This window comes from Cyprinus carpio, chromosome A24, assembly GCF_018340385.1.
Source record: "Cyprinus carpio isolate SPL01 chromosome A24, ASM1834038v1, whole genome shotgun sequence".
NCBI lineage: Eukaryota > Metazoa > Chordata > Actinopteri > Cypriniformes > Cyprinidae > Cyprinus > Cyprinus carpio.
Window position 1 is genome coordinate 9,145,320 of NC_056595.1, and position 63,367 is coordinate 9,208,686.

A 63,367-nucleotide genomic window follows, 5' to 3' on the forward strand; every position below is an offset into this window, starting at 1 on the left:
AGAAGTATATTTCTCGGTCCCGATCCCATGGGCAGTCCTTATTTCAAAGAACTCCTCTTCCTCCTGCCTCTAATGGACTGAAGCCCGCGGATCCCGTTAACCCAACATCCTTCACCAGAACAATGTGTTTCACGCAGGGATTGTGCCCTCAAGAAATAATCGCCGATGCCATCTTTAGTTACCCTCTCTACTCCTGCATTCTTTAATGGGTGGTTTATTTCTTCCTGCTCCGCACTTTCAATAGCAAGTCAAATTGTACTTCATAGTCGAGTCTGAGGGGGAGTACCCACACTACTGTAAAGGATAATACTAATATGTGGTTGACCTTGTTCTAAAAGTGGAAACTGACAGGTTTTTCGATATACGTATGTGGCGTCTTCAAACGGTGGGTTTAGAAGCGATATGATAGCGAGACACTAATCACATCTCTAAACACGCTAACTCTAGACAAATATCAGTTAGCTATTATCCTAAAATATTATCCTAAGCACACTCCTTTTGTTTTTCTTCAGCTGGGTGCGCGGATGTCAAGACTTTTACGCACATCTTTCCGTCAAAAAAGTTTAGCCGTTCTCTCAATGCAAGTCTGATGCAATTTTTAGTATAACGGTCTACTACAGTTCGCTTGTACCCATCGGTAACTTGAGCCTCTTCAATCCCATGTAGATGTTGTCTAATTGAACACAATCCAGAAGTGTTGATCAGCTGACCATAGTGACAAGGCAGGACGCCAAAAACAGGCCACAGAGTTTTGTTACTGGCATAAAATGACTAGCGTTTCCTTCTGTCTGACGCAGAAATCGATCTTCGCCCTATCCTTCCTTCTCTTTCCTATGCGAATAATTTACGTGTGTGTGTGTGTGTGTGAGAGAGAGAGAGAGAGAGAAAGAGAAAGAGATACAGATCACTCACTCAAACACACGGTCAAACACTACTGAAGCGTCATTCTATGTGCTCTATATTTGGGAAATTTTAGTCATGTACGTGTGTTCGATTGACACGTTCAAATTCTATAAAATGATATGAAATTAAAAAAAGTAAAATATACTATTGGGCCTATATAATTATATTAGTAATATTGTATATTATATATAATGTACACTGTAATAGCTGTCACACAGGGAAGTTGTCACAAGGATACTGTATAGGTTTTGTATGTTTGGTGTTAAATGCCGCTAAAATTTTTACTAAAATTCATTCTTAGTTTCCTTTTGTTTTGCTGGTTTTATATTTTAGCAAAATTTATAATTTACTTTTTTTATATCTTTTTGTGTCACTTTAGCTTTTCCATTTTTGTGATTGTTTTATTTCCTTATGCTAGGGGACGTGTCACAAATGCTGTCGATGCACAGCTATGTTAAAGTCAGCATGAAATGCGTGAGTTGGTTATTATCTGCCCAAAAACTGTGACATATTAAGTGAAATGGCTTCTGGAATGTAGGGCGGGATTTCGAGTTTGATTGACATGCGATCTGACTAACAAGACAGAGCAGGCTACTTTTGGAAGGAAACTATAAGTCTCAGCTTTCAAAACTTGTCATTTTTAATATAAATATCAATAAATAATTTTTTTGTGGCTCTTTAATGTGACCTGTTGCTGTAGCACCTCAGTTCTAGTGGTTCAAACGTGACTCCAAAAAAAAAAAAAAAACACAAAACAAACAAAATAAAAACTAACAAACAAACACTAAAAAAAAAAAAAAAAAAAAAAACATTGCCTTGAAAAAAAAAACAAGTAAACTGAAATAAGATTAGTATTTTGTACTAACAAAGGTTTATTTAGTGTTGTAAACTTGCGCTGGTAAGTTCTGGTAAGTCAGAATCCCTATGCTCAACAACTAAATGATTAAGTGCCACTAATAAGTCTGTGTGTGTAGTTCTAACCCTCTATTTACTTAAGATTGAACTAACTTATGGTAACATTTCTATGGGACGGTAAAACATCAGATAGCTAAACTCGCGAGGTTGGTGACATCTGAAATGTGAGAAACTTGTCATATTGAACATTCGTATTGTGTAAGTTGAAATTTTGCACTCACAGCTCTGATGTGAAAAGCTGAACTCTTACTTTCAATTATGCACACACCAGACAATGATCAAACATCCGTGTTTTTGAATTGGAATTGTAGATTAATAGTCAACAAACTGTTAAAATGACATACACAAATGTTTACGACATATTTTACTTTTGCACTTTACTTCAGTTTTCGCTGCACAACGTCAAGTTTTCGCACACTATACAACTCTCAGATCTGCAGTACGAGTTCAAATCACCTAGCGCTCTGACTTTTAGCTACTCTTTTGGCAGTATTTCCTGTTGCAAAACTCACTTGTGCAACTTGTATATGCGATGTGCGAGAGCGCAGAGCCCAGGGGCGGGGCTTTGGTGCGAATGAAGACATTTTATTGGTCGATGCCTGACCAATGAACAACGCGCCAGCCATCGCGACCATGCCAAAGAAAGAAATTTGTGTTTTATTTGTATGCATATGTATCAGTTAGGCCTATTTGTATATACCTAAGTTTTTACATGATTTTTAAGACACTGCATTCATTTTGTTCATTAAGGTATTAGTCTAGTAGACAAATAATGCAACATCTTTGCATATGTATATCCCCACTGCATATTGCAGAGTAATATCGCTGCACCAGAGCAGCTGAGAAACAGTTGTGACCTGCTTTGATCTCACCGCCACGCGGTTCATGTGGAGCTATCAATAGTACTAAACATCATCGCGCTGTTAAATCTATTTGAATGGGATTAATCAGGACAGACAGCGGGTTTTCACTATATTTGCCAGGCGATTTTTAGCACATTATTCAACACATAATGTACATTGATTGTTGCATGGCTGACTACGCTTAGCATTTTTTTCTGGAGATGAAACAGTATTATATTCGCTTTCTTATTCGCATACTCCCTTAGCAGTCAATATTGTCACGAATCAACACACACTTCAGTGGAACTTTAGTGAACCAATAAAATAACTAGTACTACATAGCTCTTACATAGCTCTCTACTTAGCTCCCAGTCCCTGCTTAGTTAATTTGAAGAGATTATGATACTAAATAATATGCGCAATATCTTATGATCCATGAATGACCATGTTAAAATATAACAATTTCTAATATGCTTATTATTTATATTACAATAAGTGTAGTATTTAGGGCGGTAAAATAGAGAAAATGTTTTTAAATTCCAGTGGCAAAGAGCAATATTAGAGGCATTTGGTGTCCAGAAAGATAGATATTCATATGTAATGCCATTGTTTAACCACTAGATGGCCTTATTGATGTTTTAATAAAGTAGATGTATTTAGCTCTTTGACTCTAGTTGCTCAAAAACAGTATTGCTAGGTCATAACTGCCTTATTTTTTAGGTTTTGCTTTTTAAATGTACATTGAGACATTATCAAACACTCGATTTTTTAGAAGCTTTTTTTATGTTGCATTTAAAAAAGGTTCATTTACTGACAAGCAATTAGGAATTTAATCCAATGAAGAAGTTTAAATTATTTTTACAAATCATAAAAATAATAAAAACAACAGAGTTTTATGTTGCAATTCTGGTAACAGCGATATGCAGTGGGATATACATATGAAAGATGTTGCATTATTTGTCTACCAAGTTAATACCTGAATGACAAAATGAAGGCAGTGTCCCTTAAAATCCGTGTAAAAGCTAAGGATATTCAGTGCGTGTGTAAACGTAGTTTGCGGGCGGTTTTACAAAGCGGATACCTGATACATCATGTATGAAATACAAACATTTTCTTTCTTGGCATGTCGCGGTGGCTGGCGTTGTTCATTGGTGAGCATCGACCAATAAAATGTCTTCATTCGCACCAAAGCCCCGCCCCTGGCTCTTGTTAGCGCTCTCACATCTGCATATACAAGGTGCACAAGTGAGTTTTGCAACAGGAATACTGCAAAAGAGTAGCAAAAGTCAGAGCGCTAGGATTTGAACTCGTACTGCCAGATCTGAGAGGTTGTAAGTGCCGACTTGACGTTGTGCAGCGAAACTGAACGTAAGAGTGCAAAAAGTAAATATGTCGTAAACATTTGTGTATGTCATTTTACACATTTGTGACTATTAATCTACAACTTCCAATTCAAAACACGGTGTGTTTGATCATTGTCTGTGTGTGCAAATTGAAAGATTCAGCTTTTCACATCAGAGCTGTGAGTGTAAATTTCAACTTACAAATACGAATGTTAATATGACAAGTTCTCACATTCAGATGTCCAACCTCTCGAGTTTAGCTACTGATTTACCTCCATACATTTCCTGCAACTTGGAATTTCTAAGTTGTATTTACTTAAACAGCAGTCTAATTTACTTGCTATAAAACCATGCAAACCAATTACCTTGAAAAAAAAAAAAAAAGTAAGAGTTATTCCAGTAAATGAAGTGCTTTAAACATCCATTACAAATTAATGATAACAATGTTTCTTATAACACACACATACAATTTTATATACATTTAAGCAGAGGTGTAGTGGTAAAAAAAAAAGGTGGGTAAACTATAAATTCTGGGTGACCACTGCCTATGTGTATCCTGATGACATCGCTATAGGCTATCATTTGATATTACTACCAAGGGTATCACTGGTTGTTCCCTCATATAGGTCACACAATCACTATTCAATTCATACATTAATCTAAGTTCTTGTTAAAGAGACTCAAGAAGGAATAATATTGTTGAAATCTATAATGTTTACTAAATGACAAAACAGAGAGAACAAAAAAAGAGAGATAGAGAAGGAGACTTATATCCAGGGGTTCCAATGCAATGCACTTGTACATAATGATTAGGGATTTGGGATTATTTTCATAGTCGATTAATCTGTTGAATATTTTCTCAATTAATCCGTTAGTGGTTTGGTCTATAATATGTCAGAAAAATGTGGATCAGTGTTTCACCAAAAGCCCAGGAATGATCCTCAAATGTCTCGTTTTGTCCACAACTCAAAGATATTCAGTTTACTGTCACAGAGGAGAGAAGACACTAGAACATATTCACATTTAACAAGCTGGAATAAAAAAATTTTTTACTTTTGTCTTAAAAAATGACTCAAACCGACTAATCGATTATCAAAATAGTTGTCGATTACAGTTTTTTCCAACTGCTAATGTAGCAGGTGCAGATTAACGACAGAAGGATGAATCTGGTGCCACATATTTTAATTGAAAGAAAACTCAGTTTCTGTAATTAACAGAAGAAAGACAATATAAGTTGCACTGTAGTTTCCACAAGTGTAATGGCTGCCGACATTAACAGACGATTTTGCAAAACACCATTGGACTATATAGCCCTGGCGGATCGTGGATATTGTATGTATACGAACACAAATAAACCGGAGATGAGATGAATGGCTGCTGTATGAGTGATGATTTCTATTCAAAATATTGAACATTATTTTTATTATTATTACTATTAACGGACATTTACCATACCCGCAAAACTGTGAACAGCTAGTGATAACAATAACTAGTAGAGGTGACTTGAGTCAGTGGCATGAATCTACCGTGAACCAAATTAACCTCAAAAACATGAAGTTTAGTACTGTTTTCCGAGCTCACTCACTTTGGGCTTGTAGCCGAGGTCGTTTGCTGGCATCAGGAGGAGGGCTGCTGTCTTGACGGCAATTAAAAAATTGGTGGATATCCATTTTTTTATTTTTTTAAACAGTGGAGGTAGCAGTACAATGAGTTTGGCACTGGGTTGGCCACAGGTTTTTTTTTCTTCTTTTTCTATTCAAAGTCAAGCCTCACACTGTAAGTGTTCTTCACGGTATTAGGGTAGTCCAAATGTAGCAGTAATCCAAATGTAGCAGTAATCCAAACGTATCAACTGGCAGTTCGTAAGCAAATGGTTGAGGTAGATTCTGGAGACTGTTATTTGCAGTACTGCCCTGAACAATGATGGCAGAAGACACAGGGTCAAGGCAGAGAAGATTTGGAGAGATACTTTATCTTTAATGATAGCCCCCATAGTCCCCAATGATAGAACCCCAACAGACACTAGTGCCCAGACTGCATCAACATCAGACAACTGTATAAAACCAAATAAAAACAATATTATTAGGGAAATGTGGATGATCAGTTGTCAGTGTTATCTGTCCTGCCTACACTGCCATGCCATTGGGTTAGTTCATCCAAACTTGAAATTTGTGTCATCATTTACTCAACCATGACTTTTGTTTATTTTCAGAACACGAAGACATTTTTTAATAAAATCCGCGAAATTTCTATTCTTCAACTGAATGTCTATTTTCCCAAAAGTTCAGACAGTTGATCATATAAAGCAATCATGTGTCTTCAGAAGACTTGAGCTGCTTTTTCACTGTCGGGTCAAACCATTCTCATTGCTTAACCATTTTATTCTGTGCTGATCCGGCCCAAGCCGATATGGATATGTTTTAATTTTTTCACTGTTGGGCTGTTAACAGCTCTTTGAAATGCACCACAAATGTGTCAGCCGTTGTCTTGCAAGAGTTAAGATATGGTACCAGATGTAAATAGCATGTTATGAAGGATGAAATATTTCTTTTAATTTTACTATTAACTTGTATACTTAGCTCAAATAGCATGCATGGCCACCTACAGAGAAACTGGTGGCTAGGCAAAAGACAAACGACCAATCCTGAGCAGAAACGTCACTACAGGCATTTTACAGCATGGTTCAGCGTGTTCAAGAATTCTTGATCAAGACTGGTTTGTAATCAGACTATACCTAACCAAGTTCAAGTGGAAATATAACTGAAACTGCTCCTAAACATTAATTGAAAAGTTTGGCCCAAAAAGTAGATTAAACTGCTCCATTAATCTGGATTTATTTTATGGTTTCTTTAGGAACATATTCAAGTGTCAGAGTTAAATACCTTCATTCGTGCCATGAAGATGAACAAGTTTTATGGGATGAAATTACATAAGATTAAACGGCATAATTTTCATTTTTGCATGAACTAGGTATATAATCAACATTAATCTTTATACAAATATCTCAGTAATATACCAGCAAATACAAAGCAAATTTTCCCACAATTATGTACTTGTTTAAGCTGTAACTATGAGAACTTACAAAGCGAGTTAGTAGTAGAAGTATCTAGGGTAATCACAAAGTAAAACAGGTAGGGCTCAGATAGGTACAGTTTTGTAAATCTGGGTTCTAGAAGTAAAATGTTTTTTTTTAAAAAGATACAAGTAAAGTCTAACACATTCAAAAAATACAGTACAAATATTTGTCAAAGTGTCAATAAAGTCATCCACATTGTTTATTTTAATTAGCAACATACATTTTAGGGGTTGTAGGGTGTGAAATGTCATCTTAGAGTGGTTACAGGTGTACTGCAACCACAAGAAATTATTTGAAATTGTAAATAAAGTGTAGAGTACAGAGATTCAAGAGTCAAACACTGCTCTACTGCTGGGTATAACAGTTTAAAATAAAATACTTCACCTCCAGTGTACTGAGGCCTGTGTGATGAGACCGCTGTTCAGAGAAAGCAGTTGCCACAAACACTTGTCCTAAATACGAAAAATACTTCTTCAGTTAAAGGGAAGTTCCACTAGTGTTGTGGCTTGTAGATAACATTCATTTCTTAATATTTGCATTCTTTACAAGGATTACAGAAAGAAAGAAAGAAAGAAAGAAAGAAAGAAAGAAAGAATATTTCTATACATAATCTATTTGAGGTCTCAGTCATAAAACCAATCCAAAAGCAGCATTTCCTCTGTATCACTGTACTATGTTCCAACACAGCAAATAAATAACAATTACTGCAAGACAAAGAGCTCATTAAGTTTAAACCTTAAGGTACAATCATGAAATGTTTATGATTGTGATGTTTTAAGAATATTTTGACAATAAAACTTTAAATTGAAAAATAACTTTAACCCAAAAAGTGACCAAAGCATCACAGTGTTATAAAATTATCGAGGGAACTCTGCAAAAGATTACAGTATCAGTGGCACCTAAATATTGACTTTAAAACCTGCTGAGAGCTCATCTTGGCGACTTTTGGCATGTTCTTGAATTATACCTCGAAATTTCCATGCTGTAATTTTTAACTAGTTACAAAGTGTTCAATCTGAGACAGTTAAAAAAAAAAAAATCCTTTCATTTGCCAAAATACGCCACAAATTCTAACAGCAGATTAGCCCAGATCTATGGCACCTGTAACCACCGTGTGTCTACACTGGATGTGATCGTTGACCCGTCATGTCGCACCGCAACAGTTAGAATCTGTCCACACTAGACACAAACATTCCTGGGAGATTTACAAATAATGACTGAGATTACACTCAATCCCAGATCCAGTTTGTATCCAGCTCAGATGGTCACTGCAGTCACCCAGATCCAGTACGTATCCAGACCAGATGGTGGATCAGCACCTAGAAAGGACCTCTACAGCCCTGAATGGCAGCGTAGACCAGGACAACTAGATGAGCCCCAGATACAGATCCCCTGTTTTCCTAATTAATGTTGTTCAGTTGCTTTGACACAATCTGTTTTGTTTAAAGTGCTATATAAATAAAGGTGACTTGACTTGACTAAATACATTTTTCTCATGCCAACTTAATCAAGTGAGTTGTTTACTTTTAAAATGCATTCATCATAATGAGATGTTTATATATATTTATAATTACAATGAAAGTAAACATTTTGGCTGTGTATCAATTTTAAATGAAAGATTAGTGAACAGTAAAGTAGAATTGAAAATGAATCCGGGCCACGTCCGGCGCGCTGTGCACTTTAGTGTCAGGCCGATTCCGGCTCGGATGCGCCAGTGTCGGCTCACTGACGGCCGCCGCATCTGGCCCGTTTGACTCTTGTGCGGCAGACGGAGTTGGGCCGAGTGTTAAGTCTCCGGCAGGCAAGAATCTAACCGGAACTGGCCCGAGTGTATTTTGCTATCTGGGCAAGGTCAAGACAATAAATTATGATTCCGTATTTTAAGGAACTTCGTGTCCCTGGCCAAAAATAATCGCGGTAGGACGGCATAATTCGGTAAAAATATGTAACACAGAACATTTCCTAAAAATGCATTCAGATACGTTTGTACATGTCTATAGTTCTATGGGGTTGCATGTATAATTGTTACTTTGACATTTAGCTACGTGTAGTTCAATATATACCCTGTTGTGAATTGGTTGTGATTGGTTGTGGTTTTACGCGTGCATTTATAGTCCATCATCACCCTCAATGAAATACTTGTGAAATATGCAAAAGCTGTGCTTACACCTTGGTTAATACTGCAATAATTAATTTAAGTGCACCAAGTAGTTTTTAAGAGGTTTTTAAGAGGTTGTGAATAAACGTCCACTGACGTCTTTTACACGTCTAGTCAATGTTGTGAAAAGACATCCAAGCAAGAGTAGCAGGAAAAAAAACAGGAATCATCTTTATGAAATACACGATTTGTATACAAAGTAAATATATTTCTGAGTTGGATGTAATTGCCAAAACTGTGCTGCCAAGATGTAGTAACAAAAGATAGTAATACATTTTGTGATATTACAAAATCCCAAAATAGGACAGATTATCTCGCGAGATAGTGTTAATGTGTTCTTCCGGTAGGAGCATTGAACAACCACGAGGAGAGAAGGAATCGAGGAAGGAGTTGTATCGATATATATTATATAAAATCTACTTTTGGGTAAGTACATTTTGCATTATTTGATTAACGTGCTTGAGTTTTACTTGTTTGACATGAAGGAACCGAGAGAAATGATGCCCGCTTTGTCAACTGAAATTCACTGAGTATGGCTAAAATTAGCTAACGTTAGAAGGCTAAAAGTTACTTTGAATTTATGCATGGTATACCATAGAATAAAGTATGTTTAATGATACAGTCAAAGTTATTACTGTAAGTTATTAATGTAGCCTTGTTCCTTGTATATTGATGTAATTTTTATTGGCACACTTTATCTATTCAGGGGACATCACAGCCCACCTGTCTTTATCACAAATGTCCTGTTCGCTTTCTCACAGTTACACACCTAGTTAAGGGTCTTTCTCAAGGGCACCACAATGGTATTGAAGAGGGAGGGGACAAATGCTGTTTTCCCCCAAATGATCTAACACCCATTTAAAGCAGAACATCTTTTATACAATAAAATAAAATCTAATGCATGTTGATTACCTTTTTCTAATGTTTCATACAATATTCATTCATCAATTTCAAACTATTATAATTTTTTTTTTTTTTTTTTTAGCTGTAGACCATAAAGATATTTTGTAAATAAGTACATGTCATTTACCTCAAATATTTCATTTATTTTAAAAAGAACTATATTCTCTCCCCTCAGATGCTGTGAAGAGGTGGAGACTCTGAAATTGATGCAGCAAGGGCAGAACACCTAAAGCATGGTCCAGGAAGAGCTGGGGGTGCTGGTTACAAGAAATGAGCCAAACAACTGTAATGTGTTTAAGGGATAGTTCACCCAAAACGAAAATAGTCATTTTTCTCATCCTCATGTTTCAAACCTGTATACCTTTCTATGTTCTGATGAACACAAAGATATTTGGTAGAATGTTTGTAACCAAGCAGATCTCGCCTACCATTAACTATCATAATCATTTTTTCCCTACAATGGTCGTTAATGGGATGTGAGATCTGCCTGGTTACAAACATTCTTCCAAATATCTTTGTGTTTATTAGACAACTGTGTAAGTCAATGTCAAGATTAATAAAGACATGATAAAAATAATCCGTCTTTTAACATTCTAGTAGAAAACACATGAACGCATTCTCAGAAGTAATATTTGAATTCATGTCGGTTCTATACAGTTTAAAATCATTTACACCACTTTGATTTTATAAATAGCAATGATTTCAAACATATTTTATGATGAGGGTCTTCTATGTTTTATTATTTTCTTGTCACATGACGACAATGGCTCCTGCAAGGTGGTTATGCCACATGTTCAAATATTAATAATTTTCTTAATAATTAATATTATTTTTAAATAAATATGATTAAAGTATTTAAAAATAAATGCAATTAAATAAATAATATTGATTTACATTATTATATATTAAAAAAATTAATAAAAAATATACTGTGAAAATAGACATTTTTGACAATAATAATAGAGTTCAAGATTGAGTATTTCAGTACTTTTTAATCAGTGATGACCGTCATTAAATAATTTTTCTGATGAAAATGGTAGTCCTGTAAACTTCTTTCAGAAATCCAAAGTGGATACAAAGATTACATTAGACAACTTGAATTTTATCATCTTGAATATTCTTGTTCGTCATTGTCCCAGTAAAAGCAAACGTGAAAATATCATCAGAACGTAGAAAGGTATACCGTTTTGAAACATGAGGGTGAGTAAATGACAGAATTTTCGTCTTTGGATTAACTATCCCTTTATATAATAATTCAGTATTTTGTAATTGGTATTTTAGTTTGGTTAACAGATGCTAAACTATTCAAAAACAATAAAATGTGCTAAATCAAAACATCCTTCTTTTATGCTTATGTCCACAAATAATGTGTTCTTGTTTGTGATGTACACGTGATTAAAACGTTTTATGGACGTTCAGGTCTGACTGGACCGATTTTGAACCTTTGTCAAGATGTGTTAAACCTCAAGACATAATTGATTGCCTTTCACGATGTTACACAATGGGAGTGTGATTATTTTATATGCATGCTTATATATACATTTAAACTATTCAGCAACACATTTAAACATCCAGAAGACGACGCATTTAGACGTCCAGGGACATGCAGAAAAGACGTGGAATTCACGGACAGATGACATCAAAGACGTCCGTTCAACTTTCATTTTGGAACTATTTTTCAACCATGACAGGACGTGTTGGAGGGACATCTTTTCAACGGTCATTAAATGTCCAATCTTTGCTGGGTATAGTCAGCAGCACAGAATCGTCTTTTAATTTCTGTCTTTCAGAAAATCCATCATAGAATTGGGCCTTGTTTGTTAACTAATCATTGGTAAAATTAAGTGAACAAATGACCAATCTTTTACTGACACAGTCTGAAACTTCATTAAGAATGAAGCTAATCCACTCTTTCCTAATGTTGGGATCAGAATGATGGCAATGCATAGAGTGTTTGTTCAGAATTTGGCACTGCACAGCATCTTGTTATCTTTGGAGCCAATCTTCATCGTTTGGTTTCTGTGTTCGTCTCTCATTATTTACACTACGTGTGTGAATCAGTGGGCGGAGCTAAACAGGCAGTGACGTAGAAGGCGGAGTTGATCTTCTTCTGCGAGGCAGGGTACCCGCTCTAATACGTCATATAGCGGCACATTCCACAAGCTGTCGTTTTGGCAGATTGACTTCAATATAGTCTGTTTATAGACTAATGAGAAAGTTTTGAGTTCTGAATAATGTTTTTATAGTACGATGATCTCTTATATGTCAAAAGATGAAGGGAATTTTGATTTCTCAGTTCATGACCCCTTTAAAGGTAAAGAAATTAATATTTTTTGCTTAACTAATCCCTATAGCAGCTAAAAAAAAAAAAAAAAGTTAATTTAAAATCTGAATTAAGTGATTCATTTGCTAGCCTTTGCATGAAGTTGCAACTAGTAAAACATAATTCTAGGACTGGGCGATATGGCTGAAAACTGTATCACGATTTAAGTGTTTCATATCGGTCGATATCGATAATTATTGATATTTTTATGGCAATTAGATTTTTTTTAAACATTATTTCTTATATTATATTTAAACATTTTTATTTAAAACTTAAAGGATTAGTTCACCAAAAAATAAAAATTTTCCTAATAATTTACTCACCCCAGTGCCATCAAAGATATCACTGTCTTTCTTTCTTTCTTCAGTGGAAAAGAAATTAAGTTTTTTGAGGAAACAATAGCAACCAACTGAGTTGGTTTCCACTGAAGTCCATTATATGAAGAAAAAATCCTGAAATGTTTTCCTCAAAAAACTTAATTTCTTTTCCACTGAAGAAAGAAAGACCTGGATATCTTGGATGGCATTGGGGGTGAGTAAACGATTAGGACATTTTCGTTTTGGGGTGAACTAATCCTTTAACCTTCTTCTGATTCATAGGTGTGATTGGCAAAGGACAAAAAAGCAGGAAAATCTAAAGGCGACAGCACGTGTGATTATCCCGGTAGTTAGGACATCGCACAAGATTTGTGTCAACACAGAAAACATTTCATCACTGGATAGGTTTTATTCGTTTATTTAAAGTGTGGTTTATGTCAGCTGAATATGCGGCACGCTTTTCAGAGAGAGATAAGGCAACAGTGTGATTTAGTACAATGGGTAATTTAAGGGAAAAAACAATCCCCGCAAGTAGGGCTCGCTGCAGCCTGCTGTGGACATCCAACCCCGCCCACATCCAAGTGTGACGTAGAAGTTCACGCCCATCCCCGAACACACCCCGCCCACGTCCAGGTGAGACGAAACGAAAGCACGCCCATATCAAATTACGTTCCTCATGTGATCCTGGAACCCGGAAGTATGTTGAAACAATTTAGGAAAGTTAATGGGATCTAAATAACATAACCTTCATTTTACTAATACACGTTTTTCTATATTTTTTGTATAAAATGGCACAACTTAAATCTAATCAATATGTCTAATATACGGAGCTGATTTCGTCATCATAACAGCTCCTAAAAAACGCTTATGTTGATTAAAGTAGGCTAATTGTCAATTAAAAACTTTTTAAACCTTACCTTGTTCATTTAGCAATGAGATAAATTCACATTTGAAATGCATCAAATTTAAAGGGCGACAATTAGATTTTTGGTATTGTAAACGTATGCAAATTTATTGTAAAAGTTGGTTATTGTATAATTGTCATTTACTTTTCTAAAGATGTATTCCACTTATCATAAAGTGTTAACATTTTGAATGATAGGTTCCCCATATGCAGTAGGCTACACATACTTAGGCTGAATAAAGATTGCATTGATAGATTATATAAGTAACATGACATTTGACCTTCAGGCCTTGTTCACAATTTATATGAAAACATCACAACTTGATATGAAACATGTCCAGTCCTCCACCACATATTAAGGGATTATTTTACAAAAAGTAATTACATGTACAATTTTACAAAAAAACCCATAAATATAATAATAATAATAATAATAATATACACCACCAGTTTTTGAACAGTAAGATTTTTATTATTTTTTAAGTCTCTTCTGCTCACCCACAAGCCAGCATTTATTTGATCCAAAACACACAAAAACAACACAGGTATAATGTGCCATATTTTTACAATTTAAAAGAACTGCTTTCTATTTGAATGTATTTTAAAATGGCAGATGTGATCAAAACTGAATTTTTCATAATACTAGTCGCGCGAGGGTATTAGGGATAATAATAATAAAAGTTTTTTTGAGCATCAAATCAGCATATTAGAATTAAGGATCATGTGACTGGAGTAAAGTCACCTGTGAAATCACAGGAATAAATTTAATTTTAATAGGAATAGAAAAATTGTTATTTTAAATAGCAAAATATATTACGCGCGCGACAAATATTTTAAAAATTGGACTGTTTTTGCTGTATTCGGATTAAAAAATGCAGGCTTGATGGCAGAAGATATTTCTTTAAAAAAACATTAAAAAAATCTCACTGTTCAAAAACTTTTGACTGGTTGTGTTTAACAAAAGATAAGCTCCAAATATTATAAAGTCTGAGCAGCTGAAAGATCAGAAAAACAGTTCTTGACATGCAGGACACACATACATACATAGACTACACAGAGAGATTCCTTGCTTCAATATATCCTCTGCTCAGTATCATTGCGCGGGATTTTTACGCTTGTCAAAAATTTCTGTACGCAGCAATGTCAGTCTTCCACTTATCTGTTACATTATACATACGTCATATGTGTCCACTAAAAATTCAAATAAGGCTTTATGATTTTAAACCACAAAAAATCAATCCAAATGCTGATCACCACTGCATGGCTAATGTGGTCCTTCGAGTGATAACAAGTATCAGCGGGGACCTTAACCTTGCCCTGCATCAGGTTGATCAAAACATGACAAACACGCCGTGATCTTTTCGTTAATGTAGAAGAATACAAAGATAATTTGTGACATACAAAGAGTATCCAGCAAGACATTGTGAAAATGATGCGGTGTTGTTGCCCACAACGAATATATTCATTAAAGATGTGGCGCAACCAACTGTTTGTGTGTGTAGGTAAGTATGAGGGATGGCTGAGTGGGTGAGATGAGTGTTATGTGTGGGGGGGAAGGGTATAAAAAAGTATTGCACATTGATTCATTACTTTATTTTATGTGTCACTTGTGCCTATCTATCTATCTAGATCTGTCTGTCTCTCTATCTATACAATCTACACTATGTATGTATGGTTATATGTATGTATTTGTGTGTGTGTGTGTGTACGACGCATGCATGCCACTACTATTACATACATGTGTGGATAGATAGACCCTCCAACATAGGCACTCATCTCACCCCCACCCCCAAACACACCACAAAACACAACACACACACACACACACACACACACGCATATATATATATATATATGTATATTTGTTGCTAGCAATAGGTGCCTGTGTGAAGTTGAAATTAAAAAAAATACTTACTGTTGTTTATGCACATGCACACAAATGTTTCTTAAAAGTTGTCAACAGTTTGGTAAAGACCAAAGAATATGACACGTTGAAACAATACAAATTATATTCTTTTCGATGCTTCCTTCCTTGAATGTGACGTATTTTGACATGGGCGTGGTCTGTGACGTCACACTTGGATGTGGGACGGGTTGGATGTCCACTGCAGCGAGACGCTCCAAAAAATCTCCGAATGCTTCACGTGAAAACTGGCCATCCGACCTATCATCGTTCTCAATTGATTTTGATGGTAATATCAATTTGATTAATATGCGCGAGGGAGGGAGGGAGAGCAGATGTGAGAGCCGCGCGCGCGAGGCCGGAGGAGGGTCTCTCTCTCTCTCTCGTCTGCTCATTCTCTCAGATCATGCGCGGGCGCTTGTCAAAATTTGCGCAGCAGTCAGTCTATCTACCTCACCGATCAAATAAGGCTCTCCACACTGATCTATAATAGATCAGCGCTTTTCTCCACTTATCACCCACGCCGGTTCTGTTACTGTCACCAACGATATGGCGCAACCAAAACTGTTACATGATTGGCTGGGTAGCGTGTCACTCCCATAGACTAAAAAAAACCTTGCTAGTTTTGTTACCAACCAGACGAGTGCCTTCCCAGACGGCACATGCACCGACCTTCAACGTTGAAATATGGTTGAAATAAGGTCAGTTGTGGTTTAAATGTATTCCGTTACAGTTACTGCACACGACCAGGCTTGGGAGGGTTACTTTAAAAATGTATTCCGTTACAGTTACTAATTAATTTATAAAAAAAAGTATTCAGTAATGTAATCCAAGTACCAAAATATGAAAGTAATGTAACTGATTACTTTTGGATTACTTCTGGATTACTTCAAGGTCAAATATTATTTTTTAAAAACAACAACATTTATTAATTAAGAATTTCACAGCCCTGAATTAATATATATGTAAAGGAATATACAGACATCTAGTGCATGGTATTGGTATTACAGATTATTTTGTTTTATTTTCAAGAAAATAAAAAATAAGAATTTTAAGACAATGGAAATGTTTCTCCAACAGGAAAATAGAGAATACAAATTCATTTTTTTTCCAAGCAAATATAGTAAGAACTGAATTTTTAGACAATGGAAATGTTTCTTCAACAGGAAAATAGAATAGAGAATACAAAAAATAAAAATATAAATAAAATAATAAAATAGAGAAATACAAATTCATGCTTCTTTAGGTTGGATGTCGAATCCTTCGATGAAGAAAGTGTTTTCGTTGCTGGAAGGCACAATTTGCACTGTATAACCACGCTGTTTGCATTTTCTTCTTTGAAAACAAAATAGCAGCGGAATTTCCATGAAATGAACGCGTTTTTGCACGCGGGGAGCATATCGATTAGCAGGCAGTGATTCAATCTGCGTCTGAGGAGATCGTAGACATCGGGTGAGTCATTAATCAAGCTGCGCTTAATATAGTGTTATTATGCCAAAATACTGATTTATTTAGTTTTAAATGAACACCATTGTAATCCTGAAAGTATTCCCCCTTTTTTCAAAATGTAACTATAATCTGATTACTACGTTTTTTGACGTAACTGTAACGGATTACAGTTACTGGATTTTTGTATCCTGATTACGTAACACCGTTACATGTATTCCGTTACTCCCCAACCCTGCACACGACCAACCTTCAACGTTGAAATATGGTTGAAATAAGGTCAGTTTTTTAACGTTGAAACAACATTGAAAATGTTTAATGCTAAATGGTTGGAAAATTCTTTATATTAAATTATTATTATTATTTTATTTGCATTTTACAATATTTTAATCATGATACCAATTCTAAAATCTAAAGGTATATGTTAAATATTATCATCATTAACAACAATAAATCTAAATACATTTTGCTGCTTTATCACGCTGAAACAATTCCCATTGGTTGTTTTACTTTATTACTTTGATCATGATTGGTTAATTTGGCTGTCATCCAGGAAACTGGACAATGAAACGGTTCGCGCCTTTCTACATTTGAAAATATGATGGTTATTGTCTTTCTGTGAGAGAGGCGGCTATCGCAAGCCGTTTTAGCATTTTAAAACTTGTTTTTGACTATCCATAAATATAATTTCGGGTAGTCACAACTGTAATTCCAGATATCTATATTGCAATTATGACTCGTCGTAATTGTAATTAAGATATCTACAATGTGATTATGACTAGTCGTAATATGCATTGAAGATATCTACAATGTCATTTTGACTAGTCATAATACACATTCCAGACATCTACAATGCTATTACGACTAGTCATAATCTTCCATTGACTTCCATTGAAAAATATTTGCAGATATCTTCAAATTAGTTTTGACTAGTCGTAATTCCAATTCAAGATATCTTTAAATATGATTTGATTAGTCAAAACTCTAATTAAAGATATTTCAAATTACAATTTGACTAGTGATAATTCAGTAAGAGATGTCTTCAAATTAGTTTTGACTAGTCGCAATCCCAATTCAAGATATCTTTAAATATGATTTGACTAGTCAAAATACAATTTAAGATATCTTTAATTCACAAATTTTAAAGATATCCAAAATACATTTGTAGATATCTGCAATTCATTTATGACTAGTCAAATTACAGTTGTAGATATCTTGAATTGGAATTTTGACTAGGCAAATCATGTTTAAAGATATCTTGAATTGGAATTATGACTAGTCAAACCCCATTAAAAGATATCTGCAATTTAATTATGGATATCCCAATCAGATTTCTGACTAGGAAGAACTATATTTGGAGATATCTGCATTTAGCTTTGTGACTAGGCGTAATTGCAATGTAGATATCTGGAATTAACAATTTGACTTGTCAAAATACGTTTATTGATATCTACAATGTGCATGCAAATACACCTTTGTTGAGCCCCACCTTAAACATTTTTATTTAACCAATCCTAGCTTGGAAACTGTTGTCATTCGCAGTTTTGTCTAAGAGTTGTATAATAAAGGTCCCTGCGTCTTTGGGTGATTTTAAACTGTTTTATACAGAAGTAATTCAAAAGTATGGAAATAAAAAAATGTAGCTGGAGCATGTGTAAAAGTGGTAGGCTATATAGAGAGGACTTAAATAGGCTTGTGAATGGCTTAAAATGGTCCTGTTTTATATCGTAATGTTGTGTGTGCTGTGGATTAAATTTGTTAGCCTTTATTTACAAACGAACACATGTATAAGCCTCATGTCAGCCGTTGTAACATTTGATATAATGTTAAAAGAATCAGTGTTAATTTAAGTGCAAGCCTGTCTTGTTGTCAGAGATTACCACTATCGCACACCAACATGTGATTGGGATAGTTAACACCGATAAACGATGCTAAATGAGCATCAGTTGTAGTGTATTAGTGGTTAAAGTGTGTGCTTTTTGACACAATTGACCCGAATTCACGTCCGCCTTTTGGCAAACATTTTTTCTCCTTTTTCAAATCTCATATCGTATCGGAAAGGCATTTATTTTCAATAAAAATTAAGGAAATAATTAAAAAGTTGAAAGCAAATATTAGGTAGGGTTAGGGTAGGTGTAGGGAGGGCTTTATTGTCCCAGTAAGGTGGCATCCATTTAAAAATTTTAATTAAAATGATCATTTACAGTCACTAAGTTATTATTGCGTACTGTTTTATAATGGACTACAATACTGAGGTGCAGATAATTGTCACTATTTGAAATAAGTAGTATAAATAGCAGAAAATCTTGCTATTTTAACAGTGTAATCTATAGCTATTTGCGCTTAGTGTAAATGGCACATCTTAAAAAAAAACTGCTATTTTCACTTAGTGTAAAGAGAATCCATTGCTATTGGCACTTAGTGTAAATAGCATCTATCACTAAGAAAATATGCTATTTACACTAAGTGCAAATAGCCGCTGCCTAAAAGAATACATTGGCGCTCATCACTGAACACGGCAGAATATCATCATCATCATGGATCTCTTGCTATAATACAATACAATACTCCCACCTTGTGGGCTATTTATGGAAGCTCGTTTCCGCCACTAAATAAAGAAATTAATTAATAAATTAATTAATAAAGAAATAGCAACTTTTTATCTCACAGTTATAATTATTATTTTTTTATCTCGCATTGTCTATATAGCTATCACAATTCTGAGAAAAAAAGTCAGAATGAATGGTAAGATAAAAGCTGCAATCAAGCCCTATCTTTCTTTAAATAAATAAATAAACATTGTTTTTCATTGTCTAAATATATAATAAATTCAAACGAGCAGTTTGTGATTTTCTGCCTTTAATTGAACATTACACTGCATTTGGTCTATTTTGCAACATGATTCAGTCACCGCTATACATATATGCACGCTGGAGACCTTTTACCACACAAGGCTGCATCCAGATTTATTTAATAATCCATGAAGCACTTAATCCAGTAGCTTTTCTCTCCGTGACAACAAAAGCAGACTTTTATTATGTTGTTAGCAGTTAGCAGAGTAGGCGGGGGAGGAGCCGAGTAAATTTATTCTGACGTCACACAACAGCAATTCAACTAGGAGCGATTGCAATTCAGATATCTTAAACTATAATTGTGACTAGTCGAAATTGAATTAGAGATATCTCTAATTACATTTGTGTATTTATGACGCGTCTATTGAAGATATCTGTAAAAAAAATTACAGATATCATGGAGTTTTGACTAGTCAAAGTATTTAGAGATATCTCTAATCCGATTTCTTACTAGTGCAATTATAATTGCAGATATCTCTAATTGTCATTGTGACTAGTCGAATTATAATTATGACTATCCGAATTGCAATTGTGACTATCAGAAATTATATTTATGGATCGTCAAACCAAGTTTTAAATGCTAAAACAGCTTGTGATAGGCAGCTGACTGTGAGCTGCTGCTCATTGAAACTGTTCGGTCGTTCCCGAATAATTTAATATTTGCCTATTATTATTATTATTTTAATTTTTTATTTTTTTGAGCGAATTTGAGTCGTGACATGTCAATGGAGAACAAAAACTGTAATGTGAACACAAGAATTCTTAAGGGTCAGATGTGTTCTGCGAGGTCCTGCAAACATACTGGCAAATTGAGGTAAGGAAATCGCTATCTTTATTATCTTTTGAAAATAGTAAAGTATATCGTTACATTACCAGAGTTTACAAATGGGTAACAAGGACATGTGTCCTGCAGAAGATAAATACCTGTGTGTGTTTTTTTGTATTGCTTTATCACAGATGCTCAAGTGAGATGCTCATCTGATGTTGTGTTGCTGGTAAATAGTGTCTGTCTTTTAGAGATTTTTTTCCACATTTTCGTGATATGAATCCCATGCATATTAGGTGTGTTATATATGTTTTTATACTTATAATAGTCTCAAAGTGTTTTTCTGAAAACATAATTGGAAATGTCGGTACAAATTAAATGAATTAATGAAAATAAATTTTAAAATGAATTAGGATTGTTTAAAGCAGTGGTTCTCAAAGTGTTAGGCCCCCTCTAGTGGTACACAGGGGGATCACTAAATTAAATATAAATTAATGTTAATACATTTTAATTTAATCTTTGAGTAAGGTTTTTTTTTATCATTTAAGTACAGTACAGTTATGTAACTTTTGTTATAACAAATTTTAATTTAATCTGTAAGTTTTCATTTACCTGTATGTAAGCACAGTGAAGTGTTAATGTTCAAAATATTTACAATGTTAAAGTGGCTGACAACAATAAATATTCTTATTAGGAATAAAACTGCCTAATTTTTTAACTGTAGCTGAATAGTTAGGCCTACTATGCTGTTGAAATGTAATGTTGGTCATTATGGTGGTACTTAGAGAGCCAAATATTTTCTGAAGTGGTACTTGGTATAAAAAGTTTGAGAACCACTGGTATAAATTAAAGAAATGGTATAAAATGAAATCTTGCTTTTTAAGAACTTTTCAGTAAACCATTTCTTCTTTCCCCTTGTAGAGTCATCAAGGATCCAGCTTATTATTGAAACATTGGTAAGACCTTGTTCATCTGCTACACTGCACTGTCACTTCTGGTAGAGATTCATTGACCTTTTGTGATAGGTTGTGATTTTACTTAGTTTAATAAAAATGTTCTTAATTTGATTTTACTTGTTTTACTACACCGTGTTTCTAGTGTTCTGATTAAAACAGTGTAAACTGTGGGCTCTGAAAACACTGCTTGTGAATAATTTGTTAATATTGTAAAATTTCATCTGAATACATTAAATAAGTGTTTAATGAATAGTGTTGTGCACTTTGTTTCCAACCCCACTGTTACTGAAGTGTAAATTGAAAATATTGTGTGATTTATTTTGCATTCAGTTTTCAGTTAAATATATTTCACAATATCAAAGTTGATATTTTATGAGGATTTATTTTTGGTGTTTTTGTGTTTGTTTTTTTACAGGACAGTATAGAAAGCGCACAAGTGGGAGAGAGTGGAGGGGACGGCGTCAGAAAGGACCTAGAGCTGGGACTCTTTCAAGGATCACCCGAAGCACAACCACACTATATGCACGAGGCTGTTGGTTCTAACATTTCAGAGTCCCCTTCAGTAGAAATCACATTCTCCAGTCCCCACAGTAAAAAAAGACACAGTCCATGGGGGGGGTGGGGGTTATGATTTTTAGCCTTCATAATGTACAGTGTCGATCTAAATGCAAACTAGGCTCTAATTGAACATACAGTTGTGTATTTATACATGGTGCAAGGTACGACAGTGAAACAACGTCGTGTTATCAACCTTGATTCACTTTTCAAAATCAACACCTAATTCAACGTTAATCCAACGTCTACAGAACGACCATAATTCACCCATGATGAAGGTAAGACGGTGAAACAGCATCACGATTTCAACGGTGAATCAACGTCACAATATCAACATTGATCCAATTTGCAAAATCGAAATGGTAATTCAACGTTGATTCAACCATGGTACCTGACGTTGTTTCAACGTTGAAATGCCGGCTGGGTTTGTTCATCCAACCCAAACTTGCTTCGCAACCTCTGGTTTCTTCCAACGAAGAAAAAAAAATATATTGAAAGAATTTTTATTGATATCGATTACGTCTATCGCGATACATATCGTTATCGTTTCACAACCAAAAACAACACAACTCAAATGTAAAAAAATCACATCTTCAACATAACCAATTCTGACAAAAAAACAAATAAACCAACAGTAAAAAAAACAACAAAAAAAAAAAAAAAAAACAACAAAAAAAAAAACCAAAACATATTTTACTTAATTGCTTTTAAACCCAGCATGAAAAAATGCACCCCGTTTTGTAAATGTTATAGATTTTGTGAACAAATGTTTAATTTATAACATTTTGTGACCAAGTGATTAACCACAAGTGTCACCAGGCCCACCGGTGGGCCCAGAGCCATTACATATTTTATTAGGGGTTCAAGCAGACCAAAATTCTTAAGGTCTGTAAGAATTTTGAAAGAAATCGGCCACTAGTTGGCGCTAACAATTTTTTTGGCTCAGTAATCACGTGGTGTTTCACATACCCACACAATATGCATATCATTTGATAGATCTTCTCATAATGCACAATTTTGCTTCAAGAACCATTGCTGTCAATCAAATCGTTTAATAATCATTCACAAATATGTTAAAAACCTACTTTTGCGAACTAGTCCTAGGTTTTTTACCCGATCGGAACCAAAACTACTGCAGTAATATTCTCTGGACTCTCTAGATCAATAATTATCAAAAAAATGTTGAAATTTGTTTTTCGGTTACTTGTAACAGTGTCATTTATTAAAGGGGTGTGGCCAAATATAGCCAAAAGCCTATAAAACCTAAACGAAAACTCAAAACTTTACGAAACTTGGTGAAAACATATCGCAGATGACCCTTAAGAAGTATTTAAAGTTTCATGGAGATTGGACCATAAGTGGCGCCATAACAGTTAAAAAGGCCTAAAAACAGAAAAATTTCTATGGAAAATGACATGAAATTGTAGAACATATTGATATATTCAAACAAACACTATATCTTCACATCATATGACAGATCTCCTCATTCTGAACAACTTTGCCTCTGGGACTGATGCTGTCAATCAAATAGTTCATTAAATATTTACAAATATGTAAAAAACCTTCTTTTGCAAACTAGTTCTAGGTTTTTTGCTTAATCTCAAACAACTGCAGTAATATTCTCTGGGCTCTTTGGATCAATTATTATCAAAAAAATATTGAATTTTGTCCTTTAGTTATCTATATCAGGGTCATTTAGAAAAGGGGTGTGGCCAAATATACCCAAAAGCCTATAAAATGTAAACGAAATCTCAAAACTTTATTAAACTTGGTTAAATCATGTGACCGATGACTCTTAACAAGCATGCATAGTTTCATGGTGATTGGACCATAGGTGGCGCTATAACAATTAAAAAAAGGCTTCAGAAACACAGTCTTTCTATGGTCATATAGATAGCCTCAAATTGCTAAAAAAAATGCTCATATATATTCACAAAAACACTACATTTTCATATATGATAGATCTCATCATTCTGAACAACTTTGCCTTTGGGACCAATGCTGTCAAACAAACTGTTCATTAAATAGTTTAAATAATAAAAAAAAATAAAAATAAATAAACTACTTGAACTAGTCGTGTTTTTTAAACACAAAACCAGTAAAATCAGTGCAGTACTATTCTCTAGACTCTTTTGGTCAATAATTATCCAAAAAGTTGAACATTTGCATTTGGACAACTATAAGCCGGTCATTTTAAGATATTGCAACTTATAACCACTAAATGGCAGCGAAAGACCACTAATTGGCTTTGTTAATTCTAAAACGATAGACATAGATTTACTTACAGACTCACAAGTTAACAAAATAAAACCACTGTTACAACATTTTAAATCTCATTGAGTCAAAGTTTACCATTTTGTTCATACAGACATATCAGTTTTTAAAATTTTGCCAGATTATGATTACAGTGAAACCTGAAAATGACATATACAATCTTAAAAAGAGAAGACTCGCAATAGGTTTCGTCACCTATCACTTATTTCAAATATCTATATCTGCAACAAAATATGTGTGTGTGTGTATGTCTGTGTATGTGTGTGTGTGAATATGCTTATAGAGTATTAATCTACTAGTTTAATGATTTCATTTCAGTGTGTGTATGTGTGTTGTGTGTCTGTCAGCCTATTCTCCATTTTGGATGTGTTTAAATGTCATCTACCATACATCTAGGTTGGCCGAGACCACCTCAAAGGCCTTAATGTGCTTGAACCCCATAATTGCTGCTTGCAGCTATATTTCTTTTTTTACTCTAACAAATATTTTAAGTAATCACAAAATTAGATATAATTTGAAAGTTTAAAAACTTAAAATTCAGCCCATGAAAACCATTTTTGAAATGGTAATTTTAAAATCTTTCGGTGGTCTTCAAACTTCCTGTGAAAACAGAATTCTTTCTGGTGATGTATGCAAAATCATTTAGCCAGCTTAAAGGGATAGTTCACCCAAAAATGAAAATTTGCTGTTTATCTGCTTATCCCCTAGGGCATCCAAGATGTAGGTGACTTTGTTTTTTCCGTAGAACACAAACGAAGATTTTTAACACAAACCACTGCAGTCTGTCAGTCTTACAATGGAAGTGGATGGGAATCAAGGCTAAAACTTCTTGCTTTATGGCGGATCACAGTCTTATGTGCATTACCGCCACCTATCTCTCAAGTGGACCATTGACACTATCTACAATCTCAGTTAGGAGTGTCAATGGTCCATTCTAAATTAATAAATTATATGTAATTAATTTAGTAAACCAATATTTTATTGCAAATATTGTTTCATGTTCATCAATGTGTTAGTTTTATTAACTTTACCAAGCTTTTTGCATGCTAGTTAGAACAAGGTAAGAGTAGTGAAGCAAGCTTACTCTTCTTCTAGAATGACCTCTGCTTCTTATAAACTACACAATGACTACTACCACTACTTTGTGCGTATTCAACATAGCAACAATGCAAGTTGCCTTTTAAAAGCACGAGGAACACGAGGAAGAATCGAAGAACAACAAAAGTGACAAAACGCGCTCTGTAGAGTAGTTTGTCTGTTTACGGCTACTGTAGAAACATCGCTACTTAACCATGGAGGGGGACCCGCGGTGTATGTAGATAGAAATGGCTTATTCTAAGGTAATTAAAACAACAGTGAATTTTGTAAGGCATTTATACACCACTGAAAACAGTTTTGTATGTTACATTGCATTTCTGTAAACCGATTCTCAAATATTACACACTGCACCATTAAACACTGCTTCCCTCCACAATCGAATCACAAGCTTGCATTAATTTTTAAGTGCGAAGCCCACATCTCAAAATCCAATCAATAACCAGTGGATAGAATCTACTCTACATTTTTCAATAGTTTTGACTTTGGATGTCACAATCAGGAAAAAAAATAAAATAAATGTTGCTACTTAAATTTTTCAAGATCTTTAAGACGAGTTAGAATAACTGCAATAAATCTCTACATGATCAATAGCATTTCAACTTGAAGTAGATTGTTTTGCTACCTTAATCTGTATTTGTCAGCTTGACCATATGAAAACATGTGAGTGAGGTGGGTGAATCAGGAAGTGAGGGTAGAAGGCAGACATTTTTACAGGCTTCCACCTAGACATCTAAATGAATGCTTAAATGTCACATCAGGGAGTCAAAACAGAAGAGGCCTCAGCATGTCTCAGATGCCACAGATTATGTAAGAACTGCAGCTGACTTAAAATAGGTTACATAAAGTTTAAAAAAAACCTTAATACATCAGAAAATTTTTAACATTACTAAAAAGACAACGCTCAAGTAGACCTTTTCATTTTCCTTCCCAATCAAATCTTTCATGTTTATTAATAAAAAAAAAAAAAAAAAAAAAAAAAAAAACTTCCAAATTAGAAAGAAAAAATGTTTTACACTGTGAAAACCTGAATTATTTACACTGTAAAATAATTGATCGTCTGTCTGTCAGGGCATATCTGTTGAGACTTTCTGTTATGGTTCAATTCAGACAAAGAGGGAGGCACTTCCTATCAGATAACCTTAACATTGGGAAACTGAAATACAAGCATCTTCTCTAACAGGCCTGGTACACTGAAATTGGATCATAATGTGGTGCCCAATTCAAACTTCAAAGATAAATATGGAATAACAAATGGCTAAACAGAAACCAATAGAGACTAATGATCCAAAAAGTAAATTTTTCAAATTAAAACATCAGATTTGGAGTTTTTGGAAACAGTGAATCCAGGTAAATGAACAATTTAGCTGTTGAAAAGTGACAATTTGCCATCGTTCACTTAAGATCTAACACCTTAAAGTCCCATGTAAATTAAATTGTTTCTAAAAACCAATCTCTTAATAGGACAGGATTGTAAGGTGGGACAAATAAAATGAGACATCAAGGTTTCTAGTGTGATCTCCAGTAACGTTTTGAGGTGAATGTACCATTATGGCAAAACCAATCATTTTAACAGATGTACATGATGGTCTATTGCGTATTGTTTTCAACAGGAAGGAGCATTTTTTGAAGTTACTAACCAGCAAAAAGTGGTGCACTCCTTGATTAGATAAAAAAAAAAAAAAAAATTTAAAAAATCCAAATTGAAGTCGCTGGTTTAAGCAGTCACCAAAAAGGGCACGTTTGCATTATAATTGGAAAATTCAAAAAATAGTTTGTATCTTAATATACCCCTCGGATTAGCTTTGCCCAGCCATTTCTTGCCTTGAAACATCTGAACAACTCAACTAACCTTGTAAATGCTGCATTCTGCACATTTCGGTCACTTCTGAAGTTAAATAAGACAAAGTCTTATAACTGCTAAACATGCTTTCTCTCAAGTGAATGACAATGTGTGCATATGTACAATAAAAACAAGATCATTCTGAGAGATTTGAATCAAAAATGACTGGGTAAAACAAAAATCACTAGAAAAACATGAATAAAAATAGAAAATTTAAAGTCTTGTGTTGATTACAAACATTCTGAGCTTGAGTCTATTGGCTCAGTCCTGGAACAGTGGACAGACAGAGGTCTGATGTTGAAAGTATCATATCTTCTCCTGAATGAACAGGATGCTGAAGGGCTTGGTTGATGGTGACGCGTTTTTCGCTGGGTCCAGCATCAGAGTACCATCCAATATAGATCTTTAAGTTGCATGACCTTCTTTCTCTGATCCTCTGGTAACCTCTGACCTCCAATCATGTCCACGAGCAGGTCTTTAGTGGGGTTAATGGTGCTCATCACAGTTACCTTCTCCTGAAGGTTTAAAAGAATGTGGTGAGAGAAGGTGAAGGACATGAAACAGGAAGCAAAACTAGGGATGTCACAATTCTCAATAAAACACTGAACTATTTGGTATGACATCAACGGTTCAATATGCACTCGTGAATTGTTTTTTTTGTTTTCTGTTTTGGGTTTAAATAATTTCCATGCATTTTATTTCGCTCTCCGAATTGGCTCTGTTGGTGTGCCCGTGAGTTCACGCTCTGAGATCAGGAAACACCTCTCCGCTTATAATCTGCATTTGAAAAAGCAACAACCAAACATCCAATAAGAAGCTGAACACACCGTGAACAAACACCCGGAGCAGTAGGCAGCTATATCCAGTGCCCGGGGAGCAACTGGGGGTTCAATGCCTTGCTCAAGGGCACGTCAGCCATGGGTATTGAGGGTGGAAGAGAGCACTGTGTTCACTCCCCACCAACCTACAACTCTGCCAGCACTGAGACTCGAACCTGTGACCTTGTGGTTACAAGTCCAATTCTCTAACCATTAGGCCACAGCTGCCCCGCAGAACAACTATACATTGTTGCAGTCAAGTGTTTTTTGTCTTTATCATTCAAAACGCTTCCCTTTTAATTCACCTACAGTGAGGGCTGGATGCCTCTTTCTGAATTAGGGATTTCCTGTAGCGCCCTGATTTCTATCATTACTGTGATGCATAAGTGGAATTTTCTTTGCAAGGGCGGCGCCCCTCCTGGCGCCCCCCAGTGTTTGGAATTAAACTGACATGACGTGTGTTTTTTAACGAGTTTCTAATAATCAGCAAAATCATAAAAATAAAAACTTCTCTCACTGAGAAATTTGAAGTAGGACATAGTGATAAATCCATGTTTTCTCAGTAGTAAAATAGAAGTGGTACTGTGGAGTTTTTAGGTAAAGTGTATCTAGAGCTTTTTTTAAAATACAATTTTAAATCCGCGAATCACAAAAAAAAAAAAAGAAAAAAAAAAACACTGATGTCCAAGCCATCAGAACCGACACCAAAAATAACCCAATGGTTTTAAAAACCGAGGTATCTATTGAACCGTGGTCTGACTGTATTGTTACATCCCTAACAGCAGGACGTGTGCCAGTTGTCATAGTTTGCTGTGAAATGGGTCTTGAAATCAATTAGAAACCAACACCTTGACAGAAGTGGAATCCCACAAATTAACTGGAAACGTACCCTTTCCAGGTCACTTTGTCTACCTCTATATACAGGGGAAGTTTAAGTTCTTGGTCCAAACATGTTGGTCTTTAAACAGGGCCTTTCCGGATCATCTACACAACAATACAAAATAAAAAACACCTTGTAAGAATCTATTACATGTGACTTACCAACGTCGCCTCATCCACTAATAAAGTGAGTAATTTTTTAAAAAACTAGTTTTTAAATTGTAAATAATTTTTTTTTTGTTTAGTTTATCTTTTTCAATGTAACAACACAAAGCAAGTTACAAAAAAAAGGAAAAAAAAGCTGAAACAGCTCCTGGTTGCAGTACCGTTGTTGGGGCATCTTGCCCTTCAGATCCATGGCCAGCTTCAGCATGTGCGTTGTTGTTGAAGAGCCAGGGAACAGGATCTTCACCTAGTGTATAGCTTCCATATAGGGTACAACCGACTTGACCACATAATCACAATGCCTGATCATATAGATTTAGACATCGGTTTTACCAATGGACTGGAAAGGAAGAGAAAGTTAAATCCGATTACTAGGGCCCATGAACAAATTGGTTCCCACAAGTGTCTGTTTTGTGGTTGGTGGGGAAACAATCTGTGAAAACTAAAATTATTATTAATATAGAACTGTAAGAAAAAGCCTGCCAATTCACACAACTACAATGCAACTTTTATTAACTTACCAGATTTCAGGTGCCCTGTAGAATCTACTTGACGTAGGGTAAGGATGTGTTATTTCATTGTCAGCGACATGAGAATGCCAGAGCCGAAAATACACAGAGTTTAAGGAATTGGGTCTTTGATTCATTTTTCACCCCCCCCCTGTAGGACAGAGTGAGTGAGTGAGTCATCAAATAAAATCTCTAGAGTCCAGCACCATATATAGATGAGATGCTCCACCAATGTGTGGTCTGGTGTGATGTCAGCCAGGGAGGATGGTTGCCAGCGGATCAGTAGTTTGAGGGCCAGACAAGGAGCTGCTACTGTAGGAACCGAACCTGCCCTTGAAATGTGCAAGCCCCACGTCCTTTTTACTACTTTTTTCAGTACTGTGTACGCTTTCGCGGCAGTTCATTACATGAGAGAGTACAACCGATGGTTGAAAAAGCAGTTGAGAAATGACTGTAATTTTACATTATATTTTGAGATAATAATTAGATGTACTTTACGTTAGTGGACCATATTCTATAATATTTATATGATATTAATTATTGGAATTAGTTTGATAAGGCTGATCATGATCAAGGAATTATTTTCAGTCACATTTCAAACGTGTACTCTTTGTCCATTTCCATATTTGTAATATACTAAACATTCAATCACCTTTTTTCTAATGACATGAAAATGGTTTGATGCCCTATTTCACAAAGACTGTAAATTTCTACATTTGTAGATCTATCAGGGAGGCAAACTCATTATGGGCGAAAAAACGTGACAAGGTTTTATGTGATTTATTCCTGGTGATGCAAAAGCTGAAGCTTCCAGTAGCCATTACCACAGTGATCCTTCACGATGAGAAAAAATTACTTATTACAAATGTTTAAAACAATCGCACTGCTTAAATTGTTGGAAAACTGATGTTATTGGCTCCCAAGCAAATTTGTGCAATTGGTATCAGCCAAAATATATATTGTAACTTTACAAATTTTTCTCACACAACAAACCACAGACATAAAATACCTGCAGAGGTTCAAACACTAAACAGAGATTGCTGTTTGTGGGTAGAAGTGTCTCAACAGAAAAAAAGCCCGCAAACACAGATGGTAAATTTATATCAGGAGTTTGCGTCCATTCAGCTCTTCTTTAAGAAGAAAACTCAAGCCTTCCGTTCAGTCCAGGTCTTCTGTTCCTGCAGACAACCCCACAAAACAAAACCATTGAAAATGAAAATGGACTTGATTCTTCTCAGCCATTACTACGAGAGAGTAGATATGGTGGAAAAACTTCTATACACATTCTGGGGTTAAATATGAAAAGAGCCACGAATGCATTCCCACTGCGACACATCCAATTGTTGAAGATGCTTAACTTTACATTGAGCGTCCTTGTTTTTCCATGATCTTGCCGGCCCCGAGATCCCGCCTGGCCAGCCCGGGCAGTGTCCCCCTAGCTCTGCCTAACATTTAACTAGAACACACCCTGTCCAGTTGTACCCATAACACATCAAACGGAGCGTGTTGTCCCCCAGTATCTCTCTTGCCGATGTTTCCACACCTAAAACAGATGTTTTATAATTGTTATCATTATCTTGCATCTAAAAAAGCATGGGTTCCCCGTCCGGTGCCTTTAGGAAAGAATCAAGAGTTTTGGAATAAAAGATTTAAGCTTACGGTAGTCATCCTTCCATGAAAATACTCAGGTCCAGTTGTCACCTGGAGATGTGGGGTTCTCCTTAAAATCTTTACCAATGCCAGCAGCCCTCAGTCTAGCACTCTGAAATGAGAGCGAACAAAGCAGTCAAAACTCTCACACGATCACCAACTGGTATACATCTTTTAAGCTGCAGAAAGATCAAATAAGCTTTACATCAAAATCTGCAGCAAACATGTCATCTGACTCAGTGAGACATGTCAGGTGCTGAGGGCTTCTTCAGGTTGACCCCTGCCATTAAAAGACAAAGAGTAGATTCATAGCTTACAAATTGTACTCTTGATGTGTCTTTATAGGAAAAAGACTAATCCAGTTGTAACCATAAAATTCCCCCACATTTTCTGAAAATGCTTCAAGCAAGAACCATGATAATCAACAAATGCATAACCCAACTTAGAGCAAAGACATATTCTTTCTCATAGCGATGAGGTTGTGCTGCTTGATGTTGGCCTCAAAAGTGCTTTACATTCTCCGATCGTATTCCTTCACATCGGTGCTACCCGTTCCAGGATGTCATCAGGGGAAGGTGAGCGACTGTGGGTGCTGCTCTGAGGACTGCTGCGGCTCTGACGCCATGGCGCCCATATTACTGTCCTCATTTACAGATTTATATTTCTATATCAAAACAGAACAGAGTTTTTATGCATGTATAATCTGATCGTGTTCTCTAAAAAGGAGGTAAGTTACAGTCTTTCCAGAAGAATTTGCTATATTGTGTTACCTGCACAATGGCAAAGGCGCTGTTGTCGGCGCTGCTCAATCAGAGCTTCTTCATCCTCCTCTTCTGCATCGAAGTCCTCTAGCCTAAACATTCATTAAGGTTTCACATCAGTCAAAAGACTCAATCACTTATATGACAAGATTAGTATATACACACACACACATATATACAAACACACACAGGCCACTTTACTAGGTTACTAGGTACACCTTGTTAGTACGGGTTGGATCCCGGTTTAGATGTCTTTCAGAACTGCCTTAATTCTTTGTGGCATAGATTCAACAAGATGCTGGAAACATTCCTCAGAGATTTTGGTCCATATTGACATGATAGCATCACACAGTTGCTGCAGATTTGTCAGCTGCACATCCATGATGCGAATCTCCCGTTCCACCACATCCCAAAGCTGCTCTATTGGATTGAGATCTAGTGACTGTGGAGGCCTGAAATGACTCCGCATTTTTTCAACAAAAATAAAAAGGTTTTGGTAAAGTTTTGTTATTTTAAAGCGGGGTCATATATGCGATTTCAATTTTTCCTTTCTCTTTAGAGTGTTACAAGCTCTTGGTGCATAAAGAAGATCTGTAAAGTTGCAAGACTAAAGTCTTAAATCCAAAGAGATATTCTTTATAAAGTTAAGACTTTTTATAAAAAGAAAAAGTGCTCGTTTTAACACACTCGCCGTCTACGCTCACTATGTGGGAAGATTTGCATAACGGCGCCCAAATGTACACGCAAAGAAAGAAGGCATTACTTCTATTCTCTCTGTTGCCGCTCGCTGCCGTATGTTGGAGTCGCTGTGTGTTTGGTTGCGAAAGTGGAAACTATAAGTGAAAAAGTGACATGACATACAGCCAAGTATGGTGACCCATTCTCAGAATTCATGCTCTGCATTTAACCCATCAAAGTGCACACACACACAGCAGTGAACACACACACACCATAAACACACTCGGAGCAGTGGGCAGCCATTTATGCTGTGGCGCTGGGGAGCAGTTGGGGTTTGGTGCCTTGCTCAAGGGCACCTCAGTAGTGTGTATTGCAGGCCCGAGACTCAAACCCCACAACCTTAAGGTTAGGAGTCAAACTCTCTAACCATTAGGCCACAACTTCCCCCCTACTTTGTTTAGCCTTCCAAAAAGGGACATGACTTGAAATCAGTGGTTAAGTTGTATTTCAACACTGTTCTAGAACAGTCCAACCCAAATATTCAGATGTGTTCTACGCATTTTATGGAGGATGAGGACTGTTTCCTGAACCAGTAACCTGCAATGAGTCTGTGGCACAACGGCTGTTTCTATAGAGTTGGGCAGTTCAAACTTTGCAAGGACAGTCTGGCGCTTCTAACTCACGGCCTGTAAGTAAGTTTTTTTATATTTAAATAATTTGCCAATGATGATTCAAATGCGAGTTTTGTGCAGTAGAGTAGGCTTGTTGTTTGTTGTTTCTCCGATCAAAAATGCCAACATGGTTTTAGGTTTACACAGCAAAGCACGATACACAAGCGCAATCGAAAAAAGACATTGTAAGTCATTATAATGAGTAATTATGTCCCCACTGGATGCAACAAATGCCACGTTTGTAATGGGTTTTACTGGTTTTGTCTAGCGTCTAGTGATGATCACGAATTAATCTTACTATTTAACTGGATCTTCTTACTGAAGTGGTCGAACCAGTTCACCAAATCAAACTGAATCATTTGAAACAATTCATTTCCAGATGCGCACTAATACACAAAATTACTTAAGTTAAATGTCAGATTTAAATCTTTGTATAAACAACGAAGCAATAATTGTAATATGGATAGTAATTACTTTAAGTTTCAGTTCTTCAGGGAAGTATGTTTGTGCCCATTTGGAAACTCACGCTCGAAAACTGCGTCTTGGTATGTAAAAAAACAAGCCATGGTTTTGCAGCATACCGTGTCACAACAGAATTAGACGATCCAATGAAAAGAGTTCAAAAGCTTATGGATATTACAGTTGGTTCATAAAATGAACGAACTTTTTATTTAAAACTGCGAACGTAACTTTACAGAAACTATCAAAAATATGCCATTCCAAAGAAGAAAAACACAATGAAAATGAACCAAATGAACTCATCGCACAAATTTAACAGGATCTTCAATAGCTTCATTCTGTTAATGTTTTCAAAGATTCATTTTTCGCGGATCGTTGGTTCTGAATGCATTGCCACAGATTTCGCGTACGCTTGCCGTTTTGTTTGGTGTTTTGGACACAAACCCTCGTGGGGGCGGGCTTTAACAGTGATCTACTCTGATTGGATAGTTGAGCTTTGGGGACAGGTGCTATCTGACTGGGAAGCACAGACGTCACTCAGTGGCGCGCCTTATTGAAAGCTCTCGCGGTGATGAAATCTGGTCTCTAAGCGCAAAAATTCTTTTTCCCAGCCAACAGGAGAAATTAGTTCATACCCAGTTGTCAAAAACACCCAAACGAAAAACTTGCGAAACATTTAATCCTTGTATTTAACCTAAATCCGAAATCTGAATTGGCAAGGCATTTGTGCAGAATGAAAACACGTTATTAGCGAAAACAAATCTTTGGTAAAAACATAAACAAAATTTCAATGAAATGCCCATATTTTGAAGAGCCTGTTAGAAATTATGTGCGACGTGGTTAATTGTTTTTGGGCCTCTTTTTTAATTAATGTTCTTATTGAGGTTGTTTTTCTTCGACTATTGTAAGGGAGTTTTGTCATTAATTTTAGATTGATAGTTTACAAATAGAAATTATTTGACCTTCGATCGTCTACACTTCAGGAGAGACACGGAGCGCATACTCCCCTTACAAAGTTACGGGGGCCCGGGGGTTTTGTGTGGGGGGGGGGGGGGGGGGGGGGGGGGGGGAAGTCCAGTTTCAAGTTCTACAAAGTTTCGTTCATTTTGTCATAGAAGCCAAATGTTAATGTCCTCTTTAAAAGACGATCGAAGGCCAATAAGATTACAAATTCAAGTTCCAATATTGCGCCACGGAGTGAAACTTCTCAGATGTCTGTCCATTCTCAATAGAGTAGATCATGCGCCGTGACACCAAACGTGCCTGTCTGTGGCAGTGCTTCAGATGTGGAAACAACTCTTTGAAAAACGTAACTTAGCGTATCTCTTTTTGCACACCGTTAATTTCTTTTTTTTTTTTTTATTTTTATTTCTTAATACTCTTTTGTGTGTATTGTGGGCAATGGTTGCTTGTATTGCCTGCATGATGACCCATAATGTCCCCCGATGCTGTCTCGTTTGAGGCCGAAAATCAGCATGTTTGCTGTTAATCAACCGCTTTTCCTGCTCGTAATTTGTACTGTGTACTCACCGCTATCAATTGTGAACGGCCAGGAATAAGGTTGTGGATTAAACAATTTGTTGACTATCTTGCACATCTGTATGGATTAGCATAGCTCTAACTGCCCTTCAGCATGTCATCCACTTGAATAATTTGACACTATATGACAAAGATATAATGTAAATACGGCTATTATAACGGTAACTTGGGATTACTGTATGTATAAATAGTAATTTTGTTCTTATTGTTGCTTACTTGTGATTACTCAAATTATTCGTGAATTATGATGTTTCTAGTGCGTAAAATAAATCCATATTATATGACACTATTCAAGATTCTGGCTCTTTGACACATTGTACTTACTTTTATATTTGAAAAACTAATTATGCAGTGGTATGTTTTAAGACTAAAATAGTTATGCAGAAAACCCCCTTCAATCATTTGTTGTGCGCATAACGTATGTGTGTTTTTTGTAATTATCCTCAAGCGATAGTTAATATTAGCATATACTGAGATTCACGTTGGCCCTTGTGGCTTGGTACTTGTTGGCAGAATTCCAGTAAGGGGTAGTCGACTCATGAGAGCAATGAACCCTTGGCGAACAATCTAATTGAGGAACCCTATGAAATGTTTTCTTTTGTGGTCTCATGTTTTTTTCATTGTTACCAGATTCTGTGTTTTAGCACGTCTAATTATTTGAATGCATAAAACAACTTAATTTATTCATTTATTTTTTTTCAAAGTAGCCTGATTTTTTTTTTTTCCTCAGAAATTCTGCGTTGTGCATTTCAATTTTTCTGGTTATCAAATGAAGGCATAAAACTATTTCATTTATCTTTTAATTATTGAAAATTAAGCAAACTTTATTTTTTGGCAAACAAAGGGTTTTTACAAGTAAAATTAAAACATGGAAGAAATGTTGTGTGATATACTATAGGTGTACTACTTACTGTGCGTTCACACCGCCGCCATCGAGAGCGTCAAAAATCGCTCTGGCCGCCCTGCTCTTAACGCTTCAGAAAGATTCATGAGCGCTCTGACGTAGATCGAACGCTTATCTTGTATTTAAAGGGGCCTTGTTGTGGCCTATATATTATGCTCTATTCATTATTTTTTAGAAACCTCGCACTTTTCTACTCAAATTTAAATGCTGTTCTTGTATTCAAATTAAACACTGTTCACTGCTGCACATATGCCACAATATCGATACTGGGCCAGCTGTATCGATACTCGTATGAGAAATGTTTCGCAGGGGATGCCATAAAATAAAAAAAATAAAAAAAAATAATAAATTAACAAAAAAACAAAAAAATATATAATAATAATAATAATAATAATATATATATATATATATTTATTTTTATTTATTTTTTTATTTTAATACACAATGTGAAGGCAAGAACCAACCGATGCGAAGCTACAGCTTGTTAGCTGCACCGTCTCTCTAAAAACAATAAAACTGTTTAGGTTACTCAAAAACAGTGATTTTTTGCCTGGTGAAAAAATAAAATGTAGCAATTCAGTATGTAAGCTATTTTATTAATAAAAGTCACAAGTTTCTGTGTGTGTGCAACACGCTCTCCGATCTCACAAACCAAAATAATTGACATGATTTTCTCAGGCCACATGTTAAACTTAGATGAAATTAACCCTTAGGCGCCAGAGGTTTTTTCCTAAAAACGTTCGATGTTTTGACATCTTAATTTTCAAAAGGCTATATCTTAAAAGTGATAAAGATTAGAGACTTTCTGTAAATTATAGAAGATATTAAGGATGACCCAAAGTTTATTTAGGGATTACATTTCCCCATCTAATTTGCATCTTCATGATGTCATATGGTGGCGGCATCTTGGATTATAGAATTTTCATGAAAAGTCTCATGTTTAAAATAATAAAAACTGCAGCACTTTTTTCCCCCCAAAATGTCCCGCACCTTCTGTATGCTATATGCACAATACTGAATGCTCAGGTAAATAATAAGTAGTAAACAAACTGTGTAAATCATTACTAATAAATGGTAGAAACAAACCGAATGCATGTAGCGGTTGGCCTTTTGCTGTAGAGATTTTCCATTTACTACATACAGTAGGCACTCTGATTCCATGTATGGGGCACATATATATTATTTCATATGACACACAAACACAAGTAGACAAGACCGGTTTAGTTCAAAAGCTCACTCGCCACCGCAAGGCACAGATCATGAGTGAGATGACGAGACAAGACGAGAGACAGACAGCGCGCGCCGAGTGTGCACAGCTCGGACTACTGTCATTATCATTGCGACTCCCCACCCTACCTCCACGTTGTCCCCTAACTGTCCTTTGAATACTTCGACCTCGTCTAACATACCCAGAGGCATTAGTCTCCACCACAATACTGTCGCCGCGATTTCGGTGAAGCACACGGTCAGAAGACAAAGCTACACTAGCGCGGTAAAAATCTCCCGCCTCGTTCCCCACAACACTAACATGCCTGCTAACTTCGCGATGAACACTCCGACCCCGGGAAACATTGTTCCCACCACTGACATTGGGCAAAGGATTCACCATTTGTGCTTGGTGTAGGGCTTTACTTTCACTTTCAGAATCACCGTCACCTTCTGAAGGCAGATATTCCCCTTCAGAATCAGGGTCCGCGAATAGAAGCACCAAAACTCCATTAAGCTTAATCTATACCAATACAATAAGATGATGACAATGATGATTAAACAACAACAATAATAATAATAATAATAATCTAATGCAAATACTCACTGACGTTGACTACAATATTGCTCTGATAAAAGGGGCTCACTCTCACACTAGCTCCGCTTTTGTTCGCACTGATTCAATGCGCTCTAGCTCGAAGATTTTGTATAGACGCATGACGTTTTTTTAAATAAGAGATGAAGTATGAAATGTCTGCTATCTAGTGGAGGGGAGATCGAACGAAATTTGACACCCTATTTGACAAAATTGGCCGTTTTATTCAGTGCCGCATCTTGTCAAGTAAACTCGACCATATCATTGGCGCTTAGAGGGTTAAAAGATTTTTAAAATTAATATGCATGGATGAGAGTTGATGACAATAACAGTTCAGTTAATTCCTCTTATTAGTAACAGTTTCCCCTGGGTGATAAATAAAATTAATTAGTCTTATATTAATAATAGTACTTAACGTGTGATTTATTATACCTTTTACAGTATTATTTATGTTTAAGTCAAAAACCAGCAATAGATTTTTTCACCATGTTTTCAAGTTCTCTACCTCAGGTCTAAATTAAATGTAGCAAGTATGCACAAACTGAAAACACAAAATTTTGTAACCGATTTCCATTAGTTATTTTCAAAAGGGAAATAAGCCCCTTTCACACTGCGATTCCGGAAAATACACAGGTAATGTGTCCCGGCAATTGTTCCCGGGTCGCTAGATTTTGCCACTTTCACACGGCCAGTGATTACCCGGAATATGTGCGTGCGTTCACACACAACCTGTAAAGGTCCCGTGAAACACATGATATCACGGTGTGACGTGTAATGTACAAGTCGAAAACGTTAGACACGTTAACTTTCACTTAAGCTGGCGCACGATCTCAGCTTCTGCTGGAAACTGATCTCTGCTTCGTTACTGTTTGCACATATTTGTTTCGTCGCGAACATTAATCTGCCTTCAAAACATCCGCTAAAAGAGTCATGCGATAACCTGCGTCATCACTACGACACACCCTTTACGGCATTAGTTCTGGCTTTTGTTCACACAGTGCTCGTTCTGGGACTGAACCCGGCAATGTTACTAGGATCTCCAACCCTGGATCAATCCCAGAATCAATCCCGGGAAGTGTTTGCGTTCACACTAATCCCGACCCGACAATGTGTTCTGGCAATTTTCCGGGTCCAACTTGCAGTTTGAAAGTGGCTATACGGACATGGACCGTGATCATTCCTCAGACTATAATCATACCAACAAAATCTATAATCTGTGCATCCCTAAACAACACTAGGTTCAAACCTTGAAAATAGCACTATTATACTCACACTTCTTCAGAGGAGGAGTCTTGGTCTGCTTTCATACCCTCTGACAGACTGCCTTTGAACTTGTCTTCATCCCGACTTCGCCGCCGCCGCCTCCTCCCCTCACGCTCTCTGGAGGTGGATCGTCGTGGTCTGGAGTGGCCAAACCGGTCCCTTTCAGCAGACACACCAAAAGAGAACCATTCATTACACATGTAACTGTAGGGATGCAAACTCATCATGGGTAAAAAGGTGACAAAGACATGCACCCCACCCCCCAAAAATAAAATCCTACATATTTTAAACAAATTATTTTAAAGACGTTATTTCATTTTTTTTTTTTAACTCTGCTAAAATTAATACTACAAATTAAGTTCATTAATGGAATAATAATTAAACTATTTAAATATTTTTGACATTTAGAATTTAAAAACTAAAATTTTCAAACACTGCCTAAAAAAAAGGACACATCAAGAAGAGTGCTTTAAGTTGTCTTTACCTGTAGAAGCTGCTAAAGCCAACACAGACTTGTTGCTAGGGTTGGGAATCGAAAATCGATTCCGATTCCTGATACTTAATGTCAAATTAAAATTTCGATTCCGCCAACCAATTATTTTTTTCTTCTTCACCTGTGAGGACCGGACCTAGCGATCTGCCAGGACCTTGCTCGCTAATCTAAGTGCTTCAAAGTTTGCTTACATTTGCGATCAGAAGCCAAAAACAGCTAAGTATAAATTTGGTGATAGCTAAATGTTGCAACTTATATTTAATAGATCTTTAAAGATCGCGAACACGATTCAAACACCGTGATTCCATTCCTAAATTACAATGATTCATCGGTTTCATTCCTCAAACTTTGATGTGTGCGACCAATGTTGAGAAAACAGCTTCACAGTCTTTTCAGCCACACAGTATCATTATTTCTGTTACAAACATTTAAATCACATAAGTACTGAGATAAAAGTTTATAGTTTTTATAGTAGATATAAACTGTGTTTGTACGATGTGTATGGTAGTGATTAAAATAGAGTAAATCACCTTTTGAAAGTAATTTGTCACTTAAAATGAAGATTAGTCGATTACATTAAAGCCAGTAGGTGGTGAAAAGGAGCTGTTAAAATGTATTTGTCTTCGAATCATACAAGAGATTAATTCAAGAACGCTGATTCATCCAGTAATGAAACCAGTACATCTTGAGTGAGTCACTGAATCATTCAATCATAAATTATATGTGATTTTGTTTAGTTGAGAAAAGACAAAAAAAATTCACAATCATGCAGTTATATTTTGCACACAAACAGCTCTTAAAGAGTCCAGTTTTTATGTAGCATGCTGATTTTTGTTCATGGTATTCAGCTCCAATAAACGGTTTGCAAAAAAGAGACCCAGGATAAATGTTTGATATCATTATTCAATCACATTGGAATCAAAAATGGAAATCGAAAAAAAAAAAAATAGGATCAGTAAGTAGAATCGGAATCGATAAAATTCAAACAATACCCAACCCTACTTGTTGTTGCTGTAGTTTTGTTACTCTGAATTTACTCAGCATCTCTTAAAGTGCAGCTCTGTTTTGACATTGGCTTATCAGATAATTTGTTCCGTTCATTGTTACAGTTGTCAATTGCGGAATAATTTAACAGATTCTTCAACGTAATTTTTTACACTCATGTTTGTCATTCCTGAAACAGTATACATGGACGGTTTGGTACTCTTAAACTTTTCTTCCAACCCTCTACATTGCAAGTAAATCACTTGCATATGCGACTAAATCTTCACTCTGGACGACTAAATGGTGTCTAATATTAGCCAATGGCTAATAAACTGAGAATTTACATACTGGTGTGTGAGTTGGAGGCTGAGTATAAGTTTAGCACAGATATATTTTCACTCGCCAAACACTGAACGTACGCTTCAGAGTTTCACTCTTCGTCAAGCGAACTGTGATATTTTGCAGTTCATCTCAATGGAGTGCAGCGTGCATCTGTTTTTGTATTTGGTGTACCTTAAACTCTAGTAAGTAGGCACACAACTCGTTTACTAATACCACTCACACTATCAAAATTACAAAATAACATTAGTTATAAATAATAATAATAATGTAAAATTAAAATGCCATAGTAAAATGCATGTGCCTATTTTTTGATCAGTTGACCAGCTATCTGCCCAATCAGGTATCTAGGCAACACAGTTTATAGTTCTTGAGAGTAGGGTACCAACCTCTCATTACATGACACAGCGCAGAGCGCACCTACTAACTGACTGCACTTGTACTATCTGCCAGTGGCCCTTAGAGCCTGCGCGATCAGCAACAGCTCTCCTATGGACACTACAACCACGTTCAACCCTGCCACCCCCATCCCCGTTGGGCAAAGGGTCCAAATGATCATTTGTTTGTGCTTTGTGAACACTCTCGCCTTGCACGGCGGCACCATTGCGCTGCAAAGATGTACCGGGAGAAGCGTGACTATTACAAGACCGATCGTCATTTGCAAAAGTCAAATATTCCCCTTCAGAGTCAGAATTGGCGAATAATATTTGCAACAAATTCTCACGGTACAACTTTTTATTAGCCATTTGGTGATTTTCTCTCACAAATCTCTCAATTTACTCACACGATATGAACTGAACTACTTCCGCATCAATAATATGATAGCTCACTTGCTCTGCTATTTCCTCGAACACTTTGAATAAGAACTTGACGTAACGTTGGTCTAGAATCGAAGTACTACATGTCTACCATCTAGTGGTAGGGAATACAAATGAGATATTACACCATATTAGGAACTACAGTCTGTTTTATTAAGTATGACGTCTTGTTGCAATTTTGCGACTTTGGCGCTTAGAGGGTTAATATTCATGAATCCAGCAGCTTGTTAATCCTTGGTGCATTTTTACATTGGTGTTGCATGCATCAGTTCAAAAGAAGTTAACCCTCTGGAGTCTAAGGGTATTTTTGGGGCCTGGAGAAGTTTTGTCATGCCCTGACATTTTTGCTTTTTTCAGTTTCTTATAAATATCTAAATGCCTAAAGTCTAATCTCACTGTAATAAGCACAAACTGGGGTACAATAATATGTGAGCAGCATGTATGTACATGATTGTGTTTTTGAGAAAAAAAATGCTATGCGTGGTTAGTGAAAAACTAAAAATGTTAAATCACTTGAATAAGGCAATAAAACACATACAGAACATTGGTTCCCGGGACCTTTGAGAACTGGAGCTTGTAGCCTAGAATTTTTCTTTCTAAATTATGTGAAAATCATCTTGTTTACTCACTTACAAAAAACAATATATTGATTTAAATTTTCTAAGACACTTTTTGTTGGTAAAAGTCATATGCGAGTAGGCGTCAACTATCATGAATATCATTGTGATTCACACTTGAGAAGACAAAGGCCTGCATAATGAGCTGCATAATGAGCCATTCAGTCAGCAGTGTCACTGAGAGGGATGAGTTACAAGAAAGAATGTGAGGACAAAATAAATGTACATAATTTTATGTTTGTAGTTTATTTAGAATATATTTAATTATCCCACAACATAATTTAATATTCACTTGTGAGTGCAGTTAAACAGTTTATTAGGAACAATCAAAGCTGACTTTCAAACTGAATTATTTGCATCATTACTCCAGTCACACAGTCCTTCAGAAATCCTTTTAACAATCTTATTTTCTACAAAAAAAACATTTATTGTTATTATTATCATTATCATCATTATTATTATTATTATTATTATTATTAATGTTGAAAAGAGCTGAGAATATTTTTTTTCAGGTTTTTAGGGGGGATAAATTGAAAGAACAGCATTGTTTGTTACATTTGTTAAAGTTACATTTATATTATTTACATCAAGCTTTTGAATGGTATAGTAGTGTATAATGTTATTGAAACTTCATTATATTTCACTTGATTATACATTTAGTCAGGAATTATAGTTTGGAAAAAGTCTAACTCGTAAAATGTTTACACGTTATGTGAAAACTAGTATAAGTACATAAATAAATAAAAAGAGACTTACTCATGTTTATGATCTCTGCTGAATAAAGTGCTTCAATCTTTTTTTCTGAGGAAATCCAAATCTCAAATCCTCAACCACATCACATCTTTTTGGGGTAAATTATGTCTTATTCCTCTCATCGCGACGCAAACAGTAAAATAAAAAAAAACTTGAACAATCTCGCTGCGTTGTCTTCTGTTGTGTGGGCGTATTCAAGCCACGTGCTTCAGTGAAACATTAGAATCTGAATAGAGCGTTCAGCGAGGGGGCATGGTCACATTAGAAGATAATGAAGGGAGACGTGAAAAACGGACATTGCGTTGTTTTCATATGGATTACTTTATCACAGAATATTTTTAGTGATTTAGTTTAAAAGTAGACATGTCAAGCTTTCTATAGATATCTCTCTCATGTCTCTTCGTTGAGTATTCACTGAGTTACAGTACATTTTAATGACGCGTTTGTAAATGAAGATCAGTGCAGACAAAGGCTGCAGACAGCACACCTTGTTTGTTGTCTTTATTTTATAAGTGCACAAAGAACAAAGGCCTCCTGTAGAAAATAAAGTCTCTCACATGGCTCTGGGGGGGTGAACAAAGGCCTCCTGTAGTGAATTGATGCATTTTTGTAAGAAAAATATTTATATCCAAAATGTAATAATCACTTTAATGTAGGTTGCACCAACAGTTGTACACGGAAGTAGCTCCAGGCTGATGACGTATGAGCTTGGCATAGTGCATGCGCCGGTGAGTCTCGTGAAAGCCAACATTTGTTAACAGGAGCAAAGGAAACAAAGTTTCCTTACTTCAAAGGAAAACCAGTCTTCCCTTGGCTTATATCGAAATCCTCCGACATTCTTCTTTACAAATCCTCATTTTTTACTTTCAATCAGTGAACGTTGTTTTGTTTTGATCTCTCCCCTGCCCTTCAGCGTTCGTCACTTCTGAGAGGCGCATGCGCAAAGCCGAGCTACCATTTACAACAGTGAGCGCAAGCTTATTTGTCATTTCAACTTCATATTTGGGTCTTCATATTTGGGTTGATTCTCAATCTAAAGCTTTGTGGAGAGTAATCGAAGCTGACCAGATTAAACCACATAGGCTGCAAGATATTTTATTTGCTGGCACAGGAAATAAAATGATAAATATAAATTTGGCCCAGCTGTGGCCAATACTATTAGGATCTGGAAAAGGGTGGAATGTCTAATGGGAGGACCTTTCAAATTTTGTAACAACACACCCTTATGGCACAACTTGAATTTTTTTATGTGGAAATCGGCCATTTGTCCAGCTCTCTTGGTCTACATTGGGCATAAATACATGCAGTGCACGGACAGAATCGCAGAATCCAGTCATAAAAACAGAATTTACAGTTTAACGCGGAATGTCACGGAATGTTAAATTTTGGATTAATTATTCAAAAGTAGGTCATTACACTTAAATCAAATTGCAATATGGACTAGTATGTGTAAATATTAAGCCGGAAAAGTCGATTTAAATATGAATCCTGCATGTTCTGCGTGTCTCTGTTAATGTATGGCGCAGATGCACAATTTTGTTTATTACACACATATGGAGGCGTGCGTGAAACTCGCGGTGATTTCAGCGTCTGCCGTCTCACTAAAAAAAAAAAAAAAAAAAAGTGAAAGTGACGTGACATACAGCCAAGTATGGTGACCCATACTCAGAATTCGTGCTCTGCATTTAACCCATCCAAAGTGCACACACACAGCAGTGAACACACACACACCCAGAGCAGTGGGCAGCCATTTATGCTGCGGCGCCCAGGGAGCAGTTGGGGGTTCAGTGCCTTGCTCAAGGGCACCAAAGTCGTGGTATTGCCAGCCCGAGACTCAAACCCACACCCTTAGGGTTAGGAGTCAAACTCTCTAACCATTAGGCCACGACTTCCCCTAATAAATGGGGACGTAAATACTAGGGATGGGTCACGATTTTCGAATATTCGATTAGTCGATTTAATGACCGATTATCGATTAGGCTGTGCAATAGATCTATAAAGCAATAAGTTGTGAGACAGTCTTCTGTGTCACCGCGTCACAAATGACTCAAAATAATAAACCACAAAGTTAACAAAACGATGCACTCCACTGTGCTGAGCGAGAAGCTTCCTGTTTCCCACGTATTAAATCATAAATATGAGCTAGCTGCATTAAAATGATTTATTTGTTGAAGGAATAAAATGTAATATTCCACTGGTTTGACCATTTAAAAATTCGACTCTGTTATGTTGATTCTTCTGAAGTAAATAACATTGTTACTTTTCACAAGCTTTTAATTATGGTATAAATGCTTGGAAAAAAAACGTTAAACGTAAACGAATTAAAAACGTTTTAATCGCAATAAGCTTTGGGCTTTGTTACTTTTATTATAACACAAAGCCTCAGGCTTCTGTCAATTTTAAGAGAAAATACAAACAAATGTTTTTTTTACGCTCTTTAATCTGTAGTAAAAAAAAAAATGATAATATATATATATAATATATATATATATATATATATATATATATATATATATATATATATACATACATACATACAGGTCCTTCTCAAAAAATTAGCATATTGTGATAAAAGTTCATTAATTTTTATTACATTATGGAGAATAAACTTTCATATATTTTAGATTCATTGCACACCAACTGAAATATTTCAGGTCTTTTATTGTTTTAATACTGATGATTTTGGCATACAGCTCATGAAAACCCAAAATTCCTATCTCAAAAAATTAGCATATCATGAAAAGGTTCTCTAAACGAGCTATTAACCTAATCATCTGAATCAACTAATTAACTCTAAACACCTGCAAAAGATTCCTGAGGCTTTTAAAAAACTCCCAGCCTGGTTCATTACTCAAAACCGCAATCATGGGTAAGACTGCCGACCTGACTGCTGTCCAGAAGGCCATCATTGACACCCTCAAGCGAGAGGGTAAGACACAGAAAGAAATTTCTGAACGAATAGGCTGTTCCCAGAGTGCTGTATCAAGGCACCTCAGTGGGAAGTCTGTGGGAAGGAAAAAGTGTGGCAAAAAAACGCTGCACAACTAGAAGAGGTGACCGGACCCTGAGGAAGATTGTGGAGAAGGACCGATTCAGACCTTGGGGGACCTGCGGAAGCAGTGGACTGAGTCTGGAGTAGAAACATCCAGAGCCACCGTGCACAGGCGTGTGCTTTTGAACCAGAAACAGCGGCAGAAGCACCTGACCTGCTACAGAGAAGCAGCACTGGACTGTTGCTCAGTGGTCCAAAGTACTTTTTTCGGATGAAAGCAAATTTGCATGTCATTCGGAAATCAAGGTGCCAGAGTCTGGAGGAAGACTGGGGAAAAGGAAATGCCAAAATGCCTGAAGTCCAGTGTCAAGTACCCACAGTCAGTGATGGTCTGGGGTGCCATGTCAGCTGCTGGTGTTGGTCCACTGTGTTTTATCAAGGGCAGGGTCAATGCAGCTAGCTATCAGGAGATTTTGGAGCACTTCATGCTTCCATCTGCTGAAAAGCTTTATGGAGATGAAGATTTCGTTTTTCAGCACGACCTGGCACCTGCTCACAGTGCCAAAACCACTGGTAAATGGTTTACTGACCATGGTATTACTGTGCTCAATTGGCCTGCCAATTCTCCTGACCTGAACCCCCATAGAGAATCTGTGGGATATTGTGAAGAGAAAGTTGAGAGACACAAGACCCAACACTCTGGATGAGCTTAAGGCCGCTATCGAAGCATCCTGGGCCTCCATAACACCTCAGCAGTGCCACAGGCTGATTTGCCTCCATGCCACGCCGCACTGAAGCAGTCATTTCTGCAAAAGGATTCCCGACCAGGTATTGAGTGCATAACTGAACATAATTATTTGAAGGTTGACTTTTTTGTATTAAAAACACTTTTCTTTCATTGGTCGGATGAAATATGCTATTTTTTTTCAATAGGAATTTTGGGTTTTCATGAGCTGTATGCCAAAATCATCAGTATTAAAACAATAAAAGACCTGAAATATTTCAGTTGGTGTGCAATGAATCTAAAATATATGAGTTTAATTTTTATCATTACAACACAAAAAAAAACAAACTCTTACCATGGCCGCTTTGTAGGCTATTTAAAAAACAAACCATATATATATATATATATATATTTTGTAGGCTATTTAAAAAACAAACAAACTTGAATTTAACAAACATAAAACACAACTCAACTCACGGTCTTGCGCTGGCCGCTTTGTAGGCTATTTAAAAAACAAACAAACTTGAATTTAACAAACATAAAATGTTCCAATCATATTTCTGAATTAAATTAATAAAGAATCGAAATGAAATGACCATTAAAAAAACTAAACTAAACTATTATAATGGTTGCAACAACAGCTGTGTACACTAAAAAATCCGGGGTTATTTTTTTTAACCCAAGTGTTGGGTTGAGCCTTTTTAATGTATGAAGTAAAAAATAAGCTAGTAATATAGTAAAAATTAATCAACTTTATCTGGGTTAAATCAACCCCCTTATGCTGGGTTAAATAAACAACCTAATTTGCTGGGTAAAATTAACCCAAGATGGGTTCTGTCCTATATGTCCCGCCAATAACTGTAGAACTGTGGACATGCTCATTTTCTTTTTTTTTTTTTTTTTTTGAATAAAAATATGAAATAGGTTATTGTTATAAATACAGAAAAAAAAAACAAACAAATGCCGTCATTCAGGCTGTTCACAATATGTTTTAGCGCATACTGTGTTTTATGATATTCTGTTTTAGCACGTAAAGTAATTCAATATTAGTGTCTGAATTAATCGATTCGTCAGATAATAGTAATACATCAATCGAATCTATGAAAAAGGGTCTCACTTTTTTTTTCCTACAGTATACAGACATAAAACTTTCGTGCGCGTACTTATAAAATAAAGATAACAAACAAGGAATCTGTAAAGGGTCTACTTTTTTTTTGTATACAGACATAAAACTTTGCACTTATAAAATAAAAGATAACAAACAAGGTGTGCTGTCTGCAGCCTGTCTGCGCTGATCTTGATTTACAAACGCGTCATTAAAATGAACTGTAACTCAGTGAATACTCAACGAAGAGACATGAGACATATATCTATAGAAAGCTTGACATATCTACTTTTAAACTAAACAAGTGCTGCCGAAAACAAATATTCTGTGTAGTAATCCATATGAAAACAACGCAATGTCCGTTTTTCACGTCTCCCTTCATTATCTTCTAATGCGACCACACCCCCGCACTGAACGCACTTTCAAGTTTTTTTTATTTTACTGTTTGCTTCGCGATGAGGGGAATAAGACATAATTCACCCCAAAAAGATGTGATGTGGTTGAGGATTTGGATTTCCTCAGAAAAAAAGAATGAATATTCAGCAGAGATCATAAACATGAGTAAGTCTCTTTTTATTTATTTATATACTTGTAAAATGTTTACACGTTATGTGAAAACTAGTACGAGTTACTTTTTCCAAAGACTTTTTCCAAACTATAATTCCTAACTAAATGTATAATCAAGTGAAATATTATTAAGTTTCAATAACAATATACACTACTATACCATTCAAAAGCTTGATGTAAATATAAATGTACCAATAAATGTAACAAATGTAACAAACAATGCTGTTCTTTCAATTTATCCCCCCTAAAAAACCTGAAAAAAATATTCTCCGCTCTTTTCAACATTAATAATAATAATAATAATAATGATAATAATAATAATAATAATAATAATAATCATAATAACAACAACAACAACAACAAAAATAAATGTTTTTGTAGAAAATAATTTTAAAAGGATTTCTGAAGGATTGTGTGACTGGAGTAATGATGCAAAAAAATCAGTTTGAAAGTCAGCTTTGATTGTTCCTAATAAACCGTTTAACTGCACTCACAAGTGAATATTAAATTATGTTGTGGGATAATTAAATATATTCTAAATAAACTACAAACATTTATTTTGTCCACACATTCTTTCTTGTAACTCATCCCTCTCAGTGACACAGCTGACTGAATGGCTCATTATGCAGCTCATTATGCAGGCCTTTGTCTTCTCAGGTGTGAATTCATGATAGTTGACGCCTTCTCGCATATGACTTTTACCAACAAAAAGTGTCTTAGAAAATTTTAATCAATATATTGTTTTTTGTGAGTGAGTAAACAAGATGATTTTCACATAATTTAGAAAGAAAAATTCTAGGCTACAAGCTCCAGTTCTCAAAAGTCCCGGGAACCAATGTTCTGTATGTGTTTTATTTCCTTATTCAAGTGATTTAACATTTTTAGTTTTTCACTAACCACGCATAACATTTTTTTTTCTCAAAAACACAATCATGTACATACATGCTGCTCACATATTATTATAGCCTAGTTTGTGCTGATTACAGTGAGATTAGACTTAAGCCATTTAGATATTTATAAGAAACTGAAAAAAGCAAAACTGTCAGGGCATGACAAAACTTCTTCAGGCCCCAAAAATACCCTTAGACTCCAGAGGGTTAATATGTTTCAGCAATCATACAACCATCAATTGGCTTGGGTTAGGATAGACCTTTCTCTAATGAATTAAACAGTTTGTTATCATACAGACTGAAAGTCTGAATAGTCTCTCTCTTTTTATGGGTGTGTGTTTATGCGCACGTGAGTTAGTGCTGGGCGGTATACCGGTTTACACCGAAAACCGGTGTATATTTTCGTTACGATATTAATTTTTAATATACCGCCATACCGATGTATTTAATTACCCAACGTTTGGAACGTTATGCTGTGCCGCGGCACACTGTTTCAGACGGACCCTTTACAATGTTGCACTTCTAAGCAGCGACAGCGGTAAACACAGTAGTGCTCTGGTGTTACGTTATAACGCCTGTTTCACACAAACTCCGTCTGCAGTGCGTATGCGTTGCATATTTTTTTTTACGCACCCATGTTAACGGATTCCAGCGTTCATACTGCACGAGGTTGTGGTCCGTCAGTGCGTTCCAGGAGCGGTGCGTCTGCAGCAGTGCAGCGAACGTTTATGTACCGAGTCTATTTTTGCTGTGCTGCACGTGCTGAATTGTGAAAGCGCATTGTTCGCGGGAAAAATGAACATGGATTGACACGGAAATGCAGTCATTTCACAATAAATGTATAATAATTAAAGCTGTTTCACACGCAACACATGGGTTTTTGGCTAGGTTTAAAACAAGAAAACGTGCACTTTTAGGATAAACAAGGAAAACAATATATATATATATATATATATATATATATATATATACTAGGGCTGTCAAATGATTAATCACGATTAATGACATCCAAAATAAAAGTTTTGTTTACATAATATATGTATGTGTACAGGGTATATTTATTATGTATATATAAATACACACACATAAATTATATATTTAGAAAATATTTACATGTATATACATTTATATATTTATATTCTTATATTTTATATTATATATAAATATATTTAATATATAAACATAACATATTCTTCTTAAATATATACATGCATGTGTGTGTATTTATATATACATAATAAATATACACAGTATACACACATATATTATGTAAACAAAACTTTTATTTTGGATGTGATTAATCATTTGACAGCCCTAATATATATATATATATATATATTCACTTTTATGGAGGCAGAAAAAACTAAGTTCATTAAGACCCGTGGGATTGCTTATGATAAAGATTTAAATGCAAAAGGCACGAGACTGTTTCTGTCTGTGGTGTTTTAATTTGAAATATTTTAACAAGAAAAGTAGGATTATTATTGTGTTTAAATGTTTTTGCCGCTTGCTTGAGCAGCTTATTATACAAACCTAGAAATAAAATGAATTAAAAATAATTTCTATAAATATAAAAAATTTAAACTAATCTCTAAAAAAATAAAAAAAATGCTGAAAAAAAAAATAATAATAATAATAATATATATATATATATGAAAATTAAATCATATTAACTTTAAAAAAAATTAAATCAAATAATATATATATATATGTGTGTGTGTGTGTGTGTGTGTGTATGTGTGTGTGTGTGTGTGTGTGTGTGTGTGTTTTACATGATATGAAATCAAAACAATGAACAAATGTTGTGTTTGTCGACTAAACAGCCGCGGATCAGTAGCGGACTGCAAACGCGTCCCACTGCAGACGGAGTATGTGTGAAACAGGCGTTACAGGGAAGATGTATGCTGCAGAACTAGTAGAACATGACACAGAAGAACTTGCATTGTACACCTGATTATGCATGAAAAAAAAATAATAAAAAAAACATAAATCGGGAAACCGGCATAATTTAGAAAAAAACCGTGATATAAATTTTTGGTCAAACCGCCCAGCACTAGCGTGAGTGTGTTAAATAAAACATTCCAGTATTTCTGAGGGGGGGGGGAAATAAAGGCTATTTTAAGAAAAAAATTAATAAGTTGTTTTCATGCATTTAAATAATTAGACATGCTAAAACACAGAATTAGGTAAAAAATAAAACATATGGTGAAGAAAAAAATAAAACATTCCATAGGGTCCTAAATGTATAATTTTTGTTAAACTTGAAATAAATTGATGTGAAAATATATAACTTTCATGATTTTAATTAATTAGATATGCTTGTTGATTAATAAAATTTAATTTAACCATTAAAAAGGAGTCGAGAAAAATTTAAACTGAAAAAATGGAATTTGGAAAAAAATGTAACGGAATTTATGGGGGAAAAACGGATTTCATAGGGCCCTATATGAGATAACCAAGGACTCTGCTCAATTCAAGAACTAAGATTTGTTTACCAGCATCATCATATTTTGTCTTTTTTCAGTTACGCTCTGCTCTCTAGGCCTATGGAGTTCCATGGGCATCCCCTATTTCCTCTCATCCTATGTGGGATTGGATAGCACCACCCTCTGGTCGGCCATCTGTTTCTTTAATATATAGTAAACTTAATGATCACATTGCAAGGCCTCTCTCTATTAAATCTACAGTCGTGGCCAAAAGTTTTGAGAATTACATAACTATTGGAAATTGGAAAAATTTCTGCTTAAGTTTTTATAATAGCAATTTGCATATACTCCAGAATGTTATGAAGAGTGATCAGAGTGAATTGCATAGTCCTTCTTTGCCATGAAAATTAACTTAATCCCAAAAAAACCTTTCCACTGCATTTCCTTGCTGTCATTAAAGGACCTGCTGAGATCATTTCAGTAATCATCTTGTTAACTCAGGTGAGAATGTTGACGAGCACAAGGCTGGAGATTTAATGTCAGGCTGATTGGGTAAGAATGGCAGATTTGACATGTTAAAAGGAGGGTGATGCTTGAAATCATTGTTCTTCCATTGTTAACCATGGTGACCTGCAAAGAAACACGTGCAGCCATCATTGCGTTGCATAAAAATGGCTTCACAGGCAAGGATATAGTGGCTACTAAGATTGCACCTAAATCAACAATTTATAGGTTCATCAAGAACTTCAAGGAAAGAGGTTAAATTCTTGTAAAGAAGGCTTCAGGGTGTCCAAGAAAGTCCAGCAAGCGCCAGGATCGTCTCCTAAAGAGGATTCAGCTGCGGGATCGGAGTGCCACCAGTGCAGAACTTGCTCAGGAATGGTAGCAGGCAGGTGTGAGCACATCTGCACGCACAGTGAGGCGAAGACTTTTGGAAGATGGCCTGGTGTCAAGAAGGGCAGCAAAGAAGCTACTTCTCTCCAAAAAAAACATCAGGGACAGATTGATCTTCTGCAGAAAGTATAGTGAATGGACTGCTGAGGACTGGGGCATAGTCATATTCTCCGATGAAGCCCCTTTCCGATTGTTTGGGGCATCTGGAAAAAAGGCTTGTCCAGAGAAGAAAAAGGTGAGTGCTACCATCAGTCCTGTGTCATGCCAACAGTAAAGCATCCTGACACCATTCATGTGTGGGGTTGCTTCTCATCCAAGGGAGTGGGCTCACTCACAATTCTGCCCAAAAACACAGCCATGAATAAAGAATGGTACCAAAACACCCTCCAACAGCAACTTCTTTCAACAACCCAACAAGACGATGGAGCACCGTGCCATAAAGCAAAGCACGATGGAGCACCGTGCCATAAAGCAAAATGTGATAACTAAGTGGCTCGGGGACCAGAATGTTGAAATTTTGGGTCCATGGCCTGGAAACTCCCCAGATCTTAATTCCGACAAACAAAAACCCACTAATTCTGACAAACTCCAAGAAGTTATTATGAAAGAATGGGTTGCTATCAGTCAGGATTTGGCCCAGAAGTTGATTGAGAGCATGCACAGTCGAATTGCAGAGGTCCTGAAAAAGAAGGGCCAACACTGCAAATACTGACTCTTTGCATAAATGTCATGTAATTGTCGATAAAAAAGCCTTTGAAACGTATGAAGTGCTTGTAATTATATTTCAGTACATCACAGAAACAACTGAAACAAAGATCTAAAAGCAGTTTAGCAGCAAACTTTTTGAAAACTAATATTTATGTAATTCTCAAAACTTTTGGCCATGACTGTACATGGAATCGTGAATTAACAGACTGGAGGGTGTGGTCTAGGCATGGGGCAATCTGAGATTTTGATGATATGATAACCTTAAGCAAAAATATCACGGTTTCACAGTATTGTTACATGAAATGTGTTATTTTTAAATAAATGACTAAAAAAAAAAAATATTTTTTCCTGCTGGACACAATACATTTTGTTTTTGAGCAACATACAGAATATTAGAAACAGTAGAATTATTTAATTTTTTTCTTTGATTTGTTTCCTAAAAAGAAAAAATTAAAGACTGACATCTTTATTTAGCCTGAATCTGTAATTATTACAGTTATTTCATTTTAGTTATAAAATTAATATACATATCATTTATGTAATTTCTTATCATTTAGTTATATAATAATAATAATCATACACATAATTTGATTTAATAACCCAATTTGAAGCAAAAACAGAATGTTCTGACAAGCTTTGTGAAGTTATACCACGTAAACTTTTCAGAAGACAGTCAGCTCCCCTCAGAAATACATTCATATAAACCCCCAAATCAATATTGAGGATTTTCTTCCAATAGTTTGTGCATCATGAACAATGAGTGATCTGCCTGCTACAGTATTTTTCTCTGTGCATCCGTCTTCAGCATCTCTGGCCTATGTTAACGGGCATTAACAGACTTCATATTTTCACATAAATTACATTTTGTAAAATGATTGCATTGCAAAGCAGTTTGTGCAAGTACAGAACAGAGAGTTGCAATAAGGCAAAAAACGGCCGGTTGCCGATCGCATAAGTCAAAGTATATTTCAGCCGTCCACACATCATCGGAATTACGTTATTTTTCAAGAGGGCTCATCCATCCGCGCTCATCTGTGGTTGAGCATACTTTTGAAAGCTGTGCGGACGCGGCTGTGTGCGAGACGGAAAGGAACGCTGAATGTGAACCCGGGCATTAAGTTCCGGGGGCAGCTCCTTAAGTTCGGCCATCCTACACACACATGACTAATCTTAACTTCTAAAAACTTGGCTTATCGTCTTATCCATTTCAAAGTCATCCATAGGGCATACATAACTCCTTGCAAGAGGTATAAAATGAAACTGCAATCGACCTATAACTGCCATATCTGTAACACTGTATCAGTTACTTTTCTCCACATGTTTTGGGAATGTCCAATTGTTCTCAACCTATGGACTAGTGTTGTCACGGTACCAAAATTTAAGTATTCGGTACTGATACCAGTGAAAATCCACGGTTCTCGGTACCAATTTCGGTACCAAAGCAAAACACAAAATAAACTAATAAAAAAAAAAAAACTTTTTATCACTAAAAATAAAACCAATGCCATTCTTTATACTTATTTACAATTGTGTTTAAAGTTTTTCTACAAGTAATATAATTATGAAAAACAGTAAACAAGTTTCACCCAAATTTAATTTGTCTTAATGAAATTTAAAAATTTTATTTTTTGTTAAATAAAGGGGATTTGCTATTAAAATTAAAACATGGAAGAAATTTTTCTTTATTTCGTTCTTTAAAAAATAAAGTTTTATTAATTTTTTCAACAGTAGTAGCAGTATCACATACATTCTACTAAATAATAGTAATATTTCTAGCACAATGCTTTTATGTAAAAATAAACTTATTTTGACGGGTTGCAGTGTTTCCCACAGCCTTACACTCCCCCGCCCCCATATATACAGGTCCTTCTCAAAAAATTAGCATATTGTGATAAAAGTTCATTATTTTCCATAACGTAATGATAAAATTAAACTTTCATATATTTTAGATTCATTGCACACCAACTGAAAATATTTAAGGTCTTTTATTGTTTTAATACTGATGATTTTGGCATTCAGCTCATGAAAACCCAAAATTCCTATCTCAAAAAATTAGCATATTTCATCTGACCAATAAAAGAAAAGTGTTTTTTAATACAAAAAAAAAAGTCAACCTTCAAATAATTATGTTCAGTTATGCACTCAATACTTGGTCGGGAATCCTTTTGCAGAAATGACTGCTTCAATGCGGCGTGGCATGGAGGCAATCAGCCTGTGGCACTGCTGAGGTGTTTATGGAGGCCCAGGATGCTCGATAGCGGCCTTAAGCTCATCCAGAGTGTTGGGTCTTGCGTCTCTCAACTTTCTCTTCACAATATCCCACAGATTCTCTATGGGGTTCAGGTCAGGAGAGTTTGGCAGGCCAATTGAGCACAGTAATACCATGGTCAGTAAACCATTTACCAGTGGTTTTGGAACTGTGAGCAGGTGCCAGGTCATGCTGAAAAACGAAATCTTAATCTCAATAAAGCTTTTCAGCAGATGGAAGCATGAAGTGCTCCAAAATCTCCTGATAGCTGGCTGCATTGACCCTGCCCTTGATAAAACACAGTGGACCAACACCAGCAGCTGACATGGCACCCCAGACCATCACTGACTGTGGGTACTTGACACTGGACTTCAGTCATTTTGGCATTTCCTTCTCCCCAGATCTTCCTCCAGACTCTGGCACCTTGATTTCCGAATGACATGCAAAATTTGCTTTCATCAGAAAAAAAGTACTTTGGACCACTGAGCAACAGTCCAGGTGATGCTTCTTCTGTAGCCCAGGTCAGGCGCTTCTGCCGCTGTTTCTGGTTCAAAAGCACACGCCTGTGCATGGTGGCTCTGGATGTTTCTACTCCAGACTCAGTCCACTGCTTCCGCAGGTCCCCCAAGGTCTGGAATCGGTCCTTCTCCACAATCTTCCTCAGGGTCCGGTCACCTCTTCTCATTGTGCAGTGTTTTTTGCCACACTTTTCCTTCCCACAGACTTCCCACTGAGGTGCCTTGATACAGCACTCTGGGAACAGCCTCTTCGTTCAGAAATTTCTTTCTGTGTCTTACCCTCCCCTCGCTTGAGGGTGTCAATGATGGCCTTCTGGACAGCAGTCAGGTCGGCAGTCTTACCCATGATTGCGGTTTTGAGTAATGAACCAGGCTGGGAGTTTTTAAAAGCCTCAGGAATCTTTTGCAGGTGTTTAGAGTTAATTAGTTGATTCAGATGATTAGGTTAAATAGCTCGTTTTAGAGAACCTATTTCATGATATTGCTAATTTTTTGAGATCGGAATTTTGGGTTTTTCATGAGCTGTATGCCAAAATCATCAGTATTAAAACAATAAAAGACCTGAAATATTTCAGTTGGTGTGCAATGAATCTACATTTTGGAAAATAATTAACTTTTATCACAATATGCTAATTTTTTGAGAAGGACCTGTACATATATATACAAATTCATTTTCTGCCAGCAGGAGGCGCTTTAAGAGCGGGAGAGATACAGGATTCTCCGGTAACGGCTGCAAAGCAGCGCTGAGCTCACAAATGCTGCTTTATCAGGCAGTACATGCAAGATGAAATGAAATTAACACTGAACATTTTCTAAATACAGTCGGTTTCCTTCAGAAATACAGTGATATAAAAACACCCACATCGGTTTTTGATTTTGAAACGTGCAGTGCTCATGTTTATTCAATGAAGTCAAAATCTATTTGTGGCAGTCAGTTTTGATATTGTAATAAATCAATGCGTGGGAAACCCTGGGTTGCGTGAATACCTTTAAATTGACACTGGTTTTACTAAAATGAAATGGTAAAATGCTTGTGAAGTGACTCAGAACAGTTTTGGTGATGTTGTTTATGTATTTATGTCCTCATTGAGACGCAGATGCTGAAATTACTGCACGCTCACGCGCTTCAGTCTATGTAGTAAACAAAACCGCACTCTGCCATTCATTCATTCACACAGAGACGCGCAGAACATTTACAGATACTGGTCCATATGGAGATTTTGATTTGATTAATTTATGCTAACTTTGACAAATTCCGTGACTGTCCATATTAAACATGTAAGTTTCATTTTTCATGGCTGGATTTTGAGATTCCGACCACGTTTTCTGCTTCGTGATCATAGCGCTGCTGTAATGCGTCAAGAACCAGGTTGACCGGGTACTCGGTACCACCGGTACTTAAAGAAACCTGGTACCGTGACATTTTCATTTATTTTTTACACCCTTGGTACCGAAGTACCGGGTCTTCTGACAACACTACTATGGACACATGAGAATTTTGTTTTATTCTTTTTACTACAATTGATTACATGTCTAATCCATGTTTTATGTCTTCTCAATGACTATTCTACACTCATGTATAAGGTCATTAAAGAAGAGAATGTTGTCTGCTGGTTTTACAGCTGCAAAGATTACAAGACAAAAATTGGTTTAGTCCGCACATGTATGCAAAAAAATTTGGAAGCCACAGCCTCCTAAAATAGTGACTTGTGAAGGTACAACAGCATGAATGAACAAAGGCTAAACCTAGTACCATTGATGCATTGAAATGTTTTTGCTTTTTTTTGCTGTTTTTGTTTTTCTTCCAAAATATTAAAATTATTGATGATTCCAGAATCTGTTGCTCCTCCTTCCCTGTTTGTTTGAATGGATGTTATTTTGTTAAGTAAAAAAGCAAAAAAAAAAAAAAAAAAAAACTACAAAAAAACTCAAGCTACATTAAAGTGATTATTACCTTTTGAATATGGATATTTTTCTTACAAAAATGCATCGATTCGCAACAGGAGGCCTTTGTTCACCCCCCAGAGCCGTGTGAGACACTTTTTTTTTTTTAATGGATGGGCACTTTTTATTTACCTTTTTTTGGACTAATGCATGCAACAGCCGCTGAGTGGCATTTAAAACAGCTTGAAAGATCAAGACAATTTTTATTATAACTCCGACTGACTGATTAATCTGAAAGAAGAGTCATATACACCTAGGATGGGGGGGAAACTTGAGGGTGTGAGTAATTTATGGCCTTATTTTAATTTTTGGGTGAACTAACCCTTTAAGTAGTAAATGCAACACAATGGAAAGTGGCAATATTGGATAAATTGTTATCAGAGAGTGAATCCATGAGTGAATGTATTCAAATTCTAAATGGATTATAGCCTAGAAAGCGTGCAAAGAGTGATCCCCCTCATAATCGCAAAAAAGCTGGCCATGATCATCTAAGGTCATCGCAATCCTCACTAAATTCTGTTAATTAAAGAAGGTCTACACAGCACAAACTCTTACTTGCATCATGTCTACATTTAGTTTGCTCTAATGAGAGGATTCATGAGCGATGCAGAACGCTGGCTCTTTCATCAGTATCACCATACACATGCGTTGTGGTACTCTGAAGACTGACAAGGAAGATATAAAATTGAAAAGTCGTTATTTTCGTTTTCTTTGCACACAAAAAGTATTCTCGTAGCTTCATAAAATTAAGATTGAACCACTGATGTCACATGGACTATCTTTCTGGGTCTTGAACATGTCAGTTGTGTTGCTGTCTATGCAGGGTCTGAAAGCTTTCGGATTTTTATCAAAAAATATCTTAATTCGTGTGTCCAAAGATGAACGTAGGTTAACAGGCTGTGCTCTAGACTATCCAACACAGCAAGCTGACATGTTACTTTTTTTATAGTAAACATTTTTTAAACAGTTTTTATATAAATAAACACAGACACATTGTGCACTAAGATAGGCCTAGTATTTTATGTTTTTGTCTGACGAAAAAACAAGAATATGACAGTTCTTCAAAGCACATAGGAGCCAGTATGTGGTTGTCATTTTCGGTCATCTTCATTTGTTAATCGATTTAAAAAATATGATAGAGCAGTCCTATTTATTTGATTTTATTTTCTATTTATATTATTTTGCTTTTCGGTTCTCAGAAGCGCTGCAGGTGCATGACAATTTGAAAATAGATGAATCCAGGTTCAGATATTGCTGCTTAGTTGTTTCGGCATGCGTGCGTTTGCACGTTAAGATAAACCTATGAAAAAATACTGGTTTGTATGTTTTATAGGTCACAAAGTCACCTGGCCATTCTATTTTATATTCAATACTAATTTAATATTCTAATTTTATCAGATAAGATTGAATTTTTATACTTTCGTGTCGGGACATACGCTGTAGCCTCTTCTGCGGCTGTTTGTATGCATCGACGTGCAGTACACATGCAAGCCGCTAGTCTGCAGTGTCTACGGGCATATTGCCGGTGTTACTCGCAGTACCACGCCAAAGCTAAAGCCAGCAGCAGCTGTCAGCGAAGCATCAGCTGTGGACTGTGGCAAATAAATATCAAAGAAACAGATCATTTATTTAAAACTAAAAAAAAAAAAAAAAAAAAAAAAAATGACAAAAACATAAAACAACAATAAGGCATTCTCACAATCCCCAAAACTACTAATCAATCTCGGAGACAGAAACAACTGTTCATTGCGGACAACAAAGGGATTTAATGTAATGCTACGTTTTATAATAAGACACTTTTTCTTTGCTTTGTTTTATTTTAAATAAGAAGGTGTAACAATAAAATATATTAAAGTGCAAAAAAAAACACCACAAACTGAAATATATACGGAGAACGGGGTACTAGCAGACCAATCATAGCCCTTGCGGTCCGCTAAGATTTGACGCGCTTGTGACATTTTTTGGAGAGGTGCACGTCAGGCGTACGCCGAGCCTGCAGGTACTACGCACAACCTACGGCGTAGTTTCGACGCAGAAGAATAAATCAGCTTTTAGTGGTTTTTAGAACAATTTTAGAAAAAATATTACATCCCTAGTTCACAGAAGTTTTTTTTAACTGTGCCTCACCTGCGTCTCATGGGCGATTCGACTTCGCCTTTAGGTGAGGAGCGAGACTGTCGACCGTGATGATACAGACCTACGTCTGAGTGGTGAACGGCTCACTCTGCGCCGTGCTGGGACTCGTTTACCGTGATCTCCAAGCTCCATCCACACGAGGGACGCTTCCTAAGAGACATGAAGGATTTGCCAAATAAATTTATTTCATCATAGGGCATGTTTGTAACCAACAGTTATAAGCATACATATAAAACAACAAATCACCTTAAAAAAAAAAAGTCCAAAATTCCAATATATCTATTTATTCCGATGCTAGGCAGTTTCTCACACAGGAAACCTGCTGCACTCAGGTACATTAAGCTCCACCGGGTCATTATAAATACACTGCAAACCTATATAAGTAAATAATTGTAAGTAATAAAAAATAGGCAAAACAAGTTATAGGACCCTGCAATTTCAGAACTGTAATTTAGGACCAGGGTGTTTTAAGACATTTTAAATGACAAAACGGCCTAAACCCAAGCAATATGAATTAAAGAAAATGTTAGGTTCCTTTCAATGGTACAATCTATATAAATAGGGACATTCCCATTGAGTGGGCAGGTCTTTTAACTGCTGATATCTTAAAAACAGCTCTAAGTCTCTCAGTGTCACTCTAGCCAAAAAAAACGAAAATAACCCCTAGAGTTTAAATTTTAGCCTTTTAGCAGACCGTTTTATCAAAGCGACTTCAGTGCATTCAGGCTAACATTTTTCACCTAACGTGTTCCCTGGGAATCGAACCCGCAACCTTTTGTGCTGCTATACGCCAATGCTCTCTAGTCCACTGAGGCACAGGAACACAGAGTTAAAACGAAAACTGTGATCTCGGACTGTAATGTTTGCGAAACATCCTTGTTCCGGGAGAATCAAAATGAGAACAAGTGTTGGAAACAACATGAACATGAAAATATAACCATCACCTTCTTGCCTTTCAAATGAGTTCACTGCAAACTATTTTTTTTAGACAGAGGAGCATATGTAATTTGGTGTGATGGTTAATCTGTGCGAACTGGGTTGTGGATGGGAGAGTTCTGCAAACTTCAAGTCCTGATTTCAAATATGCTCCTATGCTATATCGAGTTGACCAGTATGTAATATGCTTATGTTTAGTTTTTTTTTATTAGTTAGGAAAACAAACAAAACTAAACAAAAAACAGGATTACCAGTATTTCAAGAAGTGCTTTCTCAAGTATACATCGGGTTGTCAGTAATATAAATCAAAATTTAAAGGGGTCATGATGTGATTTCAAGTTTTCCTTTCACTTTGGAGTGTAACAACCTCTGTAGTTGCAAAGACTAAAGTCTCAAATCCAAAGAGATATTCTTTATAAAAGTTAAGACTTGTCCACGCCCTCCTAAAATGCCTTTAAGGACGGCCTGTAAGTAAAATTTTTTATATTTAAAGAATTTGCCACTGATAATTCACACTCAAGTTTTGAGCAGTGTAGAGTAGTGCCTGTTGTTTGTCGTGTCTCTGATCACAAATGCAGACATAGTTTTGTGTTTACGTGGAGCGATACGCTACACAAACGTGAAAAAAATTATACAGTATAAACTCATTAATCAGTAATTATGTCCCCACTGGGATGCAACAAAGTGGCTCGTTTGTAATGGGTTATTGTTTTTGTCTTGTGGCGCCGGGTGTCTGACCAGGACACGCATCACAGTATAGTAAAGGGCGTAACATTTCTGTCACATGCTTGAGGTATCCGACCAATCACAAAGCACTGGATAGCTGCCCAATCAGAGCACACCTTGCTTTTCAGACCTATGAGCTTGTAAAAACTGACTATGCAGTTTCAGACAAGGCGGGGCATAGAGGAGAAAACAATGAGCGGGTTACAGTATATGGAAAAATAATGTGTTTTTGAATCTTAAACCTCAAAATTTCATTACACCAAATACACACAACATTTTCTTTTTAGCAACATCATATTCACCCCTTTAATATATAAATTTGTGAGTAGTGGTTGCTCATTTACATTTTTGTGGGGTGCTCCTAAATTTTTGCTGGTGCTCCTAACTTTTTAAAAGTTGAGAGTACCAGTGCTACAAAGTTAAAAAGTTAATTTCAAGCCCTGCATCATGTTGTTCAAACTTGTATGATTGACTTTTTTTCTGTGGAACATAAAAGATGCTCCAAAAAACTGGAACCTACTGACCCTTGGACATTTTTAAAAATCTTTGTTTTCTACGAAGAACAGGAATCACACAGGTTTGGAAAACCATGGGGTAAATAACTGACGACCAATATTAATTAAATCATTTAATGTGGTTTGATGGGTACTGGAAGGGAATCTCTACGTGCGCAAATGTGAGCGACTTCGTCTCTTGGACCTGTTGACCTGTTCTAGGACGGCTGCGGCTCAAGTTTGGAACTCCCGGGTTGCAGAATACACTCGATGGGGGCTGGTTGTGGCTGCTTCGGCGGTCCTCTATGGCGAGGGGGAGGAACTGCGTCGACGTTGAGGGCTATGCGCTCGACGCTTGATGAAGGAGACCGATTCTCTTTCCCAGATGACGGGGTCTTGCGATTGGAGACGTTTCCAGGCCTCTTTTTCGACTCCGGATCAACCCCCCCTTGTTGTTCACGGGGGGGGGGAGGCGAAAAGCACACACTACGGGATCTTTAGAGTGTCGATTGTCGGATCTCGGGTGACCGGCTCCCTCTCGTGGAGCTTGATCTCTGTGCGACTTGTTCCCGCTTCTCATCTAC

General features: G+C 36.2%; 1 protein-coding gene across 1 annotated transcript; it reads right to left on the reverse strand.

Moving 5' to 3' along the window:
• Positions 1-31,960: 31,960 nt before the first annotated feature.
• Positions 31,961-60,743, reverse strand: LOC122135452 (serine/threonine-protein kinase PRP4 homolog). The gene is made up of 4 exons (XM_042714894.1): positions 60,619-60,743; positions 39,481-39,630; positions 32,170-32,248; positions 31,961-32,059 (listed from the first exon to the last, which is right to left on the reverse strand). Exons 1-4 carry the CDS (start codon positions 60,627-60,629, stop codon positions 31,961-31,963), a joined length of 339 nt encoding a protein of 112 aa, XP_042570828.1. The 5' UTR covers positions 60,630-60,743.
• Positions 60,744-63,367: the final 2,624 nt, after the last annotated feature.

What these genes read in the sequence shown, in the direction of transcription:
- LOC122135452 (XM_042714894.1), bottom strand. An exon ending in GACTCCTCCTCTGAAGAAGT is followed by an intron (nt 32,249 to 39,480) that starts GTGAGTATAATA and finishes ATGAATGTTTAG; the next exon opens with GCTAGAGGACTTCGATGCAG. An exon ending in AACAGCGCCTTTGCCATTGT is followed by an intron (nt 32,060 to 32,169) that starts GCAGGTAACACA and finishes GTTTTGATATAG; the next exon opens with AAATATAAATCTGTAAATGA.